General features: G+C 46.5%; 1 protein-coding gene across 2 annotated transcripts; it reads left to right on the plus strand.

Moving 5' to 3' along the window:
- Positions 1-40,453: 40,453 nt before the first annotated feature.
- Positions 40,454-60,320, plus strand: PVALB (parvalbumin). 2 transcript variants are annotated; one of them, XM_055566186.1, is made up of 5 exons: positions 40,454-40,503; positions 43,083-43,150; positions 44,814-44,946; positions 46,218-46,327; positions 60,116-60,320. In XM_055566186.1, exons 2-5 carry the CDS (start codon positions 43,090-43,092, stop codon positions 60,142-60,144), a joined length of 333 nt encoding a protein of 110 aa, XP_055422161.1. In that variant the 5' UTR covers positions 40,454-40,503; positions 43,083-43,089; the 3' UTR covers positions 60,145-60,320. The 2 variants fall into 2 exon arrangements, with proteins under 2 accessions (XP_055422161.1, XP_055422160.1); XM_055566185.1 differs by lacking the exon at positions 40,454-40,503 and adding an exon at positions 42,566-42,678.
- Positions 60,321-60,948: the final 628 nt, after the last annotated feature.

The following is a 60,948-nucleotide window of genomic DNA, read 5'->3' on the forward strand; positions in this document are numbered from 1 at the left end:
CAGCTGCTCCACCTGGCCTCTGAGGATGGCACTGGAGTGAAAGGGGACAACTGTCCTGTGCAGACACCGCAGACTGGGTCGGTCCTGGGTGTTGAAGGCTCCAGAGTTGAATTGGCCAGTGCACTCAGAGCTGAGTCAAATGTGCGCCCTGTGCCAGCTTGTTAAGCTCACAGGAGGAGCGATTATAAAGTACCATAGCACACCCGGTGGACAGCAAGGCTTTCCTGGCTTCTTCTCTAATCTTGGCAAGTGAGATACCAAATACCTCCCGGGGGTGCCTGAGACAGGAATGTCAGGACCAGCCCAGGAGGAGCCCAACCACACGCACACATGGAGTCAGCTCTGTCCCATAATCAATTTAAAAATTAGTTTTTTTAATGTGGGCCATTTTGAAAGTCTGTATTGAATTTGTTACTGTATTACTTCTGGGTTTTTTTCTGTCTTGGTTTTTTGACCTTGAGGCATGTGGGGTCTTAGCTCCCCAATCAGGGATCAAACCCATACCTCCTACATGAGAAGGTGAAGTTTAAACCACTGACAGCCAAGGAAGTCCTTGGTCATCCATTTTTGCAGAAAGAAGGTCCCCAGGCCTAAGAATCACCCCCATGACTCCATTGTTAAGCCTAAATTCCACAATTAAATTCTACTTAGACCACAAAGTTCTGCATACGTGTAACTATAGATAAGCCTCACTGAATTTGAACATGCAGAGCAGTGTATATCACTCAAAATGCCTCTTGGTTGTTCAGCATTTCAATAAATCAGAAATAGAAATTTTATGCCAATCAAAGAAAAGATTGTTGTTTGAGGATAATTCATCAAAGCTTTATGTGTTGAGGCCCTACTATTGGAGCATCTGCAAATGCCATGTGTGCAAATGCGGCTGAAAATAAACACAACCATGGCTTCTTTTTTAACATATTCTCTAATCTTCCTGCATGAATCTTCCTCCAGACCAAAATTAGCTTTGCAAAGAAGAGAGAGTTTCCCTCTCTCCACTCTTTCCACTGCAAGTTAATTCTTCTTGAGTTCCTGGGATGATGGCAAATGCAGAGAAAAGCTCTTAGGAGCTGAAATGATGGCTCAGCATTGTCGGGTCCTTTTGAATGCAATCAAAGGAAGAAGCTGGAAGTTAAAACATCCTTTGACAGAGGAGCCCATCATGTCAGGGGGATATGCAGCAAGTCTGAGCAGATTAATTTCCTCCTGGCATAAAATATTCCTTCTGATCATAAAGATACTTGTTCAGAAGTAACTCTGGCAAGCTACAGAACTGTTACAGGAGAGGTGCTGGCTGACAAATCACAACTTTGATGGTGACAAAAAAGAAAAAGTGAGCACCCCTGGATTCAACTTTGTCCTTTCCTGTCATCTTTCAAACGTGAGATCTTCAACCCCTACCCTCCGCTCCACCAGAGACCATTAAGTCTGTCATACCCTAGTGTGAATTAGACTTGCCTCTGACCAAGAAGGGCAGACAGCCAGATAAAACCCTAGGGAGGAAAGAGGGCAAAATGGTTAAGATGAAGGCACAGGATCAAGAATTCAGACTGGCTTCTTGGCACTTCTCTGAATGTTCACCATCTTTTGAATCAGAAAGCAGGAGTTCCCAAAGTGTGTCACATGGGACACAAATCATATAAGACCCTCCAGTGGAAAAGGTTCCAAGATATTTAGAAAAACAGCATAGCAGCCTATGAGAGGCCTCTTTTTGCCCCTTTGGAGAGAAGGCTGCAATTAAAGAATCTTATTTACGTGTTGCTTTTTCCACTGAACATTTCTCAAGTTTATTTGGCCATTGAATGCTCTATTTGTCAAACATCTGAAACAGTATGCTGAAATTGAAGTATTGTCATCTGATTTTTAGTTCAGGGACCAACACAAGAGCTGCCAACTGTTCCCACATACCAAAGAGAGATTCTAGATTAGAAGTTTTCTCTTAAAGAGCCAGATACTAAATACTTTAGGCTTTATGGGCCATAACTTATGAGCCATTAAACAAACTATAACTCAGTAAAACTGGAGAGGGGAGGTGGTAGGCTGGATTTGGACTATGGTTTGCCAAGCCCTTTACTAGATCCTTAATGCTGGTCTTGCAAAAATGAAAAAGTGAGAAAAAAAAAAAAACAGTTGTGTGACCCTTGGCCTCTCATCCACTGGGAGCTACAAGAGGGTTAAAGTTGGAGAGGCAAAGAAGCTGAAGGTTGAAAACTTTTCTTTAGTGGGATGTGTTGGAGAATGTACCCCAACCCTGAGGGGTAATTATTGGGGGTATGCTTCAATTACCTATTACTGTGGGGAAAAAAATCTCAAAACTGAATCTTTAATGACACGCTATTTCTAATGATTCTTTGGGTTGGGTGGTTTTTTGCTGCACGTGGTGTCATTTGAGGATTAGTCACATGGCTACACTCAGCTGGGATTTAGGTGTAACTGGGAAATCAAGGAGGCTTCATCCACAAGTCTGGCACAGCAGGTGGGGTGAACTGGAGGGACTAGAGACTGGCTGGGACTCTGTCTCTCTGTGTAGGCGCTCATCATTCAGTGGTTTAGCTCAAGCTCTGCTAGAGGATGGTTGGATCCTAAGAAAACAAAGGTGGACACTACAAGGCATCTTGAAGTCTAGGCTCAGAAACTCACACAGTGTAATTTCTACCCATGCTGTTGGTCAAAGCAAGTCAGAAGGACATCCCAGAGTCAAGAGGTTGGAGAAATAAATTCTGCATTTTGATGGGAGGAGTGGCATGCCCATGCATGCCCACACAGTGTGAGATAACCGTAACAGATGCTTCCATTAAAAAACAAGAAGAGAGAAAACAGAAGGTACATAGGCATCAACAGGCCATAGAAATATGATATCCAGTGAGGCACATATTGTCAGTGAATTCAACATTTGTGTAGGTTCAAATCCCACTTCTGTAACAACTCCTGTATCAGTTTTCTATTACTGAGTTATGTTAAGCCCAACATTTAGTGTCCTAAAATAATGACTATTTGTTGGCTCATGATTCTGCAACTGGGCAAAGCTTGGTGGGAACAGCCCACCTCTGCTCCATGGGGTGTTGGCTAAGTTTCTTCAACAAGTTAGAGGATCTAAAATGGCTTTTCTATCACCCTCTGGCACCACTGGGAATTAGTGGAATGGCTGGGCTCTCTCTTACTCTTTGTTGTCATTTATCCTCCAGGACTTCTCTCTCTGACAGAGTGTTCAGATGTCTTTATGTGGTAGCTGGCTTTCTGCTGCATTGTATCAGTCAAAGCAAGTCACAGAGCAGCCCAGACTCAAAGAGGATGATAGACACTGCACTTTTGATGAGAGAGAATGCAAAGAACTCACAACTATTGTTAATTCACTCCAGTCTGCCCTTTGGCCACAGATATCAAACATATAAGACACATTTCACTGTCCCAAGATCCCCAAAGTCTCTTCTCAGTTTGATAGCAAAATCAAGGTCCAGGATCTCATCATTTCCATCAGTTCAGTTCAGTTCAGTCGCTCAGTCATGTCCAACTCTTTGTGACCCCATGAATCCCAGCCGCCAGGCCTCCCTGTCCATCACCAACTCCCAGAGTTCACTCAGACTCACGTCCATTCTCCTCCTGCCCCCAATCCCTCCCAGCATCAGAGTCTTTTCCAATGAGTCAACTCTTTGCATGAGGTGGCCAAAGTACTAGAGTTTCAGCTTTAGCATCATTCCTTCCAAAGAAATCCCAGGGCTGATCTCCTTCAGAATGGATTGGTTGGATCTCCTTGCAGTCCAAGGGACTCTCAAGAGTCTTCTCCAACATCACAGCTCAAAAGCATCAATTCTTCGGCACTCAGCTTTCTTCACAGTCCAAATCTCACATCCATACATGACCACAGGAAAAACCATAGCCTAGACTAGATGGACCTTTGTTGGTAAAGTAATGTCTCTGCTTTTTATTATGCTATCTAGGTTGGTCATAACTTTCCTTCCAAGGAGTAAGCGTCTTTTAATTTCATGGCTGCAGTCACCATCTACAGTGATTTTGGAGCCCAGAAAAATAAAGTCTGACACTGTTTCCTCATCTATTTCCCATGAAGTGATGGGACCAGATGCCATGGTCTTCGTTTTCTGAATGTTGAGCTTTAAGCCAACTTTTTCACTCTCCACTTTCACCTTCATCAAGAGGCTTTTGAGTTCCTCTTCACTTTCTGCCATAAGGGTGGTGTCATCTGCATATCTGAGGTTATTGATATTTCTCCCAGCAATCTTGATTCCAGCTTGTGCTTCTTCCAGTCCAGCATTTCTCATGATGTACTCTGCATAGAAGTTAAATAAGCAGGGTGACAGTATACAGCCTTGACAAACTCCTTTTCCTATTTGGAACCAGTCTGTTGTTCCATGTCCAGTTCTAACTGTTGCTTCCTGACCTGCATACAAATTCTTCAAGAGGCAGATCAGGTGGTCTGGTATTCTCATCTCTTTCAGAATTTTCCACAGTTTATTGTGATCCACACAGTCAAAGGCTTTGGCATAGTCAAGAAAGCAGAAATAGATGTTTTTCTGGAACTCTCTTGCTTTTTCCATGATCCAGCAGATGTTGGCAATTTGATCTCGGGTTCCTCTGCCTTTTCTAAAACCAGCTTGAACATCAGGAAGTTCACAGTTCACATATTGCTGAAGCCTGGCTTGGAGAATTTTGAGCATTACTTTACTAGCGTGTGAGATGAGTGCAATTGTGTGGTAGTTTGAGCATTCTTTGGCATTGCCTTTCTTTGGGATTGAAATGAAAACTGACCTTTTCCAGTCCTGTGGCCACTGCTGAGTTTTCCAAATTTGCTGACATATTGAGTGCAGCACTTCAACAGCATCATCTTTCAGGATTTGAAATAGCTCAACTGGAATTCCATCACTTCCCCTAGCTTTGTTTGTAGTTATGCTTTCTAAGGCCCACTTGACTTCACATTCCAGGATGTCTGGCTCTAGGTGAGTGATCACGCCATCATGATTATCTTTGTCGTGAAGATCTTTTTTGTATAGTTCTTCTGAGTATTCCTGCCATCTCTTCTTAATATCTTCTGCTTCTGTTAGGTCCATACCATTTCTGTCCTTTATTGAGCCCATCTTCACATGAAATGTTCCCTTGGTATCTCTAATTTTCTTGAAGAGATCTCTAGTCTTTCCCATTCTGTTGTTTTCCTCTATTTCTTTGCATTGATCGCTGAGGAAGGCTTTATTATCTCTTCTTGGTATTCTTTGGAACTCTGCATTCAAATGCTTATATCTTTCCTTTTCTCCTTTGCTTTTCACTTCTCTTCTTTTCACAGCTATTTGTAAGGCCTCCCCAGACAGCCATTTTGCCTTTTTGCATTTCTTTTCCATAAGAATGGTCTTGATCCCTGTCTCCTGTACAATGTCATGAACCTCTGTCCATAGTTTATCAGGTACTCTATCAGATCTAGTCCCTTAAATCTATTTCTCACTTCCACTGTAGAATCATAAGGGATTTGATTTAGGTCATACCTGAATGGTCTAGTGGTTTTCCCTACTTTCTTCAATTTAAGTCTGATTTTGGCAATAACGAGTTCATGATCTGAGCCACAGTCAGCTCCTGGTCTTGTTTTTTTTGACTGTATAGAGATTCTCCATCTTTGGCTGTAAAGAATATAATCAATCTCATTTCGGTGTTGACCATCTGGTGATGTCCATGTGTAGAGTCTTCTCTTGTGTTGTTGGAAGAGGGTGTTTGCTATGACCAGTGCATTTTCTTGGCAAAACTCTATTTCCATCATCCAGGCACAAATGAGGCTCCTCAGATGCAACTCCTCAAGTTCAGTTTCCTCTTGATTCAGAGATTCATGAACCAAAAGACAAGTTTTCTGCCCCTATGTACCCAGCATACAATGATGAGGCCTATACAAAACGAGGAGGAAAGGGGAGCACATAGCAGTCACTGGTCCATAGAAAATCTGGAAATCCAGCTGAGTACATGTTACCATTGTCCCCTACTCTAGGGCAGGAAAAGCTGCTTCACTAGGGAGTAATTCCTTAATCCACTATTCTTGGCTCTTTGCTCCACCTTCTGAGTCATCTTTTCCATAAGAAATGGCCTCTCTTCTGCAGCAGAACAGCTTTCTCAAGTTGCTTCCTAACTGTAGAAAGTTGGGATCCCAAAGACCTCTTTTCAATTTGAATTGTCTCTCTTTGAGTCCAGCCTAATGATCCTTTCACCAATCACTTTCCTTAAAAATTTTATGTTTCCCATGAATCTTATCGGGCTTCCCTCATAGCTCATCTGGTAAAGAATCTGCCTGCAATGTGAGAGACCTGGGTTCAATCCCTGGGTTAGGAAGATCCCCTGGAGAAGTCAAAGGCAACACACTCCTGTATTCTGGCCTGGAGAATTCCATGGACTGTATAGTCCATGGGGTTGCAAAGAGTTGGACATGACTGAGCGACTTTCACTTTCACATGAATCTTATTGGTGTTTACTCTGTGTCCCAAAAGACCCACCCATAATTTTATCCAAGATAGATTTCTTTCTCCTTTGAGCATGGCAGGCTGTGTGGGAACACTCCCTTAAGATTTTTGGAAGCTTTGTCTATCTGAGAGGGTCTATAAAGAAAAACCTTAAATGGTTTTAAAAGCCTTTAAAAGAAATCTTACAGCTTTGATATGATCTTTATCCTGAGGCCATATTTTACTGGCCCTTATGTTTTATCTTTGCCCTGAGACTATTTCTTATTTTGAGAATTTTTTTTGCTGACTAGAGAAATTGTTCTGGGTCCTCTGTTGTCTCAAAATTCTACCTATAAATTTCCTTCTTCAATTTAATTTTCTTTTGAGATACCTATTACATATCAGTAAAATAAGCTAACTGTCATTTCAACATTTGGCCTGAAACATCTTCTTAGAATATCCATAAATACATGATGTAGTTTTCTATCATCTGCATTATTGTAGATAAGAGTGTTGTTAAAAGTTCTGATATTATATGAAGGAGTCCACCTTCCTACAGCCTCTAGGAGAAATTTTCTCAATGCTCTTGCAGCCTCACTAACAATCTCCTCCATACCCTCCTACTGCACCCTCCATGAAGTCTCAAAGACAATGCCATGTCTTTTAGGTCTTAGCAGCACCAACTTCTAAGTACCAAATTTAATTTCAATTTTCTGTGGTCATGATTAGTGGTTTAAAGCAACAATGCATTATGTCTCATGATTCTGTAGGTCAACTGGGTTTTTCTGGGCAGCTCTTCTTCCACATGATGTCCCTTGGGGTCACTCATGTGACTGCATTTAGCTGAAAGCTGGACTAGCTTGAATGGTGGAGGACTGGACAGGTCTGTCTCTTTTCATCTGGTTTCTCATCATTCAGAAGTCTAGCCTAAGCTTCTCTACATGGCAACTGGATCCCAAAAAAGCAAAAGTGGACGCTACACAGTATCTTGAAGTCCAGGTTTCAGAACTTGCACAAATCACTAGTACCTTTTCAGTTGGTCAAATACGTCATGAGGTCATCTCCACCCATCAAAAGAGAGGAGGAAAGACTACCTCTTGCTGAGATCGGTGGAGTGTACATACAGATGAGAGGAATTGTTGGTGGCTATCTTTGCAGATTAATCCACCAGGGAGTGCTTGAGAAGCTCCAAGCAGGCCAAAGCAAAAAGCTGACTCAGGTATTCTGGATACTTAAGGCCTCATAGATTGTTGTCTGATGAAGTGGTCAGGGGCAGCAGAGTACGTAACTCTGACTGACAAATGACAGTACTCCTAGCTACAGAGAGTCTCATGCTGTCTGGGGAGCTTATCTTCTGTAGACATAATCACAGAAGAGAACAAGCTAGCAAAAGAAGGTCTCAGATCCTGCACTTGACCGCTGCCTAGATAAATGAAGAGACCTCAGCAGAAAATTGCTGGAAAGCTGGAGGTGGATGCCCAGGGATCAAGAGAAGATTCTCCAGTGATCTTTCTGAGAAATGTCACCCACAAAGGAGGGAAAAGTTCTTAGCAATGAGAATCTCCAAAGAATCCACATAAGTGGTCTCCTGAAACACTCAACTTTAAACATCTGATCCCTGGTGGCTCAGACGGTAAAGAATCTGCCTGCAATGTGGGAGATTCAGGTTCGATTCCTGGGTTGGAAAGATCCTCTGGAGAAGGAAATGGTCACCCACTCCAGTAATCTTGCCTGGAGAATTCTACGGACAGAGGAGCCTGGCAGGCTACAGTCCATGGGGTTGCAAAGAGTGGGACCTGACAGAGTGACTAACACTTTCACTTTCAAACCCAGAAAGAGCCTACACCCCTTCCCAAGAGTGCCACAGAGGCAAGAACCTCCTGCCCTCTTAACATCAATTCTTAGCAAGCTAGAGGATGAGTAATTAGAGTGAAATACAGAGAATCAAGAAATGTGGCCCCGTTCCCTTTTCCCATTGCAGGCTCCTTCTCTGGCAGCCAGAGGAGGGCTGAAGCTTTATCTCTGAATAAAATTTGGAATTTCAACCATTAAATAAAACTCGACATGCTAGTTACTGAACTGATATACCTGGGGTGTCTACCAGCATGAAAGCACTTTTAATTACCTAAAGAGTGAGATAATTGCTTACAGGATCAGAGCAGGAACAAGCCCCATAGCACTGGGGTGGGACAGAAGAGACAAAATTGCTTCTGGTTATACCTGCTTAGTCACTGCGACAGCTGTAAATCTATTTCCATCCCAGGAGACACTGCTTGGGTAAGACTCAGTGAAAATTAGCAGGATGCACTGGAGTCTCAGTGACACTCGAATGGGACTTAGTTCACACAGCGATATACCTGTTCTCATTTCTAGCTTCATTTAGAAAACTCTATACCATGCTAGGGGATCGAAGACAGAAGTTGCAGGAAGTCTGGGAGATTGTTGTAAGCTAATGACCATGGAAGAGAAGAATCCAGTAACCTGGCAACAATCTACTCTGCCTTGAAGGAAGACCAGGCACATTCAAGCACCAGGCACACTCAAGCCATCAATCCTGATAGTTAAAACACAAGACAAGAGCTATGGAGTCTGAATCTTGTTACATGAAGTCAAGGTGTTAATGGGCCTTGAAGACTAGCATTTCTGCATGTAGTTAATACAGGAATATAGGTGAAAGGTGAAAAAACTAGGGGAAGGTGGATATTACCTTGAAACCTGAGTTGAATCACCATATGTTAGTATATGTTACCACCCTGTGCCAACATACTAGTTATTTAAATAGCACCACAACAGTTCCGGTTAGACCATATAGGCTCAAAGGAGGAACTAATGATGTAAGCCTTGACGTCTACCCTTTGGGGAAAGAAGATGGTCTTCTTCGCTCCCCACTTTTTCTTTAATTATAAAAATGTAGCCCTCTTTGTTCTCAGGGCTGCACTCCCTCGCCTGCCTGCTTGTATCTCTCACAAGCATCTTATGCTGATAAATTCACTCTTTGTCCATCACTTTGCCTCACGCTGAATCCTTTCTGCATCATGACAAAAGAACCTGAGCTCCAGTAAGTCCTGAGATCAAACGAGATGTTTCAACTAAAAGACAGTGTGTTTGCTTCCCCTCTAAGCCAAGAACTGTGGTTCAAGTCCTAGTCTGAGGCATGGCTGGGTTTGAGTCCCATCAGAAGGAGTGTGTTTCAATGCCATCTTTGTGTACAAAATACCAGAACATCCCCCTGATCCTCCATGCCTGTGCTGCAGGTGGCAGCTCATAGCCCGGAATTTGGGGTCAGAAAGTCTAGATTAGCATCTTAATGCTGCCACTTATTATTCATGGGATTTGGAACAATTCACTTAATTTCTCTGTAGTTCAGTTTTCTCATCCATGAAATGGGGACATCACAATTCCCTCACAGGCTTGCTATGAGGATTAAAGTGATACTGGGTACAAAGCATTTAGCTAGTGCAAGAGACATTGTCAATGTATAGCTATGTGTGCAGTGGGTTCAGTTGAGTTGCTCAGTTGTGTCCAACTCTGTGACCCCCATGGACTGCAGCATGCCAGGTTTCCCTGTCCACCACCAATTCCTGGAGTCTGCTCAAACTCATGTCCATCAAGTCAGTGATGCCATCCAACCATCTAATCCTCTGTTGTCCCCTTCTCTTCCTGCCTTTAATTTTTCCCAGCATCAGGGTCTTTTCAAATAAGTCAGTTCTTCACATCAGGTGGCCAAAGTATTGGAGTTTCAGCCTCAACATCAGTCCTTCCAATGAATATTCAGGACTGATTTCCTTTGGGATTGACTGATTTGATCTCTTTGCAGTCCAAGGGACTCACAAGAGTCTTCTTCAACACCACAGTTCAAAAGCATCAATTCTTCAGCACTCAGCTTTCTTTATGGTCTAATTCTAATATCAGTACATGACTACTGGAAAAACCATAGCTTTGACTAGACAGAACTATCAGAAAAGTAATGTCTCTGCTTTTTAATATGGTGATAACTTTTCTTCCAAGGAGTAAGTGTCTTTTAATTTCATGGTTACAGTCACTATCTGCAGTGATTCTGGAGCCCAAGAAAATAAAATCTGTCACTGTTTCCATTGTTTCCCCATCTATTTGCCATGAAGTAGTGGAACCAGATGTCACGATCTTCACTTTTTGAATGTTGCATTTTAAGCCAGCTTTTGCATTCTCATCAAGAGGCTTTTTAGTTCCTCTTCACTTTCTGCCATAAGAGTGGTGCCATCTGCATATCTGAGGTTATTGATATTTCTCCCAGAAATCTTGATTCCAACTTGTGTTTCATCCAGCCCAGCATTTCACATGATGTACTCTGCATATAAGTTAAATAAGCAGGGTGACAATATATAGCCTTGACATATTCCTTTCCCAATTTGAAACGAGTCCATTGTTCCATGTGTGGTTCTAACTGTTGCTTCTTGACCTGCATACAGATTTCTCAGGACACAGATAAGGTGATCTGGTATTCCCACCTCTTTAAGAATTTTCCAGTTTGCTGTAATCCACACAGTCAAAGGCTTTGACATAGTCAATAAAGCAGAAGTAGATGTTTTTCTGGAACTCTCTTGCTGTTTCGACGATCCAATGGATGTTGGCAATTTGATCTCTGGTTCCTCTGCCTTTTCTAAATCCAGCTTGAACATCTGAAAATTCACCGTTCACACACTGTTGAAGCCTCGCTTGGAGAATTTTGAGCATTACTTTGCTAGTGTGTGAAATGAGTGTAATTGTACAGTAGTTTGAGCATTCTTGGAGAAGGCAATGGCATCCCACTCCAGTACTCTAGCCTGGAAAATCCCATGGACGGAGGAGCCTGGTAGGCTGCAGTCCATGGGGTCGCTGAGGGTCGGACATGACTGAGCGACTTCACTTTCACTTTCACTTTGAGCTTTCTTTGGGATTGGAATGAAAACTGACCTTTTCCAGTCCTGTGGCCACTGTTAAGTTTTCCAAATTTGCTGGCATATTGAGTGCAGCACTTTCACAGCATCATCTTTTAGGACATGAAATAGCTCAGCTGGAATTCTATCACCTCCACTAGCTTTATTCGTAGTGATGCTTCCTGAGGTCCACTTGACTTTGCATTCCAGGATGTCTGGCTCTAGGTGAGGGATCACACCATCATGGTTATTTGGTTCATGAAGATCTTCTTTGTATAGTTCTTCTGTGTATTCTTGCCACCTTTTCTTAATATCTTCTACTTCTGTTAGATCCATACTATTTCTGTCCTTTATTGTGCCCATCTTTGCATGAAATATTCCCTTGGTATCTCTAATTTTCTTGAAGAGATCTCTAGTCTCCCATTCTATTTTTTTCCTCTATTTCTTTGCACTGATCACTGAGGAAGGCTTTCTTATCTCTCCTTGCTATTCTTTGGAACTCTGCATTCAGATGGGTATATCTTTCCTTTTCTCCTTTGTCTTTAGCTTCTCTTCTTTTCTTAGCTATTTGTAAGGCCTCCTCAGACAACCATTTTGCCTTTTTGCATTTCTTTTTCTTGGGGATGGCCTTGATCACCACCTCCCATACAATGTCACGAACCTCTGTCCATAGTTCTTCAGGCACTCTATCAGATCTAATTCCTTGAATCTATTTGTCACTTTCACTGTATAATCATAAGGGATTTGATTTAGGTCATACCTGGATGGTCTAATGGTTTTCCCTACTTTCTTCAATTTAAGTCTGAATTTGGCAATAAGGAGTTCATGATCTGAGTCACAGTCAGCTCCTGGTCTTGTTTATACTGACTGTATAGAGCTTCGCCGTCTATGGCTGCAAAGAATATAATCTGTCTGATTTTGGTATTGACCATCTGGTGATGTCCATGGGTAGAGTCGTCTCTTGTGTTGTTGGAAGAGGGTGTTTGCTGTGACTAGTGTGTTCTCTTGGCAAAACTCTGCTACCTAATAATAATTTTTTTAAAAAATGGAGAAGACTGCATCTGTTTGCAATTGTGGTTGCCCAGACACAGAATATATCTTGAAGGAATCATAAGAAGCTGATAACATTGGTTCCCTTTGGGAAAGAACCTGGAAACCTGGGACAGGGGAGAAGGAAGACTTTATAATATTTAACTTTTGATACCTTCTGAATTTTGAATAATGTAAATGTATTAATGTTAACTATTTTAAAAGTAAATTTAAATTTCCAACATTATAGAAAATGTCAAATGTACAGAAAAATTGAAGGAATTCTACTGAACACCATGTCTCCACTGCAGAAAATTACTCTTAACATTTTGCTAGACTAGCATTATCTCATATATATTAAATTTTTTAAATTAAAAATTGATCAGTCTTGGGGGTCTAAGGAAGTCACTTTGCTTATTAGTCTTGATTTTCTCTCTGTAAAATGAGATGCACGGAGTATTATCTTTGTTTTTCACTATACCAGGGCTAATCTAGTGGTAGAGCTGTTGACCATCTTGCCCATAAAGCATAAGCACCTGCTTGGGGGGGGGGGAAGATTTAAGGAATTCCCTCTTCCTGAGAACAGCCCTCTGTCACATATGAAATTAGATGGGGCCATGTGACTAGCTTTGGCCAATGAAGTGTAACAGGAAGTATGGTGTGCCCTTCTACTGGAAAGAATTTAAGAGCCGATGTGGTGTTCACCATGTCTGTGTTCACCTGATATACTACCCAATCAGAGGCCATGTTCTAGATGGTATAGCCACAGACTTCTGAAATCTCCCTCAATCTGGATCACTGAGTTACTACAAGGAGATCAGCTGTCCTGGAAAGTCTTCTAGACCCTCAGTGGTCTAGACAACTGTGGATCGAATTCTATCTGAAATATACACAGATCAAAAATACACTCTAAGGATAAACTATGCATGATGCACTGAATTTTGCATTTGTGAACACTTCTTTTGCTGTTCATTCATTCATTCATTCATTGAAAGCAGCATTGACAGAGTGCTAAACATATGTTATGTTCTGGGCTGGATCCCAGGGATATAGCAGTGTATATCATACAATGAGATCACAATCTAATTTGGGCAGCAAACATTTGGATAACAACAAAATTTGGGTAACAATAATAATAACAATGATAAGAAAAGGAATAGTTGATACTTAATGAGCATTTTCTATGTGCCAGGCACTATGCTAAGCAATTTACATGCAGTAACTTAGTTCTAACAACAGCCCTGTGAAGAAGTATATTAGTCAGTGCTCCTGTTATTTACTGCTGTATGATAAGCTACACCAAATCACAATGGCTTAAAACAGCAATCATTTTATCATCACTCCAAATACTGTAATCTGAACAGGACTAGACTGGATGATTTATCTGGTCTTGCCTGTGATTACTTATGTGGCTACATTCAGCTGGAAGGTTGACAGGGGACTGGACTCAGCTGGGACACCAGAAAACTGAGCTTCTATCTCTCTATGTGGCATATGGATGTCTTCCTCTTCATGTGGCATCTCCACATGGTCTCTCCTGAACTTACAGGGCCGCTCAGGCCTTCCAAGAGGACAGAAGCTGTCAAGACTTCTTCAGACTTAAGCCCAGAATAGGCACAGCATGACTTCCATCTCATTTCATTGATCACTTTCAAGCTCCGCCCATAGTCGATAGGCATTGACAACTCAGGGGCATGAATACTAAAAAGCATGGTTCATCAAGAACCACCAACGTAATAGACTGCCATAGAATTCTTTTTGGTACAAAGGAAATAAACTTGACTTATGCTAATTTAAGTTTATAAGGAAAGGGGTGGGGAAGGATTTGTTGGCTTTTGTAATTAGAAACCCAGGAGTTCACTGTCTTCAGGAATGGTTGGATCAAGAGACTTGTATGATGTAGTCAATGTTTCATCTTCTGCTCCATTTCTTAGATTCTTTTTGTGTGATAGGTAAGGTAGTTGTCCACCCCTCTAGAGCCACATTTTACCTGCATAGCAACCCCTGAGTGACAAGAAAATCTCTCCTTATTTTCTTACAGAAAGTTCCAGACAGGACTGGATTAGCTTGTTTGGAGCCACATGCCTACTTTCAAGTCAATTACTGTGAGTAGGAGATGGAGCCCTCCTTTTGTCCAGGTCTGGAACACCTACCACCACTGCAGCCCCATCAAACCACATAGAATGGACTCTTTATTTTAAAATAGAGATGAAGAAAAGAGGAAAGAATGGCTCTGTTATCAGAAATGTGTCAGGTGATGCTAGGAAGACAGGTGGTACAAGCATCCTCATTTTACAGGTGAAGAATCTGATGCTCAAAAATAGAGAAGGCATTTGCTCAAGCTTGCCCAAGTACACAAAGCTAGAAGATGCTACAGCCAAGACAGAAAACTGGGTCTCATGGATGCCAAGGCTCCTGTACTTGGCCAAATTATACACTAGTGTTTGCAAACAAATAACAATGGGCCAATGTGACTGAGCAGTGGTAAAGAAACGCCATGGTGCAGAGACAATGGAGCAGAGCTATTTGCTGGGCAATGATGGGGTGATGAGATGAGTCAGGAAGGACTCCCCAGAGGAGGTGGTGCTTTAGCTGGGTCATTAGGGAGGGTCACTCCAGGACAAGTTATCAGAATGTTCAAATGTGCCTTGGGAACTTGCAAAATTTTGAAAGAGTGGAGAAAAACAGTGATTTCCTAGCTAAGGGATAAGAATCTCTGGGTTCAGGGATTTAGTATAAGTCTGAGAATTTATCTCTGAATCCAGCCTGGTTTATAAACTGAAAAAGTAATATATCACATATCACAATTCATCAAATATATTTTAAAGTATTACGGAATTCATGGTAGCTCTTTGCTGGTAGATGTTTTCTAAATCAATAGATACTAAAAGTAGAACTATTACCATGCTTGGTTCAAGAATTATTTTGACATTATAAAGGAGGCTTCATACTGAAAAAGACAGAGATATTGATCCTCAAGTGCATGTTGCAAAGGAGCCACTTCTAAAAATGAGGCAGAGGAGGGCATTAGGACCTGCTGAAGGGGTTTCACTGCTATCCCAAAGATGGGGGTGAGGGGTGAGCTGGAGGGCTTTAGGTAATAGGGAGGTAGGTTCCAGAGTGTGTGAAGAGTGGTTGAAGGGGCTGATTCTGCAGATGATGTGCACATCAGAGGCTGCTGCTGGTGAGTGTCAGGAGATTATAGAATGACGAGCACAGAGTCTGGAGCCAGACTGCCTGGGTTCAAATCCCAGCTCTGTTACTTATCTGCTGTGTGACTTTGGGCAAGATACTTAGCCTCTCTGATGCCTTAGTTTTTCCATTTGTAAAATGGAAATAATGATAATTTTAGAGGATTGCTGTTGTTCAGTCGCTAAGTCATGTCCGACTCTCCACGACCCCGTGGACTGCAACATGCCAGGCTTTCCTGTCCTTCAATATCTCCTGGAGTTTGTTCAAACTCATTTAGATGATAGATGAGTTGAAAAATGCAAAATGGCTGGAATTATGCCCAGGGTTAACACCATGTAGGAATATTATCACCTCTTACTTGTGTATATGTCTATATGGATATTTACTGTGATGGTCAAAGAAAGACTTTACAGCAGCTTGAACTGTAGGGCATAGAGAGTTGGTGAAGAAATGCTCGGAGGCATATATACATATTTACATGCATGTACAAAGTTACATGTATCCACATATATTTCAAGTACCATGGTAGATATATTAATATATTAATCTGTATTGTAAGTGCATCCTCTTTAAGGGCAGAAGTATTTTCCTAGGTGTTTTGCTCAGAGAATACCTGTTAGGGACCCACTGACTGATTTCACATCATGAAGAGAAAGATTCTCAGGTCTGTCCCATCTAATGCCCATAAGGTGGACCTAAAGAAAGACCCAGAAGACTCCTTTCTTCAGCCCAGGATGGGCGGTCAGTCCATGAGCCTCTGAAGGAATCTCAGGAAACAGATGAGGATGGAGCCAGACAGGGATCTTGTTTCTTCAGAGCTTGAGAGTCAAGGAGAACTGGGAACAGACCAGGAGGGTGTCCATGGAAGGAGGGACCATGCTGCAGAGCAGCGTTGGCTCCTGGGACATCTCTGCCCTTCCACACTGCCCACTCAGCACTTCCTGGGCTGAGGGGAAGGGGAGTCCAACCACTGCCTTTGCAGCTCACACGCTTCCCTTTGTGGGAACGGGGACAGCACACTTCCTCCACTTTTCAGAGAAGACGGAAGTCTGGAGAGCTAAGTGGTTCCATATAGTGTAAGAGAGAAGAGAGAGGAACAGCCCTGCTGAGCCTATGTGAAACCCCACCCTGGACGGGAGCCTTAACGTAGCATCTTAGACAGGAATCTGCTGAAGTGGGTAGACTGTGCCCATTTGACATATAGAGAAACTGAGCTCAAGTGGATAGAGCACCTCCTTGAGTTCCCAGGTGGTCTAGAATTTGCAGAACATTTCCTTCCATTGAGTAGGGAGGAAAGTGAGAAGAGGGAATTCAGGGACCAGCCCATGTTTTTGATTCATCCTACTGATGTTTCTTTACCAATTATGGATCTAAAACTTCAACTGGGCTCTTGCCCTGGAGTTTAGAGTCTTTAGGGAGCTGCTTGCTATAGCCTACTCAGCCTGGAGGGTGGGACCCCCGTCTCCCTTCTTGCTCCAAAGTCACTCAACACTGGGACTTGACTTTCACATGTCCAGGTCATGTTTCTCAACCCTCCTCACCCAACAAGAGTGGGGGGCCTTAGCCCACACTTGTGGTCTGAGGAAATTCAAGTGGGGGTGTCACTTCCTGCCTCTGGTCCCTTACCTGCTCACCTCTCAGCCTGCAAGACCAGGCACCAGCTGTGACAACAAGAATGGAACTCCCCCAAAACTCTAATTCAAACAGATACATTCACCCTAATGTTCATAGCAGCACTATTTACAATAGCCAAGGCATGGAAGCAATCTATATGTCCATCAACAAATAAATAGATAAAGAAGATGTGATATATAAATATATACATATATGTGATGGACTATTACTCAGCCATAAAAAGAGTGAAATAATGCCATTTGCAGCAACATGGATGGACCTACAGATTATCATACTAAGTGAAGTGAGTCCAAGAGAGACAAATGTCATATCATATCACTTATATGTGGAATTTAACAGATGATACAAATGAACTTATTTACAAAACAGAAACATACTGTCAGAGAAAACAAATTTATGGTTACCAAAGTGGGAAAAGATGGGGGATTGATAAATTAGGAGTTTAGGATTAGCAGATGAAAACTACTAGACATAAAGAACAATGTCCTACTGTATAATATAGGGAACTATATTCAAAATCTTGTAATAAACTACAATGGAGAAGAATATGCAAAAGAATTTATCCAGATATACACACATATATATAAAACTGAACTTTGCCAGACACCAGAAACCAATACAACATTGTAAATCAACTTTAACTTCAATTTTAAAAAGGCAAAGAAAGAAGAACAGAAGTATCCTTTCTGTGTGTGTGCTAAGTCGCTTCAGTCATTTCTGACTCTTTGGACTCCATGGACTGTAGCCTGCCAGGCTCCTCTGTCCATGGGATTCTCCAGGCAAGAATCCTGGAGTGGGTTGCCTTGCCCTCCTCCAGGAGATATTCTCAACCCAGGGATCAAACCCACATCTCTTACATCTCCTGTATTGGCAGACGCTGAACCACCTGGGAAACCGAATTCCTTCCTTGTTATTGTTGTTCAGTTGCCAAGTTGTCTCCTTTCTTACTTGTCTGCAAATCATTTTAAGAATTTGGGTAGCAATTTGGAGTTCCTGAAAGCTCACTGACGGAAGAATCTGTTTAGAACCCAGCAAATAGCTGAGTACATTTCTATTTCTGTGCATGACATAATCCTCCAATTTAGCAGGGATACTACAAAAGCAAGGCATCTGGTAGTATGTCTGCGCATGTGCAGCTATTGAGCACACGCTCCATTCCTATGACCTCTGTCTGCATCAGGTCTTCCCATGTTGTTTTTCAGTCACTCAGTTGTGTCTGACTCCACAACCTCATGGACTGCAGCATGCCAGGCTTCCTTGTCCTTCACTATCTCCCGGAGTTTGCTCAAAATTTATGCCCATTAAGTCAGTGATGCCATCCAAGTATCTCATCCCCTGTCATCCCCTTCTCCTCCTGCCTTCAATCTTTCCCAGCATCAGGGTCTTTTCCAATGAGTCAGCTGTTTGCATCAGGTGGCCAAAGTATTGGAGCTTCAATTTCAGCATCAGTCCTTCCAATGAATAGTCAGGACTGATTTCCTTTAGAATGGACTGATTTGATCTCCTTGCTGCCCAAGGGACTCTCAACAGTCTTCTCTAGCATCACAGTTTGAAAGCATCAATTCTGGTGCTCAGGGTTCCTTATGGTCCAACTGTCACATCTGAAAATGACCACTGGAAAGACCATAGCTTTGACTATACGGACCTTTGCATTGGTGTGTATTTCATCCTCACTACACTCCAGGGAAGTCCTCACATGAACCCCCACTTACACAACCAGAAGTGAAGGCTCAGAGAGGGTGACTCTCTGGCTGCATCACATAGGATGAGCTGGCAATCCAAGCTAATACTGTCCTTTCCTGCCCCTAGGCGATGGCAGCAGACATCACTGTTCCCAGATACTTACCCACCTCACTCAGCTCGCCCCACTTGCACCACTGCAGCCCGCCTCCATGGACACCAGGTTACCCATTCTGCTGTTCACCTGGTCAGAGAGACAGTTTGAAAATATTCAGAAAGGGCTGAAACTAAGGGAAAATCAAAAGTAAAATAATCATAATGGAAAAGGAAGAGGAGCTGGAGAAGAAGAAAAAGATAAAAATCTCTCAGGGAAAAAGATTATATAATCAAGGTGCCTTGACACAGCCCTATAATGGAAATCTCATCTTCATTCTCCAGATGTGAAACTGATGTTCCCAAAGGCTAAGCAATTTGCCCCAAAGTCACCCAGCTAATAAGTCGGCCAAGCCAGGCTTTGAACCCAGGTAGATGTGGCATCAAGGTCTACATCTACATTTCCACTCTGCCTCTGAAAGGTCCCTGATCTCAACAGGCCCATAGACAGGGTGGGAGCAGACAAGTCAGTGGATAATCGCTCCACAGCAGCTGTCCTGGTAAATGCAGGGAACGTAAGCATGGCGTGCAATTGGGGGTGGGGAGCAATTAAAGAGGGCTTCCGGAAAGAGTTGACACCTGAATTAAGTCATGAGGGATGAGCGACTGTTGTCATGGGCCTGCAGGAGGGAGAGGGCGGAAAAATATCCAGAAAGGGAGCACACTGTCCCTTCTGGTCACTCCTACAAGCTACTGTCAAGGTGGACGAGGAAATCCTTCAAGGCAGAAGGAAGGCGGTGTCTCCTGTCTGTCTCCTGTCTGGTGAGTGTCACCCACCACGACTATGCCCATGAAAACATCTGTTATGTGATATTCTGTCATCTGCAAGATTCACTAACAATCTTGGGGAAAAAAAAATGTTTTTAACTGAGGTGACATTCACAGAACAGAAAGCTACCCATTTTAAAGTAAAGCATTCAGTGGCATTTTTTTTCATTAGGAGGAAAACAAAGTTCCATATTCATAAGAAGCAATTAACACCTCTTAAATAAGTGAAAGCAAATTAGTAGATAATAATAAATACGAAATATAATGTAGTTTTCAGTTACATTATTATTATTTACGTACTATTATACATTATTATGTTCCTCTTTAAATATTTAACCTGTAATAAAAGACAGTGTTCTTTGGATGAATACTATGTTTCAGTGGCATTTAATGTCTTCACAGTATTGTGGGATCATCGTCTCTGTCTACTTCCCAAAACTCTTCATCACCCATAATAATAATAATACTCTTTACTCATTAAGCAGTCACTCTCTAGTCTCTCCCAGCCCCTGACCACCACCAACCCACTTTCTGCACTGATGAATTTACCTATTCTGGATACTTCCTGTAAATGGAATCATACAGTATATGGATGATTTTTGTGCCTGACTTCTTTCACTGAGTATGTTCTTTTCATTTGATAGTTCATGCCTTTTCCAACTGAGGAGGAGAGAACAGAGAGCGGACCACTGTCTAACTATGACCCAGCACCTCCTGCCCATGCCTCACACCTCTCCCTCTACCCTGTTCCTCCTCTTCCCTTTGGCATGTCCTGCCCTCTTTCAGGACCCAGAAGGCGATCCATAGTCTGAGTGTGAGTCCTCTCTCTGCCATGTCCCCCGACATGTCCCATTCCCTCTGAGCCTCAGGCTTCCCATCTGCAAAACGAAATGGTTGACACGTTTTAGTACAACTGAACGGTATACTTGGTTCAACTGAACTGTATACTTTGAAGTGGTTAAGATGACAGATTTTGTTGTGCATTTTTATCACAATTTTTCAAAAAGCAACAGAAGGAAAAACCTTGAAAATGAGATGGGTAAATTCATCTCTAAAGACCTATCAATGCAATAGAACTATAAGGCCAAAGAGTCATGACTGAGAACTGTGGAAGAGAAAGGCTGGCCAAGGAGACAAAGGAAAGGAATGGTCCAGCCAAGATAGAGGCACAGAGAGGGGAAAGCGGAGGGGAGATGGGAGGGAGATAGTGAGGAGGAGAGATAGTGGGGAGGGGATGGTGAGCGAGGGAGAAGAGGGACGGAGGGAGATAGTGAAGGGGAGAGATAGCGGGGAGGGTGGGAAGCACAGCCTGCAGTCCCAGCCAGTCCTTCTCCGCCTTGCTTTGCCAATATGTGTATTTCCTGATTCTCAGTCACTGTCTCCAAGCCTCAGTCCTGTGGCCCAACACCATCTGTGGATTAGTCTAGGGTCATGAGCATGATAGGAAGCACTGGGTTTTCAAAGGGATTCAGCTTCTGTGATTTATAATATTTTTTCAATAGAATTCAACCCAGAATCAGAATGAAAGCAATACAGAGGTGATAAGAAAAAGTGATGGCTCAACCATGCCCTTAAAACACATTGTTTGTATCACCGAGGGCTTCCCCACAGGGGGCCAACATCAGGCCTCCCTCCATTGGCTGAAGAGACACCAGGACATATAGGTATCAAACATTCCAGATTTGCTTAGTCTGATTTCCAGTATCTGGTTTCCAGTTCCCGAAAGCATCCTCTCCTATCAGAATATGAGCTGCAATTTTCGGTCTAAGTGAGAACTCCATGAATATGAAGCTTGAACCTCAAGGGTAGCCTGCAGTTCCTTTTTTTTTTTAATCTGGACCATTTTTAAAGTCTTTATTGAATTTGTTACAACATTGCTTCTTAGCCTGCAGTTCCTGAAACATTAATTATATACCGGTAGGTGCCTCTGAAGTACAGGTAGATAAATGGTTTTAGATGGCATTATAAGTAGCAATCCAAGCATGTTTTAGAGAACCACTGTCCACATGCAGCCAAAAATAAAAACATCAGTTTGATTTATTCTCCTTGGAGGCCCTCCTGGAGAAGCTGGACAGAGGGTGTTTGTGCCTCAAACTCCCAGCTGAAAAGGCAGCTGGAAACACAGAACAGGTAGGATAACGGGGCCATTACTGAGGAGTGATGAAGGCAAATGCAGGGGCCAGGAGGGGCATTTGGTAGGAAGTGGGGGAGAAACCAAAGAGGGCTTCCAGTAAGTAGTGGGATCCAAGCTGATTCACCAAGGATGATTGACAGGTGGGTGGCCTGGCAGAAGCAGGAAGGCAAAAAAGTCTCCAAAAGTAATAGCAGTGGGGGAATACTGGGGGAATTCCTTGGTGGTCCAGTGGTTAGTACTTGCGCTTTCATTGCCGTGAGCACAGTTTGATCCCTAGTCGAGAAACTAAGATCCCATAAGCCATGTGGCGTGGTTGAAACAAAAAACAAAGGCTGGTTGTACTCAGGTAGCAATGAATCCCTGAAGACTCCCTGACCCCAACCCCATTATTTTCCATTGTTTCTTTAAAGGGTATATGTCACTTTTATAATAAAAAATTTCTTTAAGAAAGGAAAGGTAACCATTTCAAAAGACATGGAGAGTTTTCATGAGACCGTGGTCCATGTGTTAAGACCCCTTCCCTCTTACACCCCCGTCAGCAGTCTCTCTGTGTCATTCATGCAATGGTTTGCTGGGGCTGCCACAATAAAGGACCCCAGGCTGGGGGGCTTAAACAATGGACATTAATGTCTTCACAGTCCTGGAGGCCAGAAGTCCGAGGTCTAGGTGTCTGCAGGGTTGTTCCTCTTGAGGCCTCTCTCTGCTTGCAGACACTCATCTTTTCCCTGTATCTTCATGGTCTTCCCTCTGTGCATGTCTGTATCCCAAACTCCTCTTCTCATAAGGAAGCCAGTCACAGTGGATTAGCGTCCACCCCAGTGATCTCAGGTGAATTACCTCTGCAAACACCAAGCCAGCAAATACAGTCACAGCCTGAGGTCCTAGAGGTGAGGACTTCAACAGATGAAACTGGGGGGATACAACTCAAACCATAACACTAGGGTACAGATATGAGTCCTTTGTTTTCCCTCATTACTGTAGCAGAATTCAGAATATTAGTATTTACTTGATTTTGAGGCAAAGATGCTAGATGATGGAGAGGACACCTGCTGATTGTTAGAACTCCTGGGTCCATCTTGGGAGAGTGCCAGTCACTGTCTATCCCAAGAGTCAGTTAAGAGCCCATAGGATGGGAGTTCCAGAAAAACACATGGAAATTTATCAGCCATCCCCTGTGGGCATGAGCATGGGTGCAAGGGCCAACACACACACACCACATACACACAGAAATACACAACCTCTTTCAAGCGATCATTCTTTTTTAATTAATTAATTAATTTTATTTTTGGTTGCACTAGATCTTCCTTGCTGTGCATAGGCTTTCTCTCATTTCTGTGAGCGGGGGCTACACTTCCTCATGGTGCACGGACTTCTCATTGTGATGGCTTCTCTTGTTATGGAGCACGGGCTCTAGGCACGTGGGCTCAGCAGTTCTGGCGCATGGGCTTAGTTGCTCCATGGCATATGGGATCTTCTGGATCAGGGATCCAACCTGTGTCCCATGCACTGGTAGGTAGATTCTTACCCACTGCATCACTAGGAAAGTCCTTGATGACCATTCTAACTCTTGTTATAGGATGTGGGTTGTCATGGAGATGGGAGCCAGGATGGACAGAGGTAGAAGTGCATTGAGGAAGAAATGGTAATGTGAGAAAGGCTCCTGCCTTTAGAATCTAGGATGGCTCTATCCATTGAGCTGTACTCAGGGTAGGATGTTGTCTGCTCCCTGATGTTAGCAGGCATCTGGGAGCCGAGAGAGTTCTTAAACACTCTGCAGACCAACATCTCTCCGCTTCTCCACACACATCACCCAGTACAGTCCAAGAAGGGACAGTCTGGGTGCTTACCAGTTTCTACTGGGTCTTCCACCGTTCACAGCCATGACCTTGGGATGTGCTGCTCCCCTTTGTAACTCCAGCCTCACAGACTGAACTCTTCCCTGGTTTTCTCTGAGCATCACGAGATGGGTGAGCTTTTCAAGGAAGGGATTCAAACTCAGGTGGCCAAGAGCTATAATCACGTCAGCTTACACAGCCCCAGCCTTGGCTCATTTGCCAGAGTCCCAGCCCCAGCGAGGACCATCTTGGGTCTGAGACCCCGTTTTCAGCCCCTGTACCTTTCACATCCTCTAGTTCTTCCTTCTCCCTTATCAGCAACTCCTGATTTCCCCAGCAAGGACACTGGGTCCAAAAGCCAGTGGTTGTCAGGGGCTGGCACTCCTTGATTCTCCATATTCCTATCCACAAAGCTGCTCTGTGTGTTTCCACAAAGGCAGACCTCAGTGGCAGGACTGGGTTGAGGGTAAATTCCTCACAATGATAACCACTCTGATTGTCATTTGTGTAGGATTTTGTATCCTCCAAATCCCTTAGGCAGGGTCTCATTCAGTATTCATCACAGCTTCCTCTTCAGCTCCATTTTACAGATGAGGAAACTGAGGCCCAGAGAGGCAGAGCGACCAGCTCAAGGTCACACAGCAAGTAAGTGGCAGAGCCAGGGTAGGGACCCAGGGCTGTCTACCTGCATGCTCTTAACACTCTTAGGACTTTCTACCCGTTGACCTCTCTCTCTCAGGGGTGAAATTGCACTTAAATACAAGTGGGGGGCCGGAGGGGAAACAAGGCCACAGGCTCAAGACGGAATGAGGCTGACATTCCTTTGAGTTAATACACATCACTTCACAGGGCTGACCTCATAAATATCATTAGATCCTGCAGCCTCCACCCAGCCCGACAGGGCCCTGGATGTGAGGAACTCTGTATCCTGTTCCCCACCACAGCAGGTGGAAATAGTGTGAACTAATGAAATATCACCAGTGAAGCTGACAGCTGAATGCTTGTCTCCTGGCAGACGGCAGCTAGCAGACTGCTGACCCACACACACTGGCCTCCTTCTCTTCACCAGCTGGGAGGCCAGAGCAGGCTTTGGGGACAGCACAGGACAGGAGTGGAAGCAGACAGACCAGACTCTGGTCCCTGCCTTCTATGTGACCTTGGGCAAGGGACTTGACCTCTCTGAACTTAAGCTTTTCCATCTGTAAAAAGAGGTTGTATGAGTACATGCTGAGACACTTCAGTCATGTCCAACTCTTTGAACTCTACGGACTGTAGCCCACCAGGTTCCTCTGTCCCTGAGATTCTCCAGGCAAGAATACTGGAATGGGTTGCCATGTTCTCCTCCAGGGGATCTTCTCGACCCAGGGATCAAACCCAAATCTCATATCTCCTGCACTGGCAGGAAGGTTCTTTAGCCTGGGAAGCCCAAAAGGAGGGTAATGGGATCCATTTCAGTAATGTGTAAGTGGAAGTGTTCAGCTGAAGGCCAGGCACAGTTTCAGGGCTGAAGGGATGGAAGAGGTGAGGTCAATGTGGGAATGTGACATCCATATGTCCTACTCATCTGCATCATTACTGTTGAAAGAAACCCTAAAGCTAGGAGAAAATGCCATTGGGCTCCGCTGCTACCTCTAAGCAGAGGCCCACGGGAATGGGAGTAGCTGCTTGTTAGGCCTCACAAGGGTCAAGATAGAGATGGAGATCTCAAGTTCAGAAAGGCTGCTCTAGGCTCCAGAGTGAATCATTCTGGAGAAGTTCAAAAATATACTGTCATCAAACTCACCAAGGACTTGGGGCATAAACCTCCCGAGTGCCTGGCACACTTGGGCATCCTCTCACCCCGAGACTCATGCAGTGAATGGTTCATGACTTTGACCACCCAGAAGCCCCACTTCCTCCACGTGCAGTTCCCTTGGTGTAGTCTTGAAGGTGCCTTGCAATCCAGGCCTCTGCAACCTTTGCCACTGATGGTGACCTGTTTAAGGGTGGTGTGCGACCAAGCCAAGCTAATCGCAGTCAAGGAAACTCAGTCCTGGGAATACTGATCAAGATTTTAGGGCAGTAGGCTCCCTTTTCTCCATAGGGCTTGGTCCTGAAGGTTTACAGTGCTGCAGGGAAAGGCCATCTTGTAACCTTCAAGGGACAGTCAGTCTGAGCAGGTAGCCAATGCAATACAAGGTATTTCTGAGAAATAGAAACAGCATTCTCATGGCAGTTGTTGAGTTCTGGGTCAAGATATATGTGAACCTTCTTGGATTTACCAATCACATGAGTCAGTATTCCCCTTTCTGCCATTTTTGGGCATAGAATGTTTCCTCCTTTTTTTTTAATTGAAATAAAATTAACATACATTATGTTAGTTTCTGGAAAAGGGCATGACAACCCACTCCAGTATTCTTTCCTGGAGAATTTCATAGACAGAGGAGCCTGGTGGGCTGCAGTCCATGGGGTCACTAAGAGTCGGATAGGACTGAGCAACTTCACTTTCACTTTTCACTTTCATGCATTGGAGAAGGAAATGGCAACCCACTCCAGTGTTCTTGCCTGGAGAATCCCAGGGACGGGGGAGCCTGGTGGGCTGCCGTCTCTGGGGTCGCACAGAGTCGGACACGACTGAAGCAACTTAGCAGCAGCAGCAGCAACACCTTTTCTCTGTGGAATATGATTAGAGATGCTTTAGATCCCGCTCTTGAATCTGGAAAGGGACTCGATAAAAAGGAAAATAAAAATGAAAAACTACCAGATAGAAAAGAAAGTGGGCCTGAAAGGTACCTGTAGAAAAAGGCAATGAAAATGAAACGGTACCTGATAAAAAAGAAAATGAAAATAAAGAGCCCATACATACCTATCAAGAACAAAGGACTATATTAGCTGCTATGAAAACCAGCACTCATAAAGATGAAAAGAAAGATCAGCTTTCCCCTCAAGACGAAACAGCTTTAGAGGAGGCAGCAGCTCAATATCATTCTGATGAGGATCGGCCTCTCCTAGCAGAAAACATCCCTAAAAGAGTAAGAGAAATATCCCCAGTCAGGCCATCCGCTCCTGAGAGCTTTGGAGAAATATTCCCAATTAGACCATCTGTAAGATCTGAGTATCAGACAGTCAGGGGATCTTCAGAACAGGAGAGGAGATGCTCCCACTCTCCCATTCCTCCCCGCCCTTATGGGAACAAAAGGCCCCTATCAGGAATTCCCCGGAGGAGGGTCCTCTCGGGCCCTGATGAGGAGATTGACCCCCACATTGAAGCCTGTTTTCTGATAGTGTATGACGCACATGGTATGGGAAGATCCCCTTACTGGGAACCCATTCCAATGAAAATGATCAGATCAGATCAGTCGCTCAGTCGTGTCCGACTCTTTGCGACTCCATGAATCGCAGCACACCAGGCCTCCCTGTCCATCACCAACTCCCAGAGTGCACTCAGACTCATGTCCATTGAGTCAGTGATGCCATCCAGCCATCTCATCCTGTCGTTCCCTTCTCCTCTTGCCCCCAATCCCTCCCAGCATCAGAGTCTTTTCCAATGAGTCAACTCTTCGCATGAGGTGGCCAAAGTACTGGAGTTTCAGCTTTAGCATCATTCCTTCCAGAGAAATCCCAGGGCTGATCTCCTTCAGAATGGACTGGTTGGATCTCCTTGCAGTCCAAGGGACTCAAGAGTCTTCTCCAACACCATAGTTCAAAAGCATCAATTCTTTGGCGCTCAGCCTTCTTCACAGTCCAACTCTCACATCCATACATGACTACTGGAAAAACCATAGCCTTGTTGGCAAAGTAATATCTCGGCTTTTGAATATGCTATCTAGGTTGGTCATAACTTTCCTTCCAAGGAGTAAGCATCTTTTAATTTCATGGCTGCAGTCACCATCTACAGTGATTTTGGAGCCCAGAAAAATAAAGTCTGACACTGTTTCCAGTTTGACCATCTATTTCCCATGAAGTGATGGGACCGCATGCCATGATCTTCGTTTTCTGAATGTTGAGCTTTAAGCCAACTTTTTCACTCTCCACTTTCACCTTCATCAAGAGGCTTTTGAGTTCCTCTTCACTTTCTGCCATAAGGGTGGTGTCATCTGCATATCTGAGGTTATTGATATTTCTCCCAGCAATCTTGGCTCCAGCTTGTGTTTCTTCCAGTCCAGCGTTTCTCAAGATGTACTCTGCATGTAAGTTAAATAAGCAGGGTGACAATATATAGCCTTGACGTACTCCTTTTCCTATTTGGAACCAGTCTGTTGTTCCATGTCCAGTTCTAACTGTTGCTTCCTGACCTGCATACAAATTTCTCAAGAGGCAGATCAGGTGGTCTGGTATTCCCATCTCTTTCAGAATTTTCCACAGTTTATTGTGATCCACACAGTCAAAGGGTTTGGCATAGTCAAGAAAGCAGAAATAGATGTTTTTCTGGAACTCTCTTGCTTTTTCCATGATCCAGCGGATGTTGGCAATTTGATCTCTGGTTCCTCTGCCTTTTCTAAAACCAGCTTGAAATGATATGAAAGCTTAAAATGATATCATTTTATGAAAATAATAAAAGAGCTTAAACAAGCTTGTGCTACATATGGGCCTACAGCCCCCTATACTATAACACCGTTAGAGGCCTTAGTGGCCAGATGGATGACACCTCATGATTGGAAATCAGTTGCTAAGGCTTGCCTATCTGGAGGGCAATTTATGCTTGGAAAGCTGAATAATCTGATGCTGCCCAACAGCAGGCTGATGCCAACCGCAGAGATGACCTGAGTCATATTACCAAAGGTATGATAGCAGGAACTAATGCATTTGGAACACTGGGAGATCAAATGGCTCTAGACACAAGGATTCTAGAGCAAGCGACAGGCTGTGCCCTTAAGACCTGGTGATCACTGTATCAAGGAAAGGAATCAACATCTTCCTTTTCAAACATCAATCAAAAACCAGAGGAGCCATATGAGGACGTTGTAGCACGGCTTATGGAAGGAATTCACAGGGTAATTTCTAGTAATGAGGCAGCTGACATATTGATAAAACAATTAGCATTCGAAAATGCTAACTCTACTTGCCAGGCTATCCTACGTCCTATAAAAAAATATGGAACACTGTCAGATTTCATCAAGCAATGTGCAGATGTAGGGCCAGCAATGATGCAGGGTGTTGCCATAGCAGCGGCCATAAAAGGAGATTCTTATCAGCAAGCAGTTCAATCTTTTCTTACAGGCAGGAATTCCAATAATCAAAGCCGGAATGCTGGCTCGTCCAGAGCCTGCTTTCCTTGTGGTCAGGAGGGGCACTTTACATGCACCTGCCCCCAAAGAACAGCTAACTCTTCCCAGCCAAACCCTGCCTCCACGGCTATGATTCCTTATCTCCCTAAATCACTTTGTCCTCGTTGTCAGAAGGGATATCATTGGGCTAAAGACTGCAGATCAAGATTCCATAAAAATGGAACCTCGCTAGTTCCTGAGAAGCAGTCGGGAAACGGGTTGAGGAGCCAGCCTCAGGCCCCGATAACGACTGGGGCAACGACAACAACAATGAACCCATTCATACCCTTCGTCCCATCACAGAGCTCATCAGAGCAACCCCAGGCAGTGCAGGATTGGACCTCAGTTCCACCACCTCAACAATATTAACACCAGATAGTCCCACTATAAGAATCCCTACCGAGATTAGAGGCCCATTACCAACAGGCTTGGTAGGAATTGTATTAGGCAGAAGCTCTTTAGCCATGCAAGGACTTAAAAGTGTCCCTGGAGTAATTGATTCAGACTGTACAGGAGAAATTCAAATAATGATTTCACCCCCAACTAAAACTATACAAATTCATAAAGGACAAAGAATAGCTCAGCTTTTACTTTTACCTTTATCACACTGCCATAGGGCACGCTGCTTCTCAAAGTGAGAGACAAGAAAGAGGGTTTGGGTCTAGTGATATGGTCTTTTGGGTAACAGAGATTACTCAGAAATGCCCTATGAAAACTACCTTGGTTTCTGGCAAGTCTGTTGTGGGGCTGTTAGATACAGTGGCAAATGTTTCCTGCATTGCTGGGAAAGATTGGTCTAGTTCCTGGCCAACGCATACAACTGAAAATGACTTGGTGGGAATAGGGAGAGCCCAGGCAGTAGCTAAAAGTGCAAAAATATTAGATTGGCAGTTTGAGAATACCTGCGGAAATTTCCAGCTTTATGTAGTTCCTTCACTCCCCTTTACTCTATGGGGAAGGGACGTGTTATCTCAAATGGGAGTGCTACTTTTCAGTCCCGATGAAAAAGTGACCTCTCAAATGCTCCATACGGGCTATGATCCATCCAAAGGATTAGGTAAACAACAGGAAGGAATAATTGAGCCAATTTGTCCAACCCCTCGACAGCTACGTACTGGATTGGGATATCCAAATTTATAATGGAGGCCATTGTTTTTGCTGCCGACCCCATTACATGGAAATCTCAAGACCCAGTGTGGGTAGAACAATGGCCTCTGCCTCAGGAAAAATTACTGGCAGCTAAAATGTTAATTTCTGAACAACTGCAATTGGGACATATTGAGCCCTCCAATAGTCCCTGGAACACTCCTATTTTTGTTATTAAGAAAAAATCTGGCAAGTGGCGACGTTTACAAGATTTAAGAGCTATTAATGCCACTATGGAAGATATGGGGGCCTTACAACCTGGGCTTCCTTCCCCAGTAGCCATCCCAGAAGGACATAATATTATTGTAATTGATTTGCAAGACTGTTTTTTCACCATCCCCTTAAATGCTGAGGATAAAAAGCGATTTGCCTTTAGTTTACCATCAGAAAGTTTTAAACAGCCTCATTTAAGGTCTCAATGGAAACTGTTGCCCCAGGGAATGAAAAATAGCCCTGCTGCTGCTGCTAAATCGCTTCAGTCGTGTCCGACTCTGTGCGACCCCATAGATGGCAGCCCACCAGGCTCCCCCATCCCTATGATTCTCCAGGCAAGAACACTGGAGTGGGTTGCCATTTCCTTCTCCAAAAAATAGCCTTACTTTATGTCAAAAATTTGTTAATGCAGCTATAGAAGATATTAGGGCTTTAAATATGAACAACTGTATATGATTCACTATATGGATGATATTTTAATAGCTCATCCTGATAGAGCTCATTTACAAACTGTCCTCCAAGATTTGACCCAGGCATTGACAGCCAGAGGCTTAAAAATTGCCCCAGAAAAAATTCAGGTCAATCCGCCCATAACTTACTTAGGAAGGGTTATCAACTCAGAAACCGTGACTCATGCTCCTTTACAATTAAGAAAAAATCATCTTGTTACTTTAAATGATTATCAAAAACTTTTAGGCGATATTAATTGGATTAGGCCCTATTTAAAATTAACCACTGCCAAATTAAAATCTCTTTTTAACATTTTACATGGGGATCCTGATCCAACTTCTAAAAGCAATGAACTGCTGAGGCTCGGGAGGCCTTAGACAAAGCAGAAGCAGCTTTATCTGATAGCTATGTAAAAACAATTGATTTACAAACAAACTGGCAACTCCTCTGCCTGGATACTCCAACAGCACCTACAGGAGTTTTATGGCAAAATGGCCCCCAGAGGGGATTCATCTTCCCGCTCAAGCTAAAAAGGTAGTGGCTTCTTATCCAGGTTTAGTGGCTACTTTAATATTAAAGGGGAGAAAGCAGAGTATTGAATTATTTGGTAAAGAGCCAGCAGAAATTGTAATTCCATATAATAAAGAACAGCTTGATGCTCTTCTAATGTTTGATGAAAATTGGCAGATTGCTATAGGAAATTATTTTGGCCAAATTCTGCATCATTTACCTGCACATGTTTTGCTAAATTTTATGTCTAAACATCCAGTTATTTTCCCTGTTAGATGTAAATACTCCCCCATCTCAGATGCTCTAATGGTTTTTACTGACCGGTCAGCTAATGGCAGAGCTTCTATAGTTACAAGAGATCAGCATAAAGTTTTACGTATGTAGGAGACTTTGGCCCAGAGAGCTCACAGCTGTTATAGAGGCTTTTGTTATGCTTGCAGAGGAGGAATTTAACCTTAATGTCCTTTTCATTATAGGGGACTGGAATGCAAAAGTAGGAAGTCTAGAAACACCTGCAGTAACAGGCAAATTTGGCCTTGGAATAGGGAATGAAGCAGGACAAAGACTAATAGAGTTTTGCCAAGAAAATGCACTGGTCATAACAAACACCCTCTTCCAACAACACAAGAGAAGACTCTATACATGCACATCACCAGATGGTCAACACCGAAATCAGATTGATTATATTCTTTGCAGCCAAAGATGGAAAAGCTCTATACAGTCAGCAAAAACAAGGCCAGGAGCTGACTGTGGCTCAGACCATGAACTCCTTATTGCCAAATCCAGACTTAAATTGAAGGAAGTAGGGAAAACAACTAGACCATTCAGATATGACCTAAATCAAATCCCTTATGATTATACAGTGGAAGTGAGAAATAGATTTAAGGGCCTAGATCTGATAGATAGAGTGCCTGATGAACTATGGTCGGAGGTTTGTGACATTGTACAGGAGACAAGGATCAAGACCATCCCCATGGAAAAGAAATGCAAAAAAGCAAAATGACTGTCTGGGGAGGCCTTACAAATAGCTGTGAAAAGAAGAGAAGCAAAAAGCAAAGGAGAAAAGGAAAGATATAAGCATCTGAATGCACAGTTCCAAAGAATAGCAAGAAGAGATAAGAAAGCCTTCTTCAGCGATCCATGCAAAGATATAGAGGAAAACAACAGAATGGGAAAGACTAGAGATCTCTTCAAGAAAATTAGAGATGCCTAGGGAATATTCCATGCAAAGATGGGCTCGATAAAGGACAGAAATGGTATGGACCTAACAGAAGCAGAAGATATTAAGAAGAGGTGGCAAGAATACACAGAAGAACTGTACAAAAAAGATCTTCACGACCCAGATACTCACGATGGTGTGATCACTGACCTAGAGCCAGACATCCTGGAATGTGTAGTCAAGTGGGCCTTAGAAAGCATCACTACGAACAAAGCTGGTGGAGGTGATGGAATTCCAGTTGAGCTATTCCAAACCCTGAAAGTGCTGCACTCAATATGCCAGCAAATTTGGAAAACTCAGCAGTGGCCACAGGACTGGAAAAGGTCAGTTTTCATTTCAATCCCAAAGAAAGGCAATGCCAAAGAATGCTCAAACTACTGCACAGTTGCACTCATCTCACGCGCTAGTAAAGTAATGCTCAAAATTCTCCAAGCCAGGCTTCAGCAATATGTGAACTGTGAACTTCCTGATGTTCAAGCTGGTTTTAGAAAAGGCAGAGGAACCCGAGATCAAATTGCCAACATCTGCTGGATCATGGAAAAAGCAAAAGAGTTCCAGAAAATCATCTATTTCTGCTTTCTTGACTATGCCAAAGCCTTTGACTGTGTGGATCACAATAAACTGTGGAAAATTCTGAAAGAGATGGGAATACCAGACCACCTGATCTGCCTCTTGAGGAATATGTATGCAGGTCAGGAAGCAACAGTTAGAACTGAACATGGAACAACAGACTGGTTCCAAATAGGAAAAGGAGTACGTTAAGGCTATATATTGTCACCCTGCTTATTTAACTTACATGCAGAGTACATCTTGAGAAACGCTGGACTGGAAGAAACACAAGCTAGAATCAAGATTGCTGGGAGAAATATCAATAACCTCAGATATGCAGATGACACCACCCTTATGGCAGAAAGTGAAGAGGAACTACAAAGCCTCTTGATTAAAGTGAAAGAGGAGAGTGAAAAAGTTGGCTTAAAGCTCAACATTCAGAAAACGAAGATCATGGCATGCGGTCCCATCACTTCATGGGAAATAGATGGGCAAACAGTGGAAACAGTGTCAGACTTTATTTTTCTGGGCTCCAAAATCACTGTAGATGGTGACTGCAGCCATGAAATTAAAAGACGCTTACTCCTTGGAAGGAAAGTTATGACCAACCTAGATAGCATATTCAAAAGCAGAGACATTACTTTGCCAACAAAGGTTCGTCTAGTCAAGGCTATGGTTTTTCCAGTGGTCATGTATGGATGTGAGAGTTGGACTGTGAAGAAGGCTGAGCGCCGAAGAATTGATGCTTTTGAACTGTGGTGTTGGAGAAGACTCTTGAGTCCCTTGGACTGCAAGGAGATCCAACCAGTCCATTCTGAAGGAGATCAGCCCTGGGATTTCTCTGGAAGGAATGATGCTAAAGCTGAAACTCCAGTACTTTGGCCACCTCATGTGAAGAGTTGACTCATTGGAAAAGACTCTGATGCTGGGAGGGATTGGGGGCAGGAGGAGAAGGGGATGACAGAGGATGAGATGGCTGGATGTCATCACTGACTCAATGGACATGAGTCGGAGTGAACTCCGGGAGTTGGTGATGGACAGGGAGGCCTGGTGTGCTGCGATTCATGGGGTCGCAAAGAGTCAGACACGACTGAGCGAATGATCTGATCTGTTCTGATCTGACTTTCAGTATGTGGTCAGGCTGTTTCCACACATTGAGACTGCGGTTCTGCCTGGGAACAAAACTGCAATATTTCACTTGCTAACTAAACTGCAGCAGCAAATTTGGAAATGAAGCTGAGCATATGTTACTGGCCACATTCGAGCTCATTCTGGATTGCCTGGCCCTTTAAATGTCCTAAATGACCTGGCAGATTCACTAACTAGGGTAAACAGTGGCTTCTGCTTTTGAAGAAGCCCGAGCTTCTCATTCACTCCACCATCAAAATGCTACTGCGCTAAGATATAAATTTCAGATTCCTCGAGAATCTGCTCGGTAGATTGTTCATTCCAGTTCTCATTGTCCCACTGCTGTAAATAGTTTACCTATGGGAGTTAACCCTCGCGGTCTCAAACCTAATGCACTCTGGCAGATGGATGTAACTCACATCTCTTCATTTGCAAAATTGTCTTTTGTTCATGTAACTGTGGATACCTTTTCTCATGTTATTATTGCAACTGCTCGTACAGGGGAAGCAGTTAAAGATGTAATACAACATCTCTTTACTTGTTTTTCATATTTGGGCCTGCCAAAAGCTTTGAAAACTGACAATGCTCCTGCTTACACTTTCAAGTCTTTTCAGGAATTTTGTCTAAAGTTTCAAATTAAACATAATACAGGCATCCCTTATAATCCACAAGGACAAGCCATTGTGGAAAGAGCACATCAAACATTAAAAATCCAAATTCAAAAATTAAAAGAAGGGGAGTTTAAATATAGTTCTCCCAATCACATCTTGCAACATGCTGTTTTTGTAATAAATATTTTAAATACTGATTCAGCCGGAATTATTGCAATTCTTCTCCATTGGTGCCCGGAGCAATTGAATACAAAACCATTAGTTAAATGGAAGGACTTCCTTTCCAGACAATGGCAAGGTCCCGACCCATTGTTAACTAGTGGTCGAGGATATGCTTGTATTTTTCCACAGGACGCAGATTCTCCAATTTGGGTTCCAGATAGATTGATTCGCCATGTCTCAGCCCCTCGGATACCGGATTCCACGGCCGCTGCGACCCCAAAAAAAGAAGGGGCCTCCTCTACCTCCACTCCCTCCGCCAACACAGGAAGCCCAGCTGGTCCTGAGACGAATGACGCCAGAGATCCCGGATGAACAAGAGGGGGAGCCACCCACCAGACAGATGTCACAACTCCGCATAAAGGATTTTGGTCCCCCTAATTCTTTGCCTTACAGGAGACCACCAGGACACCCAGCTCATGCAACTCAACAAGCTCCCATACCTACCTGGGGACAGATTAAGGTGCTCTGTCACCAGGCACAAGGGATAGCTTCCCCGCAGGACTCTCCTGCCTCCCCTGAGAAGGTGTTTATTGCTATGCTTGCATTATTATCTTGCCAGGTAAGCGCCTCCTCCCCCACTCCTGAAAAGTATTGGGCTTACTTCCCAGATCCTCCAACCTTTCAACTAGTTACTTGGAACAGTGACCCCTTACAGGTCCACACAAACCAGCCTCAGTTACTGGGAGGGTCATATACTTCCCATACTACAGATAAATATCCTATTAATTTCAATTTTACCTTCAGGGGATTAACAGACGATCTTCCTGTTTGCTTCAACTTCCCCAACTATATAGAAAGCTTTATTACTACCCCAAGGAAAGATGTATTGGAGCCTCTAAAAAAGCAATTCTGACCCGTTCTCCAGCCTCAAGTATTGAACTTAGAGGGCATCTAGCGGTTTGGGTGTTGCAGACTCATATGCCTGGGGCCCTTGATCCCCACAAAACTGTATTCCATAGACCCCATCCTGGATATCCAAGTTGTTATAACACCGAGCCTTCAGATATCATATGGAACACCATAGATGATTGTACAGGGTATCCGATTTGGAAATCTTGTACTTATGATTTGAGAATTGATTATAGAATACCAGGAGGAGGAAATTACATGATTCAAGACTGGAGTAGCCCAGACCCAGGTACGAGCCCATTGTTCCTTGGTGACTTTCTCAGTAGATATTATAATTGGAAGAAAGACTTGGTTCCTTGGCCATTAAGTATCACTAGATGGCATAATAATTAATTTGCTCCTCCTATATTGTCTTATACAACTAAGAACAGAACCTTTCGGCAGCCAGAAATTTGGAGGGCCCTTGCTGCCACTGCTCCCATTTCCTTATTCCGTCCAGATAGCAATTCTACTTATTCTGTTTTAGCTTGTCTACCCTCACCTTATGTTTTTCTCTTTACTAATGACTCCAAGAGACTAAATGTATACATGAATTATTCAGGCGGACCTAATATAGTAACTTGTGAACAATGTATGCTTTCATCTTGTTTGACCCCCCTATATAATGTTTATTCTCTTGTGGTGTTGAAACGCCCACCCTATCTCATGATACCTGTAACTGTGCCTAATTACTGGTATGATAATTACGGTTTGGCTGTATTACAACAACTACAGGATTTGATGTGAACACTATGGTTTGTGGGCTTACTTATCTTAGGAATAGCAGCTTTAATAACTGCAATTACTTCTGTTACCATGGCAGCAATATCATTGACTCAACAAGTACATACTGCTCAATATGTTGATACTATGTCCAAAAATGTTTCTTTAACATTGGCAACCCAGGAAGCTGTAGACAGGAAATTAGAAATGAGGGTAGATGCCCTAGAGGAAGCAGTAACACATATTGGGACTGAATTGCAGGCTTTAAAAGTGAAAATGGCATTGTCCTGTCATGCTGACTACCGGTGGATATGTGTAACACCCCTGAAAGTAAATGAGACAGATTATGATTGGGAAAAAGTTAAAAACCATATTTCAGGTGTCTGGAACAGCTCTGACATTGGTTTAGATTTAGGGAAACTTCACGATCAAATAGCAACCATGGAACACTCCCGATTAGATTTTACTGCTGCTGGAGCAGCAAATGACTTCTTCCACACTTGCTCTAACTTCATTTCAGGAAAGAATATTCTGTCTACTGTTTTTAGCTATGTTGCTGTGGCTGCTTTAATTCTGCTTCTCATAATCATTCTTCCTTGTATTGTCAGAATTCTTCGACAGAGCACTCAGAAGCTCGCAACTGAACTGCATCTGGCTGTTTTAAGAAATAAAAAAGGGGGAGATGCCGGGAGCCAGCACAGGAGTCCCCACCCATAACAAGGTTATGTGGGAGAGTTCTGGTGGGCAAGGCGAGCCAGAACTCAAGGGGTGCCCCTCTGGGCCTGCATGAGCATCTACCCCAAAACCAGAGTCTGCCTGCTTTACTGCTTTGTGCTCTCACCTACACCTCTGACTTTACAGGGGGCTGTCCCCCACCACCATCTCTCTCTCTGAAAAAGAGTTAACTTACAGCTCCAGTTAATAAAGTTCCTGGGCATAATAGGAGTGTTTAACTACAAACCCCTCAGATGGCTCTCTAACTTGCCTGACAAGTTTAGCCGGACTCCTACAGCTATGCATACGATTGTTTACAGTCTCCCAACCGCGGGAGGCATGGGAAGCTTAAAATATTCAATAGTTTAGAGCCTCTCGGAGAGTTAGAAGCTGTCAGAATAAAACTAGTAGAAGATTTCATTGATAAGCCAATGCTTGCTGCCAAGTTTCCACATCCCCTGTATTGTATCCTTGGAAGTGTATTAATTAATATAGTTAGTATGTAGAAAAAATAAGTAGTGGCCTTGGTGTTAGCAACTTTAGACCCTTAAGGTAATAAATTATTTCCTTTGTTGTAAACCCATTGCACCTCTGCCCTATAGGAATGCAACTTTATCTAACACCTTTGGAGGATGGCGCCAAACTTTAAAATAATTACTCTTAGAGAAAATAAGTCTTATGGTTGACAAACCTTTGTCAGAGTCATAAAATGTTAATAGCCTTCTGGCCAGAAGATGATGTAAACCACCTAAACCATTTGTACATGATAAGTTTGCAGAAAAGAAACCCTGGTTTCGATAAGGATCAAAGACTGCTGACTTTGCATGATTTCACACCCCCTATTATCCTCTATGTGCAACTTATGGTATAAAAGCCCCTGTTGAAAATAAAGCTATGGGCCTTGCTCACCAAAGCTTGGTCTCCCCGTGTCGTTCTCTCTTGTTTCCTTTTCCTCCTTTTCTCTTCTGTTCTTCCTTCATGCCAAAATAATTTGGAGTGTGGGGGTCCTCTGCGACCACTTATTTGCCTGGGCTTCTAAGAACCACTCAAGAAGGTGTCTAAGGTGGGGCACCTTCCACTATTCGAGAGGGCGCCTGTGGCCTCCGTGGTCAGAGCAAGTTTGGTGTCATGAACTTTATTGATTTCCCGTGTAAACCAGTTATTATTGAGCATCTAATAAATCTCTCAGCCTTTGCTATCCCTTAATCGCCAACGCCATCATCCTGAGGGAATCCCTGGATCCAACCGGGGCTGGACCCCGGCACTCTGTAACCTTAGGCAAGTCACCTAACCTTGTTGAGCCTTGTTCCCTCATTAGCAAAATCCTGAAGGAAATACCTACCTTATAGGGAGTGTTATGAGGATGAAACCATGATGCAGTGTACACTATACCTGGTATAATGCTCAGCAAACGAGTGTGATTATTTTCCCAGACCCCAGCCGGGGATCTTTCTCCATGGCTGGTCCTCAAGATGCTGCATCCCCCAACCCACTGCCCCAGGGCTCAGCCATGCCTGTGACTTCAACTCCTTGACCTCCCCAATGACCACCACAGCTCTATGTCCAGTCAGCCCTCTCCAAAGTTCAGAGCTCCTGGGCACATTCCACCAGAATGTCCTCCAAGCATCCCAAACCCAGCACAAAGTCCTGGTTCATTCACTACTCTCTACATGATTTGGGTCTGTCATCTTGGCCTTGGTTTCTTCACCTACAATGTGAGCAGGTTGTAGAAGGTCACTATGGAGGATCTCTGAGCTCATCTCCAACTATCATCTCCCCAGCTTGGCACCACTTCCTCCCCAGCCTTACCGCCTTCAAAAGCAGCACTGCCAATCTCTAGTGAACCCCAGCTTGAAAATTGAGAGTCAGCTAGGACTTGTCCAACTTGTTCATCATAGCCCTCAAGCCTGCAAGAGTCTCCTCAGAGATGCTACCCTATGTCTACACCCCCTCCTTTACCATTACCATCACCCTAGTCCAGACCCCTAGCACAACACATTCAGGCTCCAGAACCAGCCTCCCCATCCAATTCACCGTCTGTTCCTTCCATCCATGGAGTCAACTGATGGTCAATGAAGGACCAGTACAGCTTCCCTCCAATTTACCTAGCATGGAGACTGGGCCTCCTAACACCACCATCAGGAACTGGAATGTCCTGTTGACAATGTCAGCATCCTGGAAATTCTTTTTAAGGCTGGGGATGAGAAAAGGAAGCTTTCATGGTGTTCATACTAGACACTCAGTAAATATGTGTTACATTCATTCATGCTTTTCAAAGCACACCCCTTGAATGGTCATCTCCAATCCAAGACAGACCACCCCAGAGATGTCTTTGTGAATCTCCTGAAAGCTGTGGGCCCTTGCTTCACAAAAGAGTACTTGCATGTGACTTTAGGAATACAATTTCAGGGGGTTCTTCATCCCCTGGCCCATCTCTAGAGCCAAGTTTGCCTCTAATTGAACTCATTTTACAGACAGAGACTGAGATGCAAAGAGAGGAAGGAATTTGTCAGAGAACATGCAGAGCATGTGTTTCTAGGAGGCACTAGGTCATCTTATGAAAATGCTGGGTCCACTCCCTGCTCCAGTCCACAGCTTTGAGTAGTCAATCACAGAACCCCTAGCCTGTCTGTTTGCCTCACTCATGCAAGAGCAAGAGGGAGACAGGCCTGCACTGCAAGGCTGGAGGGAGAAGACTGGGTAAAAATAGGAATCTAACCAGCCCCATGCATGGAAGACAGTTCCTATTCCATCCCTCTGCTCGAGTGCTGCCTTCCTTTCCTTGTGGGATTTTGGAGCCTGGCGATGTTACTGGCATCTAGACTTCATGGAAGAGGAGAGCCCTGCTTGAGCCTCAGTTTTGGGTGCTGGAGGGAGGCAGGAACTAGGGGTTATTAATAGGCCTGGCTCGAGGGGCCCAGGGAGGGTGAATGTGATACAGACACCCAGCACGGTGGTTGGGAAGTACCTGACACCGGAAGGGGAGGGGGCCAGGAACAGAGGGGAGCGCCACCTCCCAAAATAGCCAGAGCGGAAGCCTATATAGGTGGCCATCCTCCCCCAGGCTCACTTCCTGACGGGACCTCCCACCGGCCCAACCTTTTGGTCCAGGTTCCAGCCCTCCACCCCACACCTGAGGTGAGTGGCAGCCACGGGGGCTGGATGAGGATGGAGGGGAGGAGAGGCGGGACGGCCAAATGTCCCCTTCCCTGCCAGAGACACAGGCTAGGCTGGTGACACAGGCTGAGAGGCAGGCAGCCATGAAGTTCAGGGTTGAGAGTACAATTCCTGGGGTTTCCATCCTAACTCGTGGTGTGACCTGAGGCAAATTCCTCCCACTGGCTAAGCCCACATTACAGAACAAGATGGGTGGAGTCAGACATCTGTGGACTCAGGTGAGGCGGCCCTTGCCTGGGCAGAGGACACAGGAGGAAGGGGTATGGAGGGCTGATGGGCTGACCTAAAGACATCATCTGATGCTCTGGCTGGGTGGACTACGGTGTCTAGTTAATGGGAAGCTTCTGCAGCAGGGAGAGTTGGAAGAAGCAGGGAGGGAAGGATGGGGCTGTTGAAGTCCAGCCTCTGCCACAGGGGTCAGTGTTCGGGGACTCTGCGGAAGCCGATCTGAGGCTGAGACACGTGGGACCTGATTGGTATGGTCCTGGGCACTGGCAGAGCCCCATGCAGTGGATCGCTGGACTTGACGTTAGTAGAGCCAGGGGTGGATCCCTCTGATCCACTGCCTTGCTGTGTGTTTTTATGCCACTCACTGACTCTCTCTGGCCTCAGTTTCCCCACTAGTATAGCATAAGGATCCCTCAGTTGGGGAAGCAGATTTGCCAACAAGGCCCCTGAAGTGAGCTGAGCCTGGGGCTTGAGATGACAACACAGAAGCCCAGCATCTCTAAGTTAAAAGGCCAGTCAGAGAAGAAGCAACAGGGGCAGCTGAGGGGTCCACGGATGGCTTCACACGGTGAGAGATCAGGACAGGAGCTGCAGCATCAGTGCCTTGGAGACCAGCTGGCGGGCTGTCCCCTGAAGGAGCTGACTCACAGAGAAGGGGGCCCACTGGAGCCAGCAGCATCCTAAGGTTCCCAGGAAGGGCAGCCGTCCAACACCAAGCTGAAGGAGATAGTGTCAACAGTGAGTGCCAGGGAACCTGAGCTACAGGGTAGCCGGGCTGCTGCTGCTGCTGCTGCTGCTGCTAAGTCGCTTTAGTCGTGTCCGACTCTGTGCGACCCCACAGATGGCAGCCCACCAGGCTCCCCCGTCCCTGGGATTCTCCAGGCAAGAACACTGGAGTGGGTTGCCATTTCCTTCTCCAATGCAGGAAAATGAAAAGTGAAAGTGAAGTTGCTCAGTCGTGTCTGACTCTTAGCGACCCCATGGACTGCAGCCTACCAGGCTCCTCCATCCATGGGATTTGCCAGGCAAGAGTACTGGAGTGGGGTACCATTGCCTTCTCCATAGCTCTCCCTAGCTCCTCCACCAAGGCACACTGTCTCAGCCCCGCCCACCTGCCCACACCTGAAGTCAGAGTGTTAAGAATCCACCACAAAGGACCACCCACATACCATCAACAAAGTGGAGGGAGACTGAGGCCCAGGGACGGCGAAGGTCACAACCCAAGGTGACATAGGGACTTACTGCAACCCCAGATCTTGAACCCAGGACTCTTGACTCCTTGTCCAGTGCTCTGCACACTTTAGAGACAGCTGGTTGCAGCCTGAACCCTCGGGGAACCCTGGGAAAGACAGCAAGATCAGGTAGTGTCATGTTTCCCAGAGATGAAGTTGGGGCCATAAAACCTGTGTCTCGGAAGTGTGGTCTGAGGGTGGCACCAGCTCCCCAAGCATGAGTCTTGAAAGTGCAGAGGGCAAGTACCTTCTGCCACCCTCCCCTCCCCCATACAGTTTATAGGGGCAGGAGGAGTCCAGACCCGCATGATACTTTGGCTCAGGAGACCAGGAAAGCAAGTAGTTCGTGGGGGATCCAAGAAGGGTTCTTTGAAAAGTCAGACTATGAAAAAAATAAAATCGGTTTCTGTATTCCGAGTCCCTGACCAGATGTGGGATGGGGCACCCGCAGAGGGCCCTAGCAGCACCGGCCTATCCCTGCCACCACCTCCCGGTGGGTCAGGTTTCCAGACCTCAGAGCTTAGATTTTGCAGCATAAATTTGCATCCAGGACAAACAGCGGAGGCAGAGGTAGGAGTGGAGAGAGAATGGGAGTGGGGCCAAGGGGCCCACGAGGATGTAGACCTGGCCCCTGTCGGTCCAGTATACTCCCCGAAAAGGCCGGACATCCTCGGAGGTGCGCAGATCCCAGACCCTGCGTCGCACCAGGCCGGCGCTTCCTGCTTGCCCTTGAGGGCAGGAAAACCCTTCAACTGGGAACGCGGGCTCCCTTTAAATTCCAGGGTTTGCCCCTTCCCCTGGAGCTCTGGCTGCAGCCCCTGGGGTCCCAAGGACCCCCGGCAGGGCGGGGCGGGAGCGGCGGCGGGACCGTGCGCCCGCCGGCTAGCCTGGTCAGCACAGATCGGCGGCTCCGCTGGACTGAGCCGCTGTGGCTGCGCGCCGAGCCCCGCGCCCCCTGGCTCTGCGCCAGGCCGGCGGGCGTGCGCCCGGCGCGCGGCACTGCAGCGCAGGTCATATGAGCAGAAATGATGAGAAAAGCACTTTTTAATCTTTTCGCACTTGCTCTGCCCGCTCAAACAGTTGCAGGATGTCGATGACAGACTTGCTCCACGCTGAGGACATCAAGAAGGCAGTGGGGGCCTTTACCGGTGAGCAGCGCGCTCCCCTCCGCATCCCTGTCCCCTCATCCATCTCCCTGGCCCCTGCACCCCCGTGGGTCCCGCGGCTGGCCAGTCTTCCCGGCGCTTCTATGCTCACGCTTCCGCCGGGCGCTAGCGGAGCGTGGAAGAGGGTCCACGGCACTACCCGAACTTGGCCCCGCCAGGACCTGGCTCAGACAGCGGGCTAGGAGGCCGGGCGCCCTGCCGGACAACCGAAACTCTGGGGCGCCAAAGGCTGGGTAACCGCGCTGCGAGGACTCAGGTCCCGGACCAAGGGCGAAGACCGGGGTGGAAAGCGGGACCTCTGGGTCCTTGTGAGCGCTCGGGGCTTTTCAAGGCACTTGGAGGGGCCATAGGTGCGCATGCTTCTCTCCCCGCGACCCCTTTCCGGAGAGGGCTCTTTTCACCTAGCTACTCCTTGCTGGTTTCCTGAATGTCCAAGCCCCTTCTCCGGGGCTCAGAGCCCACCCCGCTCAACGGATCTGCCAGGGAGCGAGATGACCTTCCCCAAGCTGGCGCTCTGCTCTGCTCAGCGCTGCGCAGAGCATCCTCCGCGCTTGCAACTTCCAGCCTCCTCAGGCACCGGGAGAGGGGAACGGATAGTCTCATGTCTCTGAGCTGCCCTGGACTTGGACGCTTAGCTGCTTAAGTTCCTCCTCCCTCCTGTCCCCAAGATGGGGAAACTGAGGGAGGCAGAGGGTAAGAAACTTGCTCAAGGTCACTTCGCAGGGCAGAAGGGGGATGAGCACGGGGGTCACCTCCAGGTGCTGTCCCCATCCCCCTCCATCTAGTGTCTGAGGTGGACAGAGCAACTTTCCTCCCCTCCAGCCAGGGAGGATACCTTGACTCTCCATGGGATTGCCCCTACACCACCCCACCACCCCCGACACACATGTTACTTGGTTTAAGGTCGTTTACTCTCCCAGGTTGTCCTTAAAAAAGAGCTCAGGGTACAGAATATTGAAGGGGGGCTCCCTTCCTTTCTGCTTGGCACTCCATCCCCTGGGCATGAAGCCTCCCTCCCAGAGCCCTGCGATAGCCCACCCACTTCTCCTTGACCCATCTTGTCCCTCTGAGAGGAAACCTAACTGGGAATTCTTGGGGAGACTTCCAGCACCCACCCCCACTCCCACCGGAATGGCTTTCTGCAGCAAAGCCAGGACTTCTGTGTCCTCACCCCGCTCCTCCTACTAGGTGACCTTGAGAGAAACTTGTCCTCTCCGTGTTGATTTTCTGGCCACACAATCCATGGCCAAGAAAAAGGTCGACCCTCCTCCCCAACAACAGACACACATCATATTCACTCTTCCTCCAATTCCCGTGCCCACCCCCACTCAGCCACCACCCAAAAGGCTTCATGGAAACTTCTCTGCCTTCAAATGCTACCCCTACCCTTAGCGAACGGTATAGTGGAAGGTGGAGGGAGTTGGGGAGCCAGGGAGATCCGGGTGCAATCCCCCCTCTGCCACCCCTGGCTGTGCAACCTTGGTCCAAACCCCCTTGCCTGGCCTGGACTCCCTCAGCCCTGCCACGGAGGTGTATCTCCTCCATCCCCCAGGACTGGCCCAGCTGTGACACCCCCATTCTCCCATCTTTTCCCAGGACCCTTCTCTGTCCTCATTTTAACACCCTCCTCTCCATCTCCCAATAGCTGTCGATTCCTTCGACCACAAAAAGTTCTTCCAGATGGTTGGCCTAAAGAAAAAGAGCCCGGAAGACGTGAAGAAGGTATTCCATATCCTGGATAAAGACAAGAGCGGCTTCATTGAGGAGGAGGAGCTGGGGTAAACTGAGGCCTGCAGGGACTATCTTCTGTGGCTCTGGGGGAGGAAGCAGGGTGGGGGTTGGGACACTTGCTTCCAAGTTCCTGTCTGTCTGCCCTGCTCTCTGCACCCGTCACAGAAAAGAACCATCTGCTGTTGCTTCTGGAAGAATAAAATCCTCTGCAGAAAGTGCAACTAACTAGGTTAAATTATAGCCACTTAATATTGCTAATGGAATGATGCTACTTAATAATTTAATACAAACTGAGAGGCACTTTTTCTCATTGCCTAACACCATAGCCAAGACAGAGAGCGCTCCCTTGAGTATTTCATTGATTTTCATTCCTCTAAAAGCCACTTTCCGCCATCCCGCAGACCCCTGCCCTTCTGTACCAGTATGGTTAGAATAGTTTCTGGGCATGTCATGGGGTGTGGAACCAGCTTTGAGGGGTCAAGAGTCCTGGGAGCAAGGCAGAGAAGGTTATGACTAGGAAAAGGCAAAATGACATCAGCAAAAATCCTCCCACCATAACCCCCTCAGCCACCTGGCCCACATCTGCCAATCCAGCTGTGCTTTATTTAACTCTCTGGCCAAGACTGCCTGGAATTTTGTCAGGAAGAGAAGGGGGAGGGTGTGGAGAGGGGCCTTCAAGTGGAGACTTCCCCATCCATCCTGTCTCTCCCCTAAACCATCTCACAAGGGTACCCTTTGTCTAGATCCTGTGCCTCTACCTTCCCATGCCCAATGTGTATGCGCACGCGCACACACATGCAAAGTCTGACTTCTATTTATCCTCCAGGCGTCACTTTCTCCAGGAAGCCTCCCCTGACTCTTCCCTCCCCCTCAGTGGGATGGATGCACCATTCAAGCAATCCCTTTCCACTTCCCACCATTGCATCCATCACACTGTGTGGCCTCTCTTGGAATACTTGACTTCCTCCCTATTTTTCAACTTGGCTTCCAAAAACCATCTCTATGCCCCCATTTCTAGCATGGTCCTGGCACAGAGAAGATACCCTGGTATTTGTTTTGTTGACTGAATAAATAAACAAATGCAGGTGCCCTAGCAGAAGTGAGGGCAACCCTTTGCTGAGGACAGCCTGTCCTTCCCTGCACACCCATCAGCGAAGCTCGGCCATGTTGGGGCTATCTGGCCCAGCATAATTGCATGCATGTTCCCTGCTCATCCTCCTCTTCAAGCCTCCTGCTTCCCCTGTGCAGACGCCAGCCCACCATCCACAAGGTGACCCTCATCTGATTCCCTCCCCCTTTTCTCCCTTTCCTCCTCCAGATTCATTCTGAAAGGCTTCTCCCCAGATGCCAGAGACCTGTCTGTTAAAGAAACCAAGACGCTGATGGCTGCTGGAGACAAAGATGGAGATGGCAAGATTGGGGCTGATGGTGAGTACCCGTGACCTGGGCACATCGTGGGTCTGGGATGTTTGGATGCCAAAAACTCAGAGCTATGTCCCTCCATCATGAGAAGGGGAGGGGGGAGTCCCGCAGTTCCCAAGATATGAAGAAAAACGGCAATCCATGTGGTCTAAGAGCTCTGTTGCGTAAGCCAGGCAAAGAAAAAATTGCTATTTTTTCTAGATTTGAATAACCCCCAAGGAATAGATCCTTTCTCTCTCTCTCTCTCTCTCTCTCTCTCTCTCTGCTGTGTAAGGAATCCAGGAGAATTGGGATATTTTCTGAACTTTGTCTGCACTTCTGCTTGGGTTCTGGTCGCAGCTCTGCCCAAATGGGCTCTGTGACCTTGGGCAGTCTCTCTCCTACTCTGGGCCTCAGCCTCCCATCTGTAACCCAAGGAGATGAGGCCAACTGATCCCCAAGGACCCTACTGGCTCTCACATTCTCAGATTCCAAGGATGGAAATTCTTTCTCTCCTCTCCTCAGCATCTTGTCTTGGGTATCCTGTAACTTCAAGTTTCAAAACCTGTTTTGGCTTCGCCCAGGTATACCATTCCAGCGCTGTAGGAGAGCCGGGGGGGGGGGGGGGGGGAGGGGAGGGAACCAGCCAGGGATCAGCTGGGAATTAGGAAAAGAAACATCCAGCCTGACCTTGCTTTTCGAGCTTTGCTTTCAGGACAGGCAAAGGGTTGGTGGTCCACCATCCCACACCCTTCTCCATTCAGATCTATCCAGCATTCACATCCCAGCATCTTTATCTTTTGTAGCATCACAACATCCTTAAGAATCATCTCCATTTTGCAAATGGGCAAACTGAGGTTGAAGGTGCTTGACCTGCTCGGTGTGGTAGGACGTAAGTGGGGAGTGAGGATTTAGAACCCAGCAGCTCTTTCCAACACGCTACACCACATCTGTGCCAGTCCTAATGATGGTCCCTTCTGCCAGTTTAAAAGGAAACTGTATTAAATGCTTAGGCTCTGGGCCCGTGCTGTCTGGGTTCAAATCCCAGCCCAGCCACTTTCTCACTGTGTGATTTGGGGCAATTCAAGTAACTTCTTAGGCCTCAGTTTTCTCGTCTCTGAACTAAGGATAATGATGCTTCCTATCTCATTGGATTGTCAGAGGATTACCTGTGTTAATGAGTGATGTGTATAGAACAGTGGCACCGAGAAGTGCTATATACATGCCTGTTTAATTTTTTTTAATAACAGCTAGGTTGCATTCATCCTTTTATACTCAGTGTCTAGCCCACACCCAGCCCACACTTAATACACATTTGTTGCTTGAGTATGAAATCCAGCCCCCTATGTTCTCCTTGCTCTCTGTTCTTTACCAGTTGTGACCTTGACCATCAGCTCTCCACACCTAGGTTCCTGCATCTGACAAATGGAGTGCACAGTTTTATCCTAAGACCTGCCTGGGCTCATTGTAAAAATTAAGTGGCCGGAGACACAAAATTGCCTTGGGAAAGGTACAAGGATTCTGAACATGGACATAGTTTATTAAAGTTTTATGCCAGAAATGAGAATGGAGCAACTCTAACAAGGTCAGAAGCAATGAGTCGCCTGGCCTCCCGTTGGCAGTTGCCCTTCCTGGGTCTGGGAAAGAGGGAGGTGGTTTTAAAGGAACCAGAGCAGAGGGTGCTGGAGGGAAATGGGTGGCTGGTTCAGGTGATTGCAGTGAATGGCACATCTCCCCACACCCCCATCCTCACCGGGTCACTTATCAGACAGTTCCACCCAGAACCTGGTTCCTGTCATGACCCCAAGCCAGGCCTTTGGACCTCCTTCCCATTTTTATTTGCAGCCAATATGCTACAGCTCAGAAGCCCTAGGCAGGGTCTTCATGGCTGGCTGCCCACAAGGAACCTACACAATGAAGAAAAACCAGGCCAGATCCTGGCCTCCCTCCTTTTCTTCCTCCCTCCTTCCCTGCCCAACTCAGATCTTAAAGCCCTAATTCAACTCTTCCATCAGACCAAAAAGATATTTACTAAGTAGCAAATATCTACAGTATCAGGCAGTGGAGGAGGCAAAGAGGAATTAGACCCACAACTTCCTGGCTGGGCACCTCTGAGCCCTGATTTCCTGACATGACAACACATAACTCACTGGGATTTTGTGAGGATTCTACGGCAGTGCGGCGTGCAGAGCACTGTAAGTGCTCAGTAAACAGCGGCTGTCATACTATTGCTATTCTATCTGCGCAATGCTCACAGCTCTATGATACAGACACAAACACAGGGTAAATACCAGGCAGAGGCCGGGAGGTGCATACGAGCTCTGCAAGAGGGAGACAGCGGGCACTGGTGCAGACGAGAGACCATGGGCAGGTCTGCCACAGGCCAAGGGGCAAGTGGAGGGAGGTCCAGGCGAGGGCTGGGTATCAGTCAGCAAAGGCACTAAGGCTGGGAGGTTTAGGGCACGTTTAGAAAGGGACTAGAAGCTGATTTGCTGAGGGTGGGAGGCAAGAGAGAATGATTACCAGGGTGAACGGTGTGTGTCCTGTCCGAAGCTGGACTCTGCACACACGTCACCTCACGTGACCTCGGGATGACAGAGGACACAGATGCAGATGCAGGAAGAGCGGCTCCAGGGCCCAAGGTGACACTGGGGCCAAACCCGGGTCTGTCTGCCAGCATAGTCCAGGCTCAGGCCAACCTGGTGAAAGTGTGGGAGTCAGGGCAGAACAGAAGAGAGGGGCGAGAGATGAAATGGGCAACAAGAACAGGTCACCCTGAGGTGGGGGGCCACATCTGGTACTCTGGAGATGAGAGGATGAAGACACGCATCCCCGCTTCTGCCCCCGTGCACCATACCGTTTCTGGAGGGCGACAGGAAGGATGGGTGTGATGGAGCCCAGTAAGCAGTGGGATGGAAGAAAGAGCCCTCCGTGGGCCCAGAATTTTCTATTTTAGGCTCTCTGCTTTGCTGCCTACTCCCTTTCAAGGCCAAAGAATCTAAGCCCTGTCCACCAACTGGAGGACGCCTTCAGCTCCCGGTGGGACTTGGGACAATTTATGGAACTTGTCCCTGACCCTCAGGTGCCTGCTCTTCACATTAGCAGTCAGATGACTGGCCAATCCTGGAGTCTCTTCAATCCCTGGGACTCCCCAGGTGCCCCAGTGCATACACCCCTAGACAGAGGGCCAGGTTGGCAGCTAGCTCAGCTGTGTGACCTTGAGTAGGAACAGCAGTGACATCTAAGTCCAATGTGCCCCCTTGTGCCACACACTGTGCTTAGCATTTTACTCATTTCATCTCCCCAGCTTCTTCTGAGGATACTACTCCTATACCCATTTTACAGATGAGGACACTGAGACTCAGAGAGGCTAAGCGTTTGCCTAGGAAGAGACAAGGTCAAGATCTGAGTTCAGGTCTGTCTGGATCCAAAGCAAGTGCTCTGGGCTGCCTGCTTCATCCATTCATTCATTCCAAGTCAAAAGGCATCTACCGTAGATGACTTTATTTTATTGACTTATTGCTTCTCTCTTCCTCTGGGATGGATGTCAGCTCCACAAAAGCAGGAACTTTGTTTGGTTCAACTCTGACCCCAACACCTAGAACAGAGCACATAGTAGGGGCAAAAGGAAAGTTCAATGAACGGGTGAATGAATGAATATGTGTCCAGCCTGGGGATACAATGACGAGGAAGTGTGGTGTATAGGGAGCTGTCCTCAGGCTAAGGGTGGAGACCCGTTTTTGGCTGCGGGCTTGCATGTAGCAGGTGCCTGGGGCTTCCAGAACCAGGGGTACTGCCTCCATCTCTAGCTGCTTGCCCTTCTGCAGGTGAGTGATATTTACCAGGTCCTTAAGGATCCCAGACTGATGAGAGTGGGTAGAAAGACAAAGTTCTAATTATAACCCTTTGCTTTCCTGTCTCTCAGGGAAAGAGATGGGAAAGTAAAGGAAGCTTCCTTACTTCCTGGAAGCTCAACGACTTTTATAGATGTGGTCAATTGATTCTCAACAGCCACCTTTGAAAGCCTGTTGCAGAGCTGGTAAAGGGGAGAGTTAAGGTAGGAAAGGAAGGAGAAGCTGACCAGAAGATGGAAGGTGCCCCCAAACCCAGGCATCAATAACAGGCAAGACTAGGAAGTGTCAGGTTCCTTCTCAAGTACTTGTCCTCCCCCACCGTGGGTCTCCAGCAGCACCCAGCCCACAACACAGATGGCTGGGCCCTGTCCTCAGGGTTTCTGCTTCCTTAGGTCCAGGGTAGAGCCCAAGCGTTTGCCTTTCTACTGAGTTCCCATGTGGTGTTCATGGTCCGGGGACCACACTCTGAATACCACTGTCTTATGATCATCCTAGAAAGTAGATGCCATCACTCTTCGGTTTACTGATGAGGAAACTGAGGCACTCAGTGGTTAAGGAGCATGCCCAGGCTCACTCAAAAGCAGAGTCAAAACTGAGACTCAGAGATCCCAGCAGGACCCTCTGCCACCCTGCATGTGTCCAGTCTGGGTTCTCTGTACCCAATTCCTGCCCGCATGGACGGGCAGGCTGATGAGAAGAGTGGGCACCATTCGTGGGCACTTCCTTCAGGTCTCACAACAGCATCCCAAGACGTGCTCTCACTGTACAGACAGGGAAGGGAAGGAGTACAAACCAAGGCCCAGGGAAGTGGGTGGCTTACCCAGGATCACACAGCTACTCAGGACTGGGGACCTGCTGCAAGCCTCTGCACTCTCACCAGCACTCCCCCGCCCCACACTGTAAACAGGAACTGCACACCCCATGTACACACACCCACACACAGCAATCCTAGTTAGTTGCCTGAAACCTGATCCCAGTGGCAGATCCCATTTCCTACGCCTCAGGCCTGGTCCAACTCAAGAGCCCATAGTTTGCTTTTTGCTTCCATGGCTGAGAAATTTAGTCACGATTGCCTGACCCTTGCAGTTGGTTCCATGTGCCTGAAGGCATTTGCCTTTTCTGCTTCCTTCTGGCAAAAATCTGTTCTCTTTTATCCTTAAGTAGCCTATTTAATGGGAGAAAGCAATGGCACCCCACTCCAGTACTCTTGCCTGGAAAATCCCATGGATGGAGGAGCCTGGTGGCCTGCAGTCCATGGGATCGTGAAGAGTCCGACACAACTGAGCGACTTCACTTTCACTTTTCACTCTCATGCATTGGAGAAGGAAATGGCAACCCACTCCAGTGTTCTTGCCTGGAGAATCCCAGGGACGGGAAGCCTGGTGGGCTGCTGTCTATGGGGTCGCACAGAGTCGGACACAACTAAAGCGACGTAGCAGCAGCAGCCTATTTAATGGAAGAAGGCAATGGCACCCTGCTCCAGTACTCTTGCCTGGAAAATACCATGGACGGAAGAGCCTGGTGGGCTGCAGTCCACGGGATGGTGAAGAATCAGACACGACTGACCGACTTCACTTTCACTTTTCACTCTCATGCATTGGAGAAGGAAATGGCAACCCACACCAGTGTTCTTGCCTGGAGAATCCCAGGGTAGGCTGCCATCTCTGGGGTTGCACAGAGTCAGACACGACTGAAGCAACTTAGCAACAGCAGCAGCCTATTTAATGTGGGAGGCAAGAGGGAAGGAGTAAGCCCTCAGGCTGAAACTTCTGAAGTCAGGGAGAAAACACAACCTGTAGAGTGCGGGTTATCGGCAGTGTGAATAGTCAAACCTTCTCCCCTCTCTGGGCATCCATGTCCTCATCCCAAAGTGGGGATAAAAATAACCACTTTCAAAAACCGTTGCGAGAGTTAAGTGAGTACTCTGGAAATGATTCTTTTCTTCTTGTTTCATGTGCTTTTTCTTGTGAGTGCTAAGTCGTTTCAGTCGTGTCCGACTCTGTGTGACCCCATGGACTGTAGCCCACCAGGCTCCTATGTCCATGGGATTCTCCAGGCAAGAATACTGGAGTGGGTCACCATTCCCTCCTCCAGAGGATCTTCCCAACCCAGGGATCAAACCTGCAACTCTTATAAGCTACCTCAAAATCCTTTGCAAATAGTGGACTGCCCACCCTCAAAGGAAATGAAACCGAGTCTAAGACGGGAAGATAGTGAGAAGGACAAAAGGAGAGTCCTGCCCGCCTCCCTGTAATTCCAGCCCTCCAGCCCCTATGGGGTTTGATTTCCAAGGCAGGCAGGAGGTGCACACCAGGGCCAATCTGCAGCCTTGATGGCAGAGCCCTGAGGCGTGCAGTGTTTTGTCCTATTTCATTGCCTCCTCATCCGGGCTCAATACAGTCTAGGGGACGGAGTCTGTGATCCCCAGTGAGAGATGTGAAAACAGGCCCCGCAGATGTGAAGTGTCAAAGTCACACAGCAAGCCCTTGGCCAAATGGAACCTGGGTGTCCTGACTCTGCCACTCCCTCCAACAGGCTGAGCTGGGACATTTGAGTTATAAATGGTTTCTGTGCTTAGCAAGATGCTTGCTTTTATTCCCATGTGGACTCTTCCTAACTCCCAGCCTTATGCTGCACTAGATAAGATTTAGCCAAGGGAGGGCAGGCAGCACTTCTTATATAACCACCCTCCTGCCAAAAGAAACAGCAGCGAGGGGAGAAAGAAAGATGTCCCCTCTTCTGGCCCTGGAGGTTACAGCTTAATTCAGCACCCAGGGCCTTTCAGTTCCAACCTCTGAGGAAGAGACGCATCCTGCCATGAGCCAGGCCTGAGTTATAATCTTCCTGGCTGAGTGACGCTTGGCCTCAGTTTCCCTGTAAGTAAAATGGGAATAAGAAGGCTGGTGATTATGAAGTGGGATGGCTCCTAGGGTGGTGCCTGACTCAGAGGGCACCCCCAGCACTCTTCACCGACTCTTCACTGCCTTCTGCCTTGACCTCGAATGACCCAGCCTCCCCATCCTCTGGGGTGGGAAAGTGATCCCTGTTTGCAATACAGATTTATAAGAAACCCAGCCCAGGAGCTATTTAGAGGCGAGGTGATAAACCAGAGGCCTGCCTTCATCCTGCTCCTCACAACAGAGGGGAGGAAAGCGTCTTCCAGGCGCTGACTCAAAGTTTGTCTCACTTTCCCCCTCAGGCTATCAGCTGGTGCTGAGCTCACCTGTCAATAGCTTCTAATTTTGTCCAACCCCCACAGCGCAGGGACCTGGGACAGACCTAATTAGGCTAATTTCAGTTTCAGAAGGGAAAGGAGAGGACTGAACCTGCCCATCCTCTGACCCTTTGCCTGCTCCCGCCCATCCTCTGACCCTTTGCCTGCTTCCTCCTCTGCTCACCCCCCACCTTTCCTTTCTCCCTGATCAGATGATGAGGACACCAGCCAGGTGGCCCCCAGGGGCCTCAGGTGAGGTTTCCTTGGCGAAGGTAGGGATGTACTTGAATTCCTCTGGGAAGAAGGGCTCTGAATGTCCCCCCGCCCAAGAACCACTGTACCTCGTGTAGTCCTCACTGTCACCCTACGAGGAGATACTCTCCTTGTCCCCATTTTACAGATGCGGAAACTGAGGGGCAGAGAATGAGTGTGGACAGGCACATGAGGGATGGGACCCTAACTCGGATGGGATAGACAGTGTCAGAAACATGCATCACATCAGTGATTTGCTCTTTGGGCTTCCTGTGTCTTCTGTCTGTTTCCATCTTCCTATCTTAGTCTCAGGATTTTTGTGATTACAGTTGTTATTTCAAAGCCCCAACCTGTCCCAGTGGTGCTGAGGAGATCCAAGGAACTAACATTTATTTATACACCATCTCCTATATGCCAGGCATCTATCTGTATTTTCTCATCGGGTCTTCCCAAGAGCTGTGCAAGTAGACGTTATCATACCCATTGTACACATGAGAAAACTGAGGCTCGGAGAGGTAAGGTAGTGACCTACGGCCACCCAGCCCAGGCAGGATGCGATGGAGCAAGATTCAGACCCAGCTTCCAGGATTGTTGGAAGGTTGTCAGCAGGTGCCAGACGGGACAGGAAATGGCAGGGGCGGGGAGGGGGGGGCAAGAAATAAAGGTGATGGGGCCATCTGTGGTGTCACCCACCCCCCCAACACCCCCTTGCAGGCAGCAGCCAGGCATTTCATGGGTTTGGTGTTTGTTTTTTTTTTTACGTTTTTTTTTTAATTAAGTATTTTATTTTATTTTTTAACTTTACAATATTGTATTGGTTTAGCCATATATCAAAATGAATCCGCCACAGGTATATACATGTGTTCCCCATCCTGAACCCTCCTCCCTCCTCCCTCCCCATACCATCCCTCTGGGTCGTCCCAGTGCACCAGCCCCAAGCATCCAGTATCGTGCATCGAACCTGGACTGGCGACTCGTTTCATATATGATATTATGCATGTTTCAATGCCATTATCCCAAATCATCCCACCCTCTCCCTCTCCCACAGAGTCCTGGAGCCATAGAAGGATCCTTTTCTTTTTCCCCTCGGGGTATGTGGGATCTTTGTTCCCCAACCAGGGATCGAACCAGCACCCCCTGCATTGGAAACCTGGAGTCTTAACCACTGGACCATCAGGGAAGTTCTTGAGCTATAGAAGCATCTTGATAATAACAGCTACCAAATGCTGCGTGCTAGCTACAGATCAAGCCAGTGATAAGGGCTTTAGAGCTGCTTCCTCTGAACAGCCCAAGGAGCCACACTTTACAGATGAGGAAACTGAGGCACAGTGAGGTGAAGCACCTTGTCCCAGGTCACAGAAGCAAGAAATGGAAGTTGAGGGTTGACTTCCAGCTCCTGTGCTCAACACTCCGGAGGGGAGCTAGAAAGGTGTCTTCTAGACCCAAGGCTGCACAAATAAGAAAACCCAGACCTGGCAGGGTGAGGTGTCTGTCCAGGGACATGAGTAAAGGCAGAACCAAGACCAGATCCCCGTCCTCTGATGTCCATCCCCCATGCCAGCCTCCTACGGCCAAATCACTTGACCTGGACTTTACAGTCTTTGTAGGTTTGCTTGTTAGTTTTTTTCTCAGGAGAGACCTAGACGTTTTAGAGGAGACATTTTGGTAGGAGGGCTTTTAGTTAATTGGCTGGTTCCTAAGAGCTCTGCCCTGAGAGAGGCACAAAAGGAACAGAAGCGGTGACCCCTGCCCTCGATTTGTCTCCCAAGTGCCCTGCCGCCGGATCTGGGAGGACAAAATTAGAATCCTGTGTTTTCTGCAAAAAGCCAGGGCATGTACTATTGTGACACCCTGACTGCTTCATGGGGGATCCCAGAGGTCTGTTTTTAGAGGCTTTTGAAAACCTCACAGGTCGAAAACACCTCCATAGCTTCAGAATGTCAGAAATTCTACTGCTGGAGGGTCCCATGGTCGGTGTCCCCTGGTCTCCTTCACGCTGACTGCCCCAAATGCCATCTGGTGTGAACGTAATAGTCAGGCTCTTTGCTGAGGAGCAGCCAAGAACCTGTCATTTCTAGGGTAAAGGTTGGGGGTGGCGTAGATGGAGGTCAGAAAATGGAAAGGACCAATTATCCCTCTTGACAATTACCCCATGAGCAGGTGATGGTAGACAGACTCATGTCTCCTTTATCCCAAAACAGAACAACTCAGTGCCCAAGGACAGGCTATGCGGGCTCCAGCCAGTTTTTCAGATCAAATGGCAGGTTGAAGCTAGAGAGATTTCATGCTTCCATCCGACGTGAGATACTAGCCTTCTCAGGAGCGGCCTCTCTACCTTCATGTAGGGGCTGTTCTGAGACCACAGCCAAATCCCTGCTCCTGTCCCTTCTATGCTGCGTGACCTTGACACTTGACCTCTCCAGGCCTCCACTTCCCCATCTATGAAATGGGAATCATCCCACTCGCCTCCTGGGGCTGTCGTGAGAATTATATGCAGAAAGTCAGTACTTGCTGAACACCTAAGGAGGACTCATGAGCCATGCCATCCATTCATCCATCTGTTCACCCATTTGGCATTTGTTTACAGGCATCTGCTGGGGGCCAGGTCTGTTCTGTTGCCTAAGAGTTGTGAGCAAGAGAGACAGTGCCCCCTGACCCCTGGGGGTTTACAGTGTGGTAGGGGGAGACTGAAAGAAATAAGCAATTACATGAGTAAGATAATTTCAGAGAGTGATAAGTACCATGAAGTAAATAAAAAACCGCTAATATGACAGTCATGGGGTGGCGATATTTGAGCTGGCGCCTGGGTCACTCTAGACCCAGGTCAAAGTAGGTCGGAAACCTCCAGGGTAAAGAGGGAAGTTTGAATCATGTCCTCTGTGCGATCTTGGTCATGCAACTGGACTGCGGCCTCAGTTTCCCCCCTTATAAAATGCAGACAAAAGCCTCTCTCCCATGGAGGAAGTGAGAACTTAATGAGATGATAAATGCAAAAATGCTTCCCATGGAGACAATAAAAATAAGAATTTTTAAATTCTATAAAAATGGGCAATATTAATCAAAGTACTAATGGTAAAAGATATCTTGGGGCTTCCCTAGTGGTCCAGTGGTTAAGACACCTGCACAGGGAGCACAGGTTCAATCCCTGGTCAGGGAACTAAAATCCCACAGGTCTCATTGTGAAGCCAAAAAAAAAAAAAACATTTCAAAAGAACCACCTGCCTTAGTGGGGTGCTGTAGGTTCAGAGGAGCGTCTGGTGAGAAAGCAGATGCTTTGATGCCTGGACTGTGGGAGGAATTTTTAGTGTTTGATGATGGGTTCCATTCCTGACATTCACTGTGATGCCTTAGCCCACCACCCCGAGGGTTTTCAGGACGAGCAGGAGAACTCTCCCCTCTCTCACCTGAATTTGATCCCCAGGCCCCCACCTCCAGGCCACCTGACTTTCCTGGCCTCAGGGACTAGCTGGGGACAGGAGAGGGTGGTGTCCACCTCCCAGGTCAAATCCCAAAAGGATGAGGAGCCCTCCACCTGGCAGGGTCAATGGCAGGTCACTTCCATGATGATCCCATGTGTTGTTTAGGTGGTTTTGTTTCTTCACTTGGTGATTTTTTAAATCCTTCTAACTTTGTAGGTCCAACAATAGCCCAGCATCCCCACTGATAACATTTTACATAACCATGTGCATTGAAGAAATTACCCTGGGAAGTTTTCACAGTATGTATCATACCAAGCCTAGGGAGGACAGGACGAACCTCAGGGGAGCCCGAGATACCTCTTGTGGCCTTTGTGAAGCCACTTCACATTCAGTTTTTGTTCGTCTCTGACTAGGAATTGTTACTGCCCTCTCCCTTCACTCCAGGGCCAGATTGGGGAGTGGACGCCCAGCAAACAGGGCTGGACTGAGCCTCAAAGTCTAGTTCTCAGTCCCCACCTGTGCTGTCCCCACATCACACCTGCGTTTCCAGAGGTGACAGGGCCTTACCTGAGGGTCCCCCAGTGTCTGGCAGGCTGGGGACATGGCATCTCAGAGACACATATTGGAGAGGGTGGCCCACTCCTTCTGTCTTCTCTCATTTCTTGGAGAGAAAAACAACAGGGAAGACTCTCCTAAAGTAAATCTTCCAAATAAAGGTCTCAGAAGACCTGACTGCTGAGCAGAAACCCTGCTGACCAGCACACAAGGACCCCACAGTTGAGAATACGTGGAGCGGGGAGGGTAGAGGAGCTGCCAGAAGGGGCTGAGGCCTCCTGTGCACCAGCACCTCTCTTCTGACGGCCCTGAGTCAGAAGCAGAGCTGTCTTTTACAGAGGATGCTAGTGGGGCTCAGAGAGGCTCAGCGCCTTGTCTAAGGTCACACAGCCCACAAAGGGAGGAGCCAGATTCGAGGGCCCAGGCCTCTCCAGCTGAGCTTGTCTTACATGCAAGAGGCCAGCCGAGCATGACTACTGAGTCTTCCCCAAATACACACCGTTGCTTCCTGCCCTCTGAGACTGGACCCCTCCCTCTGCTTTCTCCTATGGGAATCCTGCATCTGCCTATATGCCTATATCAAAAGCCACCTTTTCTCTGAGGGTTTTGTTGATGCCTTAAATAGAAGGCACCTCTTCTTGCTGGGAACACAGAGTCTCTGTGCCTCTCCCATCTTTTCACAAACACATGTGGTCCCCTCGGTGTCAGATGCAGAGCCAAGAAGTGGACGGAGGAAACAAAGCCTGAGAGGGTCCAATGCTGGAAGCAGACAGCAAGTGAATAAGCAAGAATAGACTCAGAAGTATTCCGAGAGTGGTGACTGCCGTGAAGCTAATAAATAAATGGTGATAGCAAAGAGGGTCTCAGTAGGGGTGGGTCACTGCTTGTACCAGAAGGGTCAGAGAAGGCCCCTTGAGAGGTGACATTTGAGCTGAGACCAGGTGAGTGAGAAGGAGTCAGCCGTGAGGCAGCCTGGAGAATGTACCAGGCAACGAGAATGGCAGGTGCAAAGATCCTGGGGTGTGAATGCCCTCAGTACGCTTGAGATTCAGAGAAAAGGCCAGCAGCACAGAGCACTTCCTGGTAGCATCTTCTTCCAGAAACTCCTATGGTGTGGGGACCATCTTGGACTCCCCTGCATCTCCCCTCACCTGGTTGCCCCATCCCTTGTTCATTTTAATGGAGTTGGAGTCACTAGAAAGATGTCTGATTGCCCCCTGGTGCCAACACTGGTCTCTCTCTGACATCCTTAATATTAGGGCAAAGCAGGGCCAATGTACACGGCTGGGGAAGGGGGTGACCACCGTGGACTGGCAGGCAAGCCCACATGGAGGGGTCTGGATCCCAGAGCTTGAATCCTCAGCCAATTATTACCTGAAGTCACTGAAAAGTCACTTCTGCTCTCTGGTCCTCAGTTTGCCTCTCTGTAAAATGGGGATAATAACTCCCAGTTCCCTAGTGTTTGTGATGATTAAATGAGGAGCTGTGTGAGATAGGGGCTTCCCAGGTGGCGCTAGTGGTTAAGAACCCGCCTGCCAGTGCAGGAGACATAAGAGATGCAGGTTTGATCCTGGGTCAGGAAGATCCCCTGGAAGAGGGCATGGCAACCCACTCCAACATTCTTGCCTGGAGTATCCCAGAGGAGTCTGGCAGGCTACAGTCCATGGGGTTGTAAAGAGTGGAACATGATGGGAGCAACTTAGCATGCGTGCTTGTGAGACAGAGCCCAGCTCATTCTGAGCACCGCGACACACTCACCCCTCTGAGCTGTGTACAGAAGTCACATGGTCGGTCTCCTCCAGAGCCTGGCTCGGTTCCCCAGAGGAGAAGGAGCACACAGCTGTTTCTGAACTTGGCTGTTCACCAGAATCACCTTTTGACAAATAAAATAATTCATCCCTCCCCAGACCTTCTGAGTCAAAAATTCTGTAGCAAGGGCTTGGGACTCTGTGTATTCTCAAGATTCTGCTGGTGACCCTCATGGGTTAAACCAAGGGGCTAAGAAAGAGCTCAGAAGAGAAGCTAAAAACCAAGCGCTAAAAGAAAGAGATGTGAAGCCTGGCTGTGCTTCTTCCTAGCTGTGTGACCTCATAGAGCTTGTTGGACTCTGAGCCTCTGTTTCCTCTCTGTAGAATGGGAATAATGATAAAATGCACATCATGGGATTTTTGTCAGTTAAATACGATGTTGTATATAAAGCACTTAGAAAACTGACTGGTATGTGATAAACATTCAGAAAACTATCATGGCTGTTTGTGGGTGACATGACATCATGACACAAAAAATATGGTGGGTGCATCATTTCCCATCTCACCTCATTCATTCACTCATTCATTCATCATCCCCATGCTCACTCCCTCCATCACTCTAGCTCTTTCTTCTGCAGCATATTTGAGAATCAAGAAAAAAACACCATGCAGTGGAGCTGAGGGTGGGGGAGGTGTCTCCCTGCAGTCAGGTCCCAGCCAGTGTCCCAGGCCACGGTTCCCCTCTGACTCACCTCTGTCATTTTCTTTTGCAGAATTTTCCACTCTGGTGGCTGAAAGCTAAGAGGCTCTGACTGCCCAGATCTGGCTCCTCTCTGCCCTGAACACCCGATCTCAGCCCCTCTCGCTGCCCTCCTGCCTTTCTGTTCAGTTTGTTTATGTTGTTTTTTACTTCCCCATTCCCTGTGGCCCTCTCATGACACCAATCTTCTGGAAAATGACAGAGAAACAATAAAGGCTGTACCAATCAGATTCTGCTGCTGAAGGAGCAAGGTCTGGTAGGGCGTGGATCCTCTTTTGACTTTCCAGGTGGGGGTGGGGCAGGATATAGACAGAAAAGATGAAATGGAAGGGAAATTTACTGAGACCCTCCTCTGCCTTTGGTACATGGCTTGCCCATTCATCGCTGAAACCATCCATCAAGTAATTGATGAAATTCCCATTTTACAGATGTGGAAACTAAGTCTTGGAGAGGAAAGTGATGTGTCTAAATCCACAGCTAGGACTTGTGGATGGATGGATGGATGGACAGATGGATGCTCATTATGACATTTTTGGTTACAAATGATAGAAACCCAACTCAAAGTGATGCAAGCAAAAAAGGAAGAGAAAACAAAGACTTGGTTATGTTCCTGAATAGTTCAGGGGCACACTTGCAGGAACAGCTGAATCAAGGAACTCAAGTGATTTCATCACAATTCATTCCTTCTTCCCCCATCTCTGAGCTCTGGTTTTCTTTGTACTGAATTCATTATCAGGCAGGCTTTCCCTCCTGATGGCAAGATTCCTCCAGTAGCTCAAGGTGTACATTCATAATATCAGTTTTTAAAAAAGAGCTTCTCTTTTACAATCACTCCATCAGAAGGCC

Source organism: Bubalus kerabau, chromosome 1 (assembly GCF_029407905.1).
Source record: "Bubalus kerabau isolate K-KA32 ecotype Philippines breed swamp buffalo chromosome 1, PCC_UOA_SB_1v2, whole genome shotgun sequence".
Lineage (NCBI taxonomy): Eukaryota > Metazoa > Chordata > Mammalia > Artiodactyla > Bovidae > Bubalus > Bubalus kerabau.

Excerpts from the sequence above, each read along its gene's own strand:
- PVALB (XM_055566185.1), top strand. The coding sequence starts at position 42,590 with ATGGGAGTGGGGCCAAGGGGCCCACGAGGATGTAGACCTGGCCCCTGT. Across the intron at positions 42,679-43,082 it reads AAGGCCGGACATCCTCGGAG|TTGCAGGATGTCGATGACAG; the intron begins GTGCGCAGATCC and ends CCGCTCAAACAG. Across the intron at positions 46,328-60,115 it reads TGGCAAGATTGGGGCTGATG|AATTTTCCACTCTGGTGGCT; the intron begins GTGAGTACCCGT and ends TTTCTTTTGCAG.